This window comes from Ascaphus truei, chromosome 3, assembly GCF_040206685.1.
Source record: "Ascaphus truei isolate aAscTru1 chromosome 3, aAscTru1.hap1, whole genome shotgun sequence".
Lineage (NCBI taxonomy): Eukaryota > Metazoa > Chordata > Amphibia > Anura > Ascaphidae > Ascaphus > Ascaphus truei.
This window is the reverse complement of record NC_134485.1, coordinates 407,458,503-407,530,591: the sequence shown is the minus strand read 5'-3', so window position 1 is coordinate 407,530,591 and position 72,089 is coordinate 407,458,503. Positions and strand designations below refer to the sequence as shown.

Sequence of the window (72,089 nt, the reverse complement as noted above, 5' to 3'; positions counted from 1 at the left end):
AAAATGAGGCTGTAATTAGTGTGTGTGCTGAACCCCACCCCCTCTGTTGAAGTGTATGCTGTGATGAGATATTAATTGCAGCTGCTTTAACACAATGGTAGATGAGCTAAATAGTCGTGTGCAGTTTTGAAGTTATGAAAACAATGACATAAAATATGATACGTGTGCCTCATTATGCTGTCTGTATATGACTTAAAGCAAAAATGGACCTTTTCATAAACAACTATAGATGTGTTAGTGCAAGTGATGTTTGTAGGCCGTTGCATGCAATATATTTGATGCATGCTTAAAATAGGCAGTAATGTCATGTTTGTCGGAGTAAAATAAATAAATACACAATAATATTCTACATATTTCTGTTCTGTACCTGTAGCTAGTAATAATTTCTGATTAACATGTGTTACACATGTGTACTACCCTGTTGTTCCCCATCTTCGCCCACCATCAATTGCTTCCACTGCAGCAATGCATTTTGGGAATTCACATGTAAATGAGCACGCAATGGCACGTGCTATATTAGTTACTGCTTTTAGTAGGACTACAACATATATGTCTATTTTGAGATATATATGTATACAGAATCAGACATATACATATATAGATGCAGGTATGCGTATATTGTGAAGACAGTATAAAAAGAAGTGTAACTATGCAAAATAACTGTAAGCAACGACACGCCTAGTACAGTAATATTTCTCACCTGGTGGAAATTGTGAGGGGTAAATTCCTATATCACGGTCACCAGGTAAGCCTTCCACGACGACGGGAAGTAATTTTGCCCGAAGCAGCTCCTCCAATGGACTTAATATGAGACGTTGTGGTGTGGGCCCACCTCCAGTGCCAGTAGCATGCACGCGTTGGTGTTGTATTTTCTTTTTCAATTTGGACCTAATATCATCAAATCTCTTGTGACAATTCCGCTTGTCCCTCACATGATTCCCACACGCATTGACACCAATGACTATTGTGTCCCACATTTCTTTTCTGCTTGCTGAACTTGTCCGCCCTTGAAAAACATATAAAATATATGAGGTAAATGAATAATAATATAAGCACCAGTTTCCTACACTGCTAGCTGTTCCAAGAGATAGCAAACATGCTGTTTTATGTGTAATATGTGAAGCACATGAGCATTCACTACTAAACCTATACATGTAAGCAAGGTTGCATTCATATTGTATGCAGTTATGGCAAATTGACCGCCTGTGTTTAGTTGTCCTTGTAAGGCATGCTAAAAAGCTGTGTTTCCAGACTAATTAACATAGAAAGATATTGTGAAGCCATATTTGCATATGAACAAAACTCAGATGACCTAGGATCACATGTATTTGAATAATAAATGTAAATGTACACTTACCTGGTAAATGTCCATATATACTGTCATAGTGCTCCAGAATGCCAGTGACAAGAGCTGTATTTTCCTGGTCATTGAAGCGAGGATTACGTGGCTTCTCCACACGTTTCTTCCGAGCAGGTTTAGGGTCAGAGCTTGGCTGGTGCTGACTGGACTCTCCTTCTTCCAATGGAAGAGCCTCCAAAAGCTGCCCACCAGCAAGCACGCCACCACCATCCACCCCATCAGCAACTGCGCCACCAGCAGCACTCCCAGCACCAGCACTCCCACTCCTAGCACCAGCACTCCCACTCCTAGCACCAGCACTCACACTCCTAGCACCAGCACTCACACTCCTAGCACCAGCACTCCCAGCACCAGCACTCCCACTCCCAGCAACAGCACTCCCACTCCCAGCAACAGCACTCCCACTCCCAGCAACAGCACTCCCACTCCCAGCAACAGCACTCCCACTCCCAGCAACAGCACTCCCACTCCCAGCAACAGCACTCCCACTCCCAGCAACACCACTCGCAGCACCAGCACTCCCACTCCCTGCAACACCACTCTCACTCTCAGCAACATCACTCCCCTGAACAGTACGTTCACTCCGACGCGTACTCCCACGAGTAGCACTCCCACTCCCACCAGCATCACTCTTCCCACGCTTTGCGGGCATACTTCCAGCACTCACAAAAAACAGACAATAAATGTACAGCCAATCACACGAAACACTTCCACATATAAAACAAGACAAAGATGTAAACAAAACAACAATGGACAAAGCTCACCCAATACACAACAAGTCTCTCAGTCAATATGCAAATGTTCAATCGTCCAGCTCTGTGCGTCTCTCTCTCTCTCACTCCCAACAACACAGAGAATGATTAGCAGTACACGTTGCCTTTAAATATGGCGCGCAATCCAAAACATGCTTGTATCGCCTGATTCAGCAAGATTTGTGATTGGGCAACCTATCAGCACCGCGCCACGCACGCCGATACACCTGTGTGTGATCGGCTAATCATCGTGAGAGTGGGCGGATTTGTTTTCGGGTTGATTTTGAATGTATTCGGCACTTACTGCATACGGAGAGGAAAAAACGCCAATAACATGACTAATCGGTAAGCTTGCCGATTTCACATAATCGTCGCTTACTGCATGAGGCCCATTGTCTTCTGCCCCACCGGGTGATTTACTTAAATCTCTCAAATTTCTTTTAGAGAAGATAGCTAAAACCTGGTGGAGAATCTCTTTACTACGCTATCTAGAATTACATTTAATTCCAAGAGGTTTGAGGATTCAGGTCTTCCCGTCTTTTGAATTAGCTGATTCTGCTTTGAAACTCAGATGGGAAGAAACTTTGAATCAGTGCTCAGCTGAGCTGATGCAGATTTTGATTGCTAATGATAGTACCACTCTACAATCACTGACAAATCAAATTGACATTATTAATTCCACCTTGGAGCCTTCTGCTAATGTGAGTGTGAATCTAATTGAAAAAGATCTGGATTCATTTACATCGGAACTTATCTCTTTTAAAAAGAAGAAATTCTTTAGATACTCACAGGACTTTAAACTTAATAAAGTCTATATATGGTCGCATAATCGCCAGAAAAGACGCAAAAAGAAGTTCACAAGAATTCCAACAAATATCACGGATCCTACATCAGGATTTCTAACATCAGGTGTTGAATCTTCAGATAGTGATATGAGGCCCCGACACTAGTGATCATGAAAATGTGTCTTTTTTAGGGGTAGACAACAAGACAAAAGTAGATCCACAGCACAGAGAGGCAAGAAGAATTTTCTGTTTATTTCTTTTCAATCAAATTCTATAAATTTACATTATATGTTGTATAAAAAATTTTTTACAACTCTTTATATTCATAATATTCTTCCATTATGGAAGTCTTTATTTTAGGTTTTGCTATATCACATTATACTTACACATTACACATATAAATTTTTAGTGCATTATTTAGATAATTAATACGATGTTTATGGTCTTTATTATATGTAGCCCTCTTTCCTACTGCTCTAGAGTAACTACTGGTACTGTACACACCTGCTGGCTCAGCGAGATCTGGGCCTCCGCTAGCTGGGAGCCTGGGGCAATAATAATACTTTTGGCAGCGCCTCCACTTACCTAGGATCCCCAGTGAGTGAGATTCCCCTAGGTAAGAACAATTGTAACACACTTCAGTTTGGTAACCGTTTACTGATACGCAGAAGTAAAACCTTATCTTATAACCATAAGTAATAACGCTCATAATATGTATATCATGGAACTGGTTTCATGTAATAACATCTACCCGTGGCTCGGCCACTCTCCTATAGAGAAATGTCACTCTCCCGCCACTGCGTGCACCCCACACCGTGTCACTATAATATGTATATATATATATACGCAGTTCTTTGGCCACTCCACCCGGTGTCCCCAAAGAGTCCTCCCCAAGTGTTGGTGCACTTATAAAATACCTTTCGGTCACTGCGGTGACCAGTAACAAACTTCAAAAAGGATCCGCCGATCCAGCGCAGTCTCTCACACGAATAGATGATGTCCAGCAGCTTGGGCCCAAACGACTGTCATCACCGCAGCTCCGCAACACTGTGTCCCTATTGTCTATGCAGTAAGGTTAGGTGTCGCTACCAATACAGGGCGTCCCTGCAGCACCACAAGCTAGGGAATACAATGGGGCCTGAGGGGAAATCTGGCCTACGCAGGTGGGTCACTGACCCCCTGCACACACACTACCTCTCCCCTTGCTCCTCTGGTGCCCTCTGACTAGCGTGGTCTCTCCCCCACGCTTCCCTTTCCTGCCTCCCATAATTCCTGCATTTCCATTCACTCCCTGGTGTCAGGTGACTTTGCTGAGGCTCCTGGGGGTTGTAGTTAACATGCTGAGCCTCCTTTGGATTGGCCAGCCGTTCGCGCGCTTTGCACTGCGCATGCGCGAATTCCCTCCGCTCTGACAGCCGCTCCTGACTATTTCGCAACAACATGGCGGCGCCCTATACTACCGGCCCGCTGCGGAACCTTCCGACACTCCCTCCAAGAGACACACTGCAGCGAGGGTAGAGACAAACTGAGGCATCCTTACATATATACCATACATTGATATAATTTAACACATTTGATACATTTAATAATTGTACCTTCACAATTCTTTATTGTTTATCACTTTATAATATATTATTAAAATTATTCCTTGTGTGAAATGTATTATTTTTTATACATTATATATATATTTTAAATTTTTATATATATAGGTTTTTCTATTCACATCTCATATATTCACCTCATGGGCCCCTGTATATTTCAGGAACTTTTACCAGCTAATTGATGAACTAAAATCAGTTTAATAACTTAACATTTACTGGTGTTTGCTTAGGTTTTTTACATGTGCAGTGAGCTTTCTGTAAAATCATATGCTGCCCTCCTTCCGTTCCGTGTGTGTATGTATGCTAATTCACTCTCTCATTTCTCCCGATTGGTTGCAAGACTGAGGGAGAACAAATCACAGTCCTTTATGATGTGTTAATATATATATATATATATATATATATATATATATATATATATATATATATACACACAGGCATACCCCGCATTAACGTACGCAATGGGACCGAATCATGTATATAAAGTGAAAATATACTTAAAGTGAAGCACTACCTTTTTTCCAATTATCGATGCATGTACTGTACTGCAATCGTCATATATGTGCATAACTGATGCAAATAACGCATTTGTAACTAACTCTATAGTCTCCCTGCTTGCGCACAGCTTCGGTACAGGTGGGAAGCTGGTATTGCTGTTCAGGACGTGCTGACAGGCGCATGCATGAGTTGCCATTTGCCTATTGGACGATATGTCCGTACTCGCGAGTGTACTTAAAGTGAGTGTCCTTAATCCGGGGTATGCCTGTATATATAAAACAACCTCACACTGATGAGACACACAAGGTCGAAACAGTCTGTCTGTGAGTGAATTAATTGGCTTTGCATCTCATCCCAGGCTATGTTTAAAAACTGTGTTTAAAACAGAAAGCATTGGCTTAAGGGTTCCATGTAATAATGTGTTTGAGACAAAAGGTGTCACTGTGGGCTCATTTGCATGTCATTTCCCAGAATCCCTTGCTGCAGTATAAGCACTGTAAACTATGTGATAATGGTGAAAAGCAGCGTTGCAGACCTGTCTAAGACATGTGAATGTGCTCACAAGTAATATATATATAATTTATTGATTAAATGTACCCCCTCCTAAATGTACTGTTTTACACTATGGGACGTGCGCTCTCTGTTCTTCTCTCTATATATATATATTAGGCCCCTTTAGCATGTAGGCTATGGCAGCTGCTGGCAGTGTTGGGGTTAAACCCCTTGCACATGGCCCTGCATGGGAGCAGGCTCATGCACTAGTTAGAATGTTGCTATTCCAGGCACATGTCTGTCTGGAAAGTGCTAGTAAGGCATGTGACCAGTGGGGTGACTGGTTGGCAACATTCAGTTTTGCCTAGAGACTGGGACTCGGTATATAAAGGTGGGGACCCAGCCTAGGGAGGGAGTTCTGGTCTGTGCTAGTTCAGCGAGTCCTAGGTGCTAGGCAAAGGCACAGAGGTTCCCTTGCTGCAGGGAGCAGGGCTATAGTCCAGATTTAAGTTGGGATCTGGGGCTGAGCTTTCTCCATTCCTATCCAGGGTTAAGTTGAGTTCTGGTAATAACTGCAGGCCGAGGGGAACCTAGTCAAGCCCCCAGGACTCGGCCAGACCCTTGCCCCCTAGGCCCCAAGTATTTTCCCCTATATGGTAGTGGATGTATTGTAGGGCTGGCCCATTGTAAGGGATTTGCCCCCTTAGTATACGGACGACTTAGAGGAGCAGACAGAACTGCAGCGGATGATTTCCCAGGCCTTCCGGAATCGACCCAGCGGTACTACCGGACGTACGGTGAGAAGCGGATTGTATTAGAGGCCTCGCATCAAGGTACCATGCTTGCAGCCTGTCTACAAATCCCCTGGGGTACTCTAGAAGCGAGGAATGTACCAGCACGTAACCAACACTTCACGGGAGGGTAGCGCTGCCCTCCCATATATTTGGGTGGGACTGTTCTGTGGACATCGGGTTCTAGGTGCCATGGGCACCCTTATTATTTTTGGGAATACTGTTACTGTATTGTTATAATCTATATTGTGTATGTTGTGTTATTAGGAGACTATGGGACCATAGTAAATCGGTTGTACATACTTCTTGTGACTGTGGTTATTGGAGGTATATCAAATAGGTATACCGGTTCCTGTGAGGAGCTATCCCGCCAATGCAGGGATCCTCATGGGTGGAGGTGCTGCACCAGCTACCCCAGGCTCCCCAAGTGCAGAGACGTAGGCCCACTGTGATCCCAACAGGTAGAACCATAACACCCATAAAACGAATATCTCCCTGACGAGGAGGTGCGACTGAGATTCGGACCTGGGGTGCCCAAGACAAAAGTATACTAATAAAATTTAAATTTTTGCAAATGAAATGTCACTGTCACGGGAAACAAGCACTTTTAATACATTTATTCCCAGGGATCTGATGATTGAGTAAAGCAAGGAGATAAAATAAATTGTAATTTATTTCTCGAATGGACATACACACAATGTTACACAATTACACTGAAAATACACTTACTGGGACAGGGCCAAACGAAATAAATTGTTCCCAAAACGAAATCTTGAAAAATAAAGTCTCTAGGAGCAATTTCCCAGGAGCGGGAGTTGCTCGCAATATGGCTTGAAATGGTCCGTGGTCAGCAACACTATCTGCAACTGCTGTGTACTCCTTCGGAGCTGCTTCTTTAGTTCGGTCACCGCTGTAATGGCACTTGGAATCCTTGTAGCTTACGAAATCTTGGATGTTTCGTACAAGCTTGATGAAATCTTACATGAATCTGATTCCCGATGGGCTGCATGCATTCTTATAGAGTTTAAATCCCTATCTCTAACTAGTGCAGCCAATCCCTACGTGGTAATAAGTTTTCCCATCTATCCTGGAGTTGCCAATACTTTGGAAACCTGGCCGATTAGGTTTCTCATTCTGCTAAGAGCATGCGCTAACTTAGCACCTTTGCTCCTTAGCATATGAGACCCAGCCCCTCTCCCTGGCGACACGAAATCTGGGCTGGCCCCCATTTGCTAAACTGCCCGGACTTTACACTAGGATGGGGGTACTTGAGGATTCCCCTCCCAACTAACACCTTGGGGACACTGAGCCCTTTCAACCGGGCTTTTACAGACATCAGGGCACCAAGCCAGCGGGATGTCTTAGAAGTCAGGAGCTGCACATTCTTATCTGCTTTAGTGAGTCACTAGATGCATACTAAGTGGGGACTACAATAAATGAGTAATTCCTGGTCCCCGGTGGTCTGAATGAAAGCCCAAATGTGCCTAAAATGTTTGATACACTATTTGAGGGGGACTTTCATTCATCAATTTTTATACAAACTTATAAAAATTACGTTATGGGTGTTTTTCATGTTTCTCCCTGATAAAAAACAATGCAAACCGGCGCCTAAAATGTCCAAATACAGTCTGTATATGTCCAATTGGAAAGAAGTGCAAAGATGCTTCAACTCTTGTACTTCCAGGGATATGGGTGATTCCACAGCCAGATGTCACGTGATATGTGGAAATCAAGAAAAAAAAAATCATAGTGCAAACTGCTACTCAGACAAACATGCAACACAAACACTACACGAACAACAGATACACAACAATTGACAAAACAAAAGCAAGGCTGAAATATAAAGAGCTAATTTAATACAACAATATAAAAATAAAATAACAAATGAGAACAATTAACAAGCAACTGGTCCGGTCAGTTTAAAACCAGAATCCTACTCACAAGATGTTGAGAGTATATGCGCAATGAATTGCAGTCAATGGGAGGTAACAGCTTGTCCTCCAGTGGAGTCGGGCTGATGCTGAAAGCACTCTGACGCTGTCACACACTCCTGGAACGGATGTCCGTTGCTGGGGGCGGGCCTTGGAGGAAAGAACCTCTTCCTGATAATACATTGCAATGTTCGCTCCCACATTGCTTGCGTCTGTTATGTTTCTCCCTGAACTAAGCGCACAGCAAGTTGCAGCGCGCTAGGAGCTTTCTAACCAAAGTTAGTACACTGCCGCTTCTATTCCGCAAGCACTGAGTGTTAAAAACATTTTTCCTCTCGCCACCTTATACCTGGTGGTAAAGACACTGAACCTCTATACTGTGTTCTGGGGGTTTGGACATATACCGGGGGACCCTGGAATGTGATTTCCCCCTGCCCGGTCTTACTGCTCTGGTCTGTGCTGAAGCAGGGAGATCTGGCAATGAGCCGCAAACTGCTTCCTAGGCCGGATTTTGTCTGGTGGTCTGTCTTCATGTCCCCAGGAATCTGGTAGGATTCCCGAGTACATGTTTCGTGGTAACCAGCAAGTCTGGCCCCCTTCTACCCAAACACACCCTGACAACACTTTACCATAAAATCATCCCTGAAATGTATGCCCTGTGAATCTCCGCTGGTTAGCACTCCTGGAACAGTAAAACACACACATACTGTATATGTTACATATGTTACAGTGGATTTGTTATATAACGTTAATAGGTAACGTTGAGTGTACATGACGTATATTTAGGAGGGGGTAAATAGATTTCTGTTTTGTTTTTTTAAATCCTCCCTTCTCTCACTGCTTCAGGCGAGCAGAGCAGTCTAGGACATTTGGCTGTAGCCGTTTCGCCATGACCAAATGACCGCCGGTGCTTTGCCACGACTCACCCTGCTGCAGGGACCTTTTGCCGCTAAGGTAAGTGCTTAATGTAAGTCCTTAACCTAAAACTCTCTACACAAACCCTTAAAACCCCTTAAGTTAACCCTCTACCCTAACCACTAAAATCCCTAAATCTAAACCCATACCCTTACCGCTAAAACATACCTTCTCCTAAATGCGTCCTGTGGTGGAGGTTCCAGTGGCGGATCGGCTGCGTTGGATGATCCATCTGTGGGCGAACGGTCAAGGCCACCTACAGGGTGGAAAAGTGAGATAAGTGTACCAGGCCCAGAGGTTGCGGCGGCCCCGGACAGCCGACGCTGGAAGTTGGGCCCAGCCAGAGGATCGAACCCAACTTCTTTATCTGGCTGCCGGTCCTCTGGTTGCCGCCGGGGCCTGGCTCTCCCCAGCTGTGGGCCTCCCTCACTGTCGCATGAAGAGCCGCTCTCTGACATTGTTGCATGCCAGAAGCTAGGCCCAGTTTCCGGTGCGCACCAGCATCAGTGAGGCCTGGCTGGCATGCACCGACGACAGGGGTCTAGTCTAGTGAGGGACAGTGAGGGAGGCCCACAGCTGGGGAGAGCCGGGACCCAGTGGCCTGAGACCATCCCAAAGTAAGTGTATATTGTATGTATTTTGGGGGATGGAGGTTGTATGTATTTAGGGTGCTATGTTTTGTATGTATTTGGGGGCTGTGTTATGTACTGTATGTATGTATGTATGTGTAGCCCTGGTAAGTTTATGGGCTATATTTCTACTCTCCTCCTGGCAGTAATCCCTGTGTAAGGACAGGTCTGCCAGGAGTAATCATGGATTTTCCCTGCTTCAGACATTTGCCCTGAGTCAGTGAAGGTAGGTCACCTGACCCTGTGTCCAATCAAGAGACATAGGGGCAGTGCCTGCTGGAAGCTACAAAGAGCAGTGTCACTTCCTATTTAGTGGTAGAGAGCCTGACAGAGTTGAGTAGTGAGTTAGGAGCCTGAGGAGTAGAGCTGTTAGATCTAGGTGGACCAAGCACCTCACCCCCTGCATAGGGGGTGAGGGAAGAGCTGACCCACTCTCGGTGGCCCTAGGCCCAGAGTGGCGGCAGGGGATATCCTGAAGGAGGACAGCTGGCTGGCTGTATATACCCTGTGTCTATTCTGCTGCTACTGAAGTGAAGGAGGATAATAAAGAGCTGCTGCTATTTAAAGAGACAGTGTGTGAGACTGGAATCTCTCATCCCTGGGAGGGGTTTTCTGATGTAGGGATTCCACCCCACATCCCTGGGGCCTGCAACAGATGGAGGCGCTGCACCATTAGAGGAGAACGAAGGCATCCAACCCAGAAAAACAGCGCAAACCGCATAGTGAAGTATATCAAATTATATTGTTCCATATAAAAAGGTAAGCATTAGGCGTACATTAAGTAAAAAGAACAAGCGCATTGAGTGCTAAAAGCACAGCGAGTTACCACTCAGCAACGGACATCAGGCAACACTGGATACCGCAGCAACAGGGATTCATGAGGTCATCATCACGTCCTCGGTACAGGATACTGCAAGAATCGAATCGATCCGGTGGAGCTGTCTCTTTTGGAGGAAGATCCCTCCCAGTAGTGTCGGCAAGCGTGCTCTCGTCGAACTTCCAGGTCGCGTCCAACTGACGTCACAGCGACGTGCATCAGGGTCCTCGTGGTACACGTTGGACGTGGAATGAGTCCGATAGATATCAGAGTCCCGGTGCACCAATCCAATGAGGATAGAAAGGCGCAGCACCAACAATTCAATAAGCCACCATGCAGTACAGCACAAATAACAAGGGCTAAAATCGGACAGTAAAAACAACTAATCCTACGCGTTTCGTAGCTCACGCTACTTCATCAGGGAATCCTGCTGAGTGGTAATTCGTTGTGCTTTTAGCACTCAATGCGCTTGTTCTTTTTACTTAATGTACGCCTAATACTTACCTTTTAATACGGAACAATATAATTTGATATACTTCACTATGCGGTTTGCGCTGTTTTTTTGTGTTTTCTGTCTGTAGTGCTGTCGGAGTGCTGAGCCACCCTGACCCTCTAACAGCTGTAGCCGCCACTGTATTTACAGAGATTGTATGTTTATACACCCTAAGAATTAAGGGTCGTATTCATTTATTCACTTATCACACAATATCACTTTAAGTGGGTTTCAGTTAAATGGTCTAATAGCTGCGCACCATATTTCTTTTTCTTTATCCAACCCAGAAACCTGTCCTGTTGTCCCCCATGTCACCGCGGGAGACTCAGGCCCTCCTGTTTCCAGCAGGTATGCAACACACTCAGACACGTAGCCAGACCAAGAGACATCCTAGGGTACCTGATATGAGATTGGGGGGGGGTCGATGGGCTACATTTGTATGTATGTATGTGGGGTGATGGGGTATGTTTTGTATGTATTTGGGGTGATGTTTTGTATGTATTTGGTGGGGGGGGGGTAATTGTGTAAGGGGAATTGTGTGTGTGTGACGAGGGGGGAAGGAAATTATTGCGAGGAGGGGGATTGAGGGAGCGTGATTGAGTCAGAGTGGGATAATTGATGAAGGGGCGGGAGAGTGAGAGGAGCAAGGGCATGTAAGATAGGGAGTGAGGAAGAGAGAGGGAGAAATTGTGGGGGGAAGAATGAGTGATAGAGAGGGGATAAGAGTGAGATGGGGAGAAATACATGGGTAGAACGGGGAATAGAGAAGGGGCTCTTGGTGTGAAATGGGGGGGGGGGCTCGCAAGACCAATACAGAGGGTAGGGGGGGGGGGCACAGTCGAAACTCTACTCCTGGGCCCCTGGAAATCTGTCGGTGGCCTTGCCTGCGGTCATTTATTTGCTACAAGACGGCCAAATGTCCCATTCTGGAGCAAAGAGGAGCGTCCTTGCTATTGCTAGGCAATGCTCTAAACAGTGATGCATGACCCTCCACCAGCGATCAGTGTGCTACAAGAGGTAGGGTACTACACATTTCTTGCAATTATATATCTTGTGACTTTAAGTGGTGGAAGCCCCTACATTATGCATAAATGGTATTTTACCAGGCAGCTTTGGGCACCTGTGTGAGATATTTCAATGTGCTCATAGGTTCTCTCTATCAATACTGTACTGTGTACAGTGGTTGGTATTTGACACTTCTTTATTCCTTACAACTTGTTTGTGTACATGGTATGTAACCATGACCAGCTTCACAATGCAAGGCCAGTAACTTCCCTCACACTGATGAGACCCAAAAGGTTCAAACAGTTGTCTGTTCAAGCGTATAAGAAGTTGACGCACAGAGTGCTCATTTGCATGTGATTACCCAGAGTCCCTGACTGCAGTGAAAGCACTTTATGCTGTGCGAATATGGCGTAAGGCAGGTTTGGGGACCAAAGTGTTCTTTATCATTACAATTTTAAGTACAGTAATATTCTGACTGGCCACTGGAGGCCACTATAAGACAAGTTTATACTGAATACAAGTAAGCAGCAAGTAAACATTAAGCACAAAGAGTACAATGGATAAACTTTAACTTCTTAGTGACGCTCAGTGGAGGAGCAGAGAAATGCGTGGGGCATACTGTATAAAGAGCAACTTGTCACACATCCACTTTGAGCACTGATCTGAGTGATATAGATGCTCCCATGATGTAGGAGAGAATTAGTAGAAATACATTTTGAAGATTGAGGACTGCTCACAAATCCTCAGTATATGGAAAGTGTCTTTCCATCATAAAAATAATGTATTCTTATATTGTGCAGCCTTTGAGTACAATATGCACCTTAGCCTTTATAGGCAACATTTATTAATAATGTTACACCCCTCCACTTCCTTTAGAGCATTTACAAAAGTTGTATGTCACTTGCATAAACGTTCTTCTTCTTTCTCCTCCCTGCTGAAGCTGGGAAAGCTTTAAATCACCCTCCACATCCTGTATTAACTCTCACCTGCACTTCCTAAAAGTGCCGATGAGCAGAAATAACCCGGATCTCTAAAAGTGATGCAAGTTATTTCTATGTAAAATAAAAATAAATAAATCTAAGCATAGGGGTCCCCCTTCTCCTACCGTACTCCTGAAACTCCGTCCAAACCCCGTGGCTTAAAAAAAAACACACACGTAGGATATTGCTTGAACTGCAGCTTTAAGGTAACAACTACCCTTGTGACCAATTTGACTCTTGGCAAAGTTTTTTTGAGTGCCACAGGATCCTGTCCTTTATTAAAGTCTACCTTCGGAAGATCTACAGTATACCTTCATGGAGGGATTTTTATGCCTGGCCAATGATGGCATGTACCTTTTGCATTCCGTCTTTGCTCAGTCTTACTAATTTGTGGCCTGTATTGGCCAAAACTAATACACACACACACACACACACACATATATATATATATATATATATATATATATATATATATATACCGAAAAAAGAAGAGCGCACAACCCCATAGCGAAATATGAAATTTATTGGGAAAGGGAAATGAGAACAAGGGGATCAAGCGCACTTACAGAATACAGTATAAGTTAAAAACAAGCAATAGTGAATCATATCACCGCCAACGATGCAGAGATTAACCCTGAGCTGTGTCCAAGCAGCTTCCACTCCAGACCATCTGTCTTAGAATAAGAGATGTCCCAATGTAGATGAGGCACTCACTGATAACAGCCCACAAAATAACATGCGGCGCGACCCAGCCACGATCACGTCGCGGAGTATTGACTCAATGTCTGGTACAACGCATTTTATTACTGACAGCGACTTCTTCAGAGTCCTCTGGGAAGCTTTAGGAAGCTGGAAACACGTGGTACCAGACCCTGTGTCATGTGTATAGCCCATGGGATGAATAATTCATTTGAAAGCTCCTTGTATGGTCCCAGAATGTATTGGTATATAGTAATCATATCCCCTTTTAGATGCCTCTTTTCTAATGTAAACAAATCTAATTGAGCTAAAATCTCCTAATACATTTTTTTTTAAATCATCTCCTGTGCTCAAGGAGAGAGTGTTTGTTTGTTTGTTGACCTTTCCGGACTCAAATATATAGTAGATTTTAGGAACAAAGTTGATAATCTATAGAAAAACACATACCCAGGCCCTATGAGAGCAAATATTGACATATACCTCCTATGACCACCCTGAGGTCTCTGGTCTTACATAGCCATCCAAGATCCCTCTTTGTTTGCAATTGCTGGCTGTGGCTCTCTGGTGTGACTGTGATTTCAATCTCAGGATCCGTCCTTCCAGTTTGAAATAGAATATGTTCAGAAAGACTGGAAAATGTAGAGCATCTAGAATTGGAAGATGGCACGGGAACACCGTGTTGAAAAAATATAACAATATTTTATACTATCACTAGACCCTTAGATGAAGAAGACTATTTGTACAGATCCTAAATTCATATTCACCAGATCACAGACATTAGGCAATATCATCTCATCTATTATGTTTAGAAAGATTGAGAGCACAAGGGTTTTTCCCCTAAATTAGTAGGCTCACAAATGTGACCAATGCAAAATATGTCCCTACTTAAAAAAGACACATACCTTTTAGAATACTTACAACATCAGAGTCTAGAAGATCAACATGTTTATTACATGTAATACTGTTATTTACCTCTCACAATATGACTGCAAAACACAATATGTAGGACTAACAATTTTTGTTATTTGAGACTCTATTTGAGCATACTGTATGAGTCTCATCAGTAAAAGGAGGAGAACAGAAGCATCCGGTATCAAAACATTTTTCAGAGTTTCCATTGAATTTACTGGATATACCCACCTAGACATGATCCAATGAAGGATTAGAAAGAAATCTGAATAAAATTTCGAGTACTGGCCAATTTCCCACATCTGGTGTTTTCTTACCAAACGGTGAAATCTGAATAAGACATTCACACCCAATTAGTAGTTGATACTCACCTGTTCCCAAAGTTCTGTCTATTGATGTTCAGAGTACTAGGCCCATGTTTGACCATTAACCTAAGATACAGGATAGTGGTGCATTGGAAGAGAAATAAAAGAAAATGGCAAACAAAAACGTTTTATGACAAATACAAAAACTACAAGACAATGATTTCATATTATTACATCTTTATTGCCATCTCATGTCTTTCAATAACCACCAGTAATATAAAACATTTTTTTCTATGGTTTATGTAGTTGTTTTATGTAGTTGTCACAAGTTTTAACAGTTAGACATTCATTCCAGTAATTCTTTATCCCTTTCACTAACACACATTCCCAGGTATTCAAACTGCTACACCCTCCACATCATGAATATATATTTATGTCAAAAAAAAGAGTGCTGCTGAGCGTGGCAAATGTATACAACAAAAGACAAGGATGCCCAATGCTACATCCAATTGACAAAACATATATGGTAATAACCAAAAATGCAGGTCCTACACTACACTGTGAACCCTTCTCTTTACCTCTGTTTTTGGTTATACCTTGATGTTTGGTATGCAGACTTATGACGCTTTGGCCAAAGGGTTTAACTAAATAGCAAAGTAACTATTATTATTAATGAAGTATTTAAACGTTATACTTATTACCATATATGTTTTGTCAATTGGATGTAGCATTGGGCACACATGCTTGTGCAGATAGTACTTGTATACCAGACCAATTCAATGGGGCTTAAGTCAAGGGATCTGTAAGTATATAAATAAATACAGTATGGTTATTGCTAAGAATGAAAAAAGAATAGCACAGTACTACAGTATTTGATACAGTTAATAGTATAATGGATGTCGTCAATGCACTGTGTTTTGGGTCGCTGTCTTGAAAGAACCGATGACCCAATGTGAAGTATTCTGACATGTTATGGTGCTGCAGGCTGAGCAATAATGACTTCCTGGAAGTAGGCTTTATCCATGTGTAACCCATGTTCCCCCCCGGTCGCAGATTGGACCTCTAGGGTGTAGTGAGGGCTGGCTACGTGTACTATGGTGGTGCATACCTGCTTGGAACAGGGGGGCCTGAGTCTCCTGCATTGGTATTGGGGATAACAGGGACAGGCTTCTGGGGTATATGCCTTCATCTCTAGTGGTGGTGGTGCAGCACCTCCATCTCTGGCGAAACCTAGTGGATAGGTTGGAATCTTCCCAGAGAAAGCCCTGGTCCCAGGGCGAGAGACTCCAATCTCACACAGTCTTTATGTAAAACAGCAATGTCTTTATTGTCCTTATACAGCACTCAGCAACAGTTCATGCACCTCAGCAGATCATATGCACGGTTCAGGGTATGGGCCTCCTCTCCTTTTTCCTCCAGGCTGTATCGCTGCAGGATGGTCTGTATGGGGTCTCAATACCCCTGATCCCCACCCAAGAGCATACCCTCTGGGTGAGGTTAGATTTCCCCCCTCACCCCCTCAGCAGGGTGAGGGGCATTGGTCCACAGCACTATGTGCTATCAGCTCTACTCAATATAGCTGAGTGTCCTCTCTCCTGTCTCCTTCTCCCAACTCCAACTCTGACCATCTCTCCTGCTCCCAGGACAGTCAGCACTCTCTGCTCCCAGGACAGAACTGAACTTGTCACTTACAGGAACAGCCCACTAAATAGAGACAGCCCCACCCCTCATGATGTCAGCAGGACCTCCCCTCTGTATCAGGCCTGCATACAGAGTCAGGGGCCTGCCTCTATCACTCAAGGCAGGGCTTGAAGCGGGGGAAAAACCCATGATAACTACTGGCGGCCTGCCCTTAACAGGACTTACACCAGTAGGAGAAAGATATATAGCCCCCATTTCTTATCGGGGCTACACGTGATACCTTGGAGATACAATACAAATCTCACACAGTTCTAGTTGATGGGCAAAAAAGGAACAGAGTCAAGTTAATATACAGTTACTGTTCACAACTCTGAAACCAAAGTGTGCTCTTTTTTCCACTCTCAGATCATGCATGTGTCTTGGTCAACGCTTTAATCTCAACATCCATTATCATGGGATAAATAGTTACATAGCAGACGAGGTAAAAAAAATTATATATATATATATGTATATATATATATATATATATATATATATATATATATATATATATATATATATACACACACACACACACACACATATACACACACATCAAGTTCAACCAATATTGAAATATAAATGACATACAGTACTTATCCTATATTTGTATTTATAGTATATTGATCCAGAGGATGGGGGGGGGAACCACTGAAACAAATGTCTCAAGAAGGGGAAAAAAATAATTCCTTCCCGGCTCCAATAATGGCGATCAGATTTCTCCCAGGATCAACATCTTTCCCTTGTTTACTTAATATATTCCTTTCTTTTCAAAAAAAGTTGTCCATCATTTTTTTTTAAAGATATCCATTGTATCTGCTATCACAGTCTCCATGGGTAATGAATTCTACATTTTAACTGCCCTTACCGTAAAGAGCCCTTTCCTTTGTTGCTGGTGAAATTTCCTTTCCTCCAACCTTAAGGGATAACCCCATGTAATTTCTACTGAACTTGAGATAACGACTTAGAATTGTATTGGTATAACTACCACTGTTAGTATAATTATATAGCAGTGGGGTATCTTGATTGACAATAGTTATTCCTAGCTTACACTGTCAGTTTGAATTAGGCATACAGTTACCTTCTCCGTTTTTAATTTATTTTAATCACTTTGGTTCACGTTAGTTTTTGCTGCAATAAATATATTTTAATCATTTATTAATAAATAGTAACTTTTAATATAGGCATAGGTGTTCTTCTGTGCGGCTATTAGGGAGCTTTCTTTCTTTTCTGTGTTCATCATTAACCCCATCCCTGCCAGCATCACCACCGCACCCTTTATTGCAGTTTTTGTTCCGTTATCACACATGTCACAATTTATTGGTTCCCCACTTCAATATTGGTGTAGTGCAAGGTACACAACTTGACCTTTTTAGGCCATTCTACCTTCCTCTGTCCATCACGGATTGACCTAAGTTTGCCCCATTTCATTTGTAAGACACCGGTTTATTCTTGTGTCCTAAATGCATAATCTTACATTGATCTGTATTAAACCTAATCCGCCATTTACCTTCCCAAATTTCCAGTCTATCCAAGTCCTTCTGGAGAGAAATTACATCCTGCTCTGATTTTACTACAGTACTTTACACAATTGAGTGCCATCAGCAAAGATTGAGACTTTCCCCTCTATGCCAACCTCATGGTCACTTCAAATATTTATTTATTTTTAAAACAGAGATCCAAGTACCGATCCTGTAGGTACTCCAATCACAACTTTAGCCCAAGTTCAATTCACAACAACCCTCTGTTGTCTATCCTTCAACCTGTTTTCAATCCAGGTGCAAAGATTTTTACGGAGTCCAATTTTCGATATTTTGTACACTAACCTCGTGTGGCACTATATCAAAAGTCTTCGTAAAATCTAAGTAGACTACAACTGCATTACCCTGATCTAAATTCCTAGTTACCTCCTCAAAGAAACAAATAAGGTTAGTTTGGCATGATCTATCCTTCACAAATCCATGCTGACTACTACAAATAGTTTTGTTACCATTAGATATTCGTGAAAATTATCCCATACTAAATCTTCAAGTAGCTTCTCCACTATTAATGTCAGGCTTACAGGTCTGTAATTCCCCAGTTGTGACCTAGCCCCCTTTCATTAAATATAGGCACCAAGTCTGCTTTACGCCAATCTTGTGGTACTGAGCCTATGGAAATGGTGTCCTCGAATACTACTGTAAATCTAATGGTTTGGCTATTACTGAATTTAGCTACTTAAGAAGGCTTGGGTGCATGCCATCGAGATACCCCCCCCATTTACACTTTTTGCAAATTCGATTGCTCTTTTGCAACTTGTGTTACAGTACATTCTTTATAATTGTGATACGATGCTTCCGTCTCTGACTTTAAGAATCTAAACGCCTGCCTCTTCCTTTCCATTTCCTCCCCTACTGGTTTACTGTCGCGGCCGAGTTTATTCTTACCTTTGCCCGGTCTCGGCCGCGACAGTAACCGGGCACGCGCCGAAGCATCGGAGGAGCGGTGCTCCGATCGGGGCTTCCCCCTCCACTCTCCGGATCTGCCGGAACCCCCCACCGCCGTCCCCCACATCGTGGGACACCAGGGCTCCCTCAGGGAGCCCTGGGCACGCGTGCATGGGGCGCAGGCACCCGATGAAGCGTGACCGCGCATCGGTGACGTGCGGAACGCCGAGGGGATTTGGCTAGCAAGCCGGGAAATCTCCCGGCTTGCGGAACTAGCCAACTAAGAATAAAACGTGTCGCCACTGTATTTAGCCACATTGGTTTAGACTTGTTTCTTTTATATGCACTGATAAATGTAATTATATCATGTTAAATTCAAGACATACCTTTAATTTAACAGATGGGTTTGTCACTTTTTGTAGCTTTACATTTTGTATACCAGATAACAGATTAAGTGGAACTATAAAATGATGGAATTACCAAAGTATGCTTGCCTTTATTCTTTTTTACATTGTTCAATCAATTGCTCCCTGAAAAATGAACATACTGCCTCAGTACTAAATACTACTTACATTTTTTTTATTACTCTCAATGTTCCTTCAATGGCCAAATATGCATATACAGAGTTGCTCAATGTTCATTTTTGCTTTGCTATAAATGTCAAAAGTTCTCCGCCTTATTTCTAGTACAGATACATTATACGACCTTTTAAAAAACAATATCCAGTGGGCTTTTCTCCACAGTTTTACAGAGGCCTTTTTCCAACAAGCACAGAACCATTACATTTTAATAGCATTTCAATTACTGTACCTGCATCCCCAAATATTAAATACTATTAAAAAAAAAAAGAAGAAGTTGTAAGAAACAATGATTACAAATTGTTGCTTTTGTGTGAGGCACTTCACAACACATATGCTTTTAATATTCCACTTTGCATTCATTGTATCCGTTTGGTCATTCATAAATATACAGTAACAATGTTTTTGCATCATTTTGGATCAATCTAAAGTATACATGAAGTGCTGGACTTATCCAGAGTCTATTTCTCTTATTATTATCATCATCGTCATAATCATCACCATCATCAGGGAGCAGTGAAGTACCTCAACTGCTCTGGAAGAACATTCACTGGAAGAAAGTAGGGATACAGATATCACCAGAACCTTTTAGCTACCTTAACATGTATGTAACTGGGAGTATGGAAGTTATTGTCAGGGAGGGAACAAATGCTAGAACGGAAGCATTTGCAGGTATGTGAAGAACATTACACCATTCAAAAGGACACACAGACAGAGCTATGTTCCCCATTACACACGGAAAAAATGGACAATAAAGAATCAACTAGTCGTATCCCTCATCAATTTCTAGGTTTATACTGTGCAAGAATGACTTGCAAAGGGGAGTGTAGTACCTGCAACCACAATAAAACTAGTGAGAATAAACTCCTTTTGATAATACTTTAACAGGTTTGAGAATTAAAATATTGTTTGATAAAAAGGCATAATTGTGCTCAGTTAGAATTACCATGATTAATGATATATCTTAAATACAAATTAAAACCAACTTTTTTTAATATGCAAAAAAATTATTTCAAATACTGTATAAAATTGTAGGCTAAACTGCAGGCTGTTATTCTTTAAAAAAAAACAACAACAAAAAACAAACACAGCACACACCACAACAAAACGACATAACTAATAAATACACTGCAGTTAGTCACGTCATGGCAAAGATGCATTTACAAGATACCATATAGATAAAAGGAGTAGCATATATTTTATATTCATGCAGTCTCTACATAAAACTACCATTTACCAAAGGGTAATTATGCATTGTGTCTTCAGTCCTGCATATTACAACAAATAAGCACTGCAGACACTGTGTGGTTATAAATCAATCTAATATCATAGTTAAAGGGAGATTCTCACTCTGTGCTAGACCATCTGTGTTGGTCCTTTGAAGCATTCAAAATGCATTGTAGGCCAAATTCCCTAGCAGTCTGTGGCTTTTATATCACTGCTTTATTATTGAATCCCGGCCCAATGTTTTTCCTACAACACCCATGATTTTATATATATATATATATATATATATATATATATATATATATATATATATATATATATATATATATATATATATATATATATATATATATATATATATATAGCTCTGTACGTTTATTAAAGAATAGAGCTCTTCAATCGTTAGCCTTCAGTTAATTGTTAATGGAGAAGTGTTCTGCAAATACAGAAGAGTTTGTGATGCCCTAATCTAAGTTTACTGAATGAATGCAATGACTTAAAAAGAAATCATCAGAGTTTATTTCAACTCATCAGATGTACATTGGGCAACAATAATTCTAAATGCTACATTAAATAAAATCAGTAAATCTAAAAAAAAAAAAAAAAAAGGATCTTTAGATAAGCGAGACATTATTTATGGTGTGTAGGATTTAGACAATCAGTTCTCGATTCAGAAAGACAGTCAAGAAAATAAGAGCCAGTTGGCAAGTGCTGTAAATCCCAACACAGCAGTATTTATTTTATTTCACAAAACATTCAACCAGTATTCACTGAAGGTTAAATCCGGAAAGAAAGGAGAAAATATACTCATGCAAAAACATCTTAGAGCAGGGGTGGCAAACACTAGTCCTCAAGGGCCAGCAACAAGTCAGATTTTAAGGATATCCATGCTTCAGCACAGGTGGCTCAGTCAATGGCTGAGCCACCTATGTAGAAGCAGGGATATCCTTAAAACCTGACCTGTTGGTGGCCCTTGAGGACTAGGAGTTGGCCGCCCCTGTCAGAGCATCTCAATATGCAAGTAAAAATCCTGGGATATTCAACTTTGTTTGCCTCTGCAGGGCTTAGCTTTGATCAAACATCATGTCCCATATAGCTAGACATACAATATACAGTGAAGTGTAAGAAGTTACAATGAAGTGGAAATATTGCTAACATTGGCTTAAGTTTGTTTCATACATTTTAAGTGTTTTGCAACTCTTCATAGCGTGTGCACGTTCAATATGCGATCGCCAAATGGCTAAACAAGAAATACTCTGCAATTTACAAGACATGCTGCTTCTGATATTGCTAGTAATGGGCTCATAACCAACGGAGGACAGAATAGATTCCAAAGTTGCACTGAGGCTGACTGAGTTATACATCAATTCATAGAGGGGGGGGCGAGACATTCATGGCCATTTTAAGAGTTCAATACTTTTCCAACAATATTTTCTCAAATGGTGTATGGACACAATAGGTATACACGTGTCCTGTAGATTGAGGAAACAACACTATTAAAATTATTAAATCTGTTTGGTTCCTGATTCATATATTATTTTACACAAATATATAAATGTATATGGACTTATGCAGGTAAAAAGTTGAGATGATAGGTGAACACACTATTGTGAGGACTACCAAGATCAGAAAGAAATACGGGGATTATGTATAAATTAAACTAAAGCTCTTAAAAGCACTTTTGTAGAAATAAAAGTCCAGATTCCATAATTCATGATGAAAATTGAAGGAAAAAAAACCCCATCAAGCTATGGATCTAATATTATATTAATTACATTGGTTTTAAGGGTTCTTTTTTAATAAGTCTAGAATTATATTAATTTTAGTTTGTCCTTTGTATGTTTGCATCTTGATTGTCCTTACAGCTATAGTTCTTTTAATATGTTCTGGTGCTATTCAAATAGCATCCATATATTGGGGTGCATCCCCTCTACTTTTTCTGCTTTTGTGCATTACTGAGGGATTTGGAAGTTATCAAATATGGCAATCAGACAAAAAATGTAGGAGTTATGGGGCGCACATTTAATACGCGATATGCAAATTCTATGCCTGGTGTCCCCCTTTTCACCCAACTGTGACATTCTTTCCAATCTGTGTCAAAGGTAAGTGACTTGAAACATTAGAAACATGGGCTCCTGATCAATATTCCAGAGGAAGCGGCATCCCTGTGCTGTAGGAGAGTTTAGTCCCATTCATTTGAATAGAGCTAAACTTTTTCCAGCACTAATAAGTGGCCTCACAGCATGTTGAATAGAGGCCATGGAGACACGTCTCGGAAACTTGATCCCTAGCCTCCACTGGGTGTGAAGTCAGAACGTGTCCTGTACAAACTGAACAAGTTTGCAAGTAATACTCAGTGTAGACTCCGATTACTTGGTGCAAAGGCCACATTATCTTGAAAGATCATGTCACTTGACATTTATCATAATGACCTTCCATGGAGGTCCCCAAAAATATAGCAATAGCTGCAAAACAATATACCATCTCACAGCAGGAAACTTACAGATATGCTGCCAGCTCTGAAATTCAAATGCATGACTAATTGCAAATGGCAATACATTATTTGGTTTTGTGCAATTTTCCCTATTGTAGAAAGCACTAAAAAAAAAAAAAAGCTGTAGATAAAAAAATATTACATATTTCTTATTACAATGTTTGTTTAACTTTATTAAACATCATTACAGATATGCCACATTGATAACTGACCACAACTTTTAGAGAGCTCATTTCTGCTGCTTTACAAACAGCAATCCGTTGACAATACAAATCTAATACTAGTTAATTTAAGGCACGACGTTTCTTACAGTACATAATGTAATTATTTTCTGTTAGTTTTTTTTGCCTTAGTGGTTCATCTATGGACCAGTACATTTGTGCACACACACTTTGCAGTGCACGAATACTCAGGGCTCTTCTCCTGTTACAACAAGTAAAATAGTAGATTTAGATTGTCCTTTTGACCTTTTCACCTATTGTTTTAGTATGTGATACTGTGGTATTATTTCATTTTGTATATGGTTATTGTATTCTTATTGTACCGCATTGTGGGATATGTTGGCACCTTATAATGTAATTGTAGTGACAATATTAACATAATACCTGAAAGGTGAGGACAAAATTAATGTAACACAGCAAGTGGTGTAGCAAGTGTCCAATGGTGAGATCTTGACCACAGAAGAGCTTTGTTGTAGGAGGGTCAGAAGTTCAGAGAACAGGGGAAGGCTATAAAGAGGACTGAGAGGGACCAGAGGTGCCTAAATAATAGGATCATCATAACAGCCAACGATCTAATGCATTATACATGTCTAAAGGATTGATTTTGCTCAGAAGTATGTCAAGGTGTTTCATAAGTTCCCCTTAATAGCAACACTAAAAGCTGCTAAAATATTAAAATGTTTTCTAATTTACTCACCCTGTGCAAACACTAGTACTTTCCATTTGCCATTGGAGTCTGTATTTCTATTCCTGACGGCTATACATGATATAAAATAGTTTCTATAAAAAAGGAAACATACTGTATTTAAACCTAAAATATACATATATGTAGGTTTTCTAAAAAATAAAAAGGGAATTAGAATGAATCTCTGCAGCCTCCATCACAGAACAGAAATGCACAGTTGTTATTTAGGTCCACGCAAATATCATCACAATTTGCTTATAGTGCTCTTTGTAATCAATACAAAATCAACATTTCAAAACATACCACATTTGTTTTAGTTGTGCCTGAAACAAATACATCAGCAGCCTGATAAACAATGTTAGTATTGGGAATTATTATTGTTTTACACTTTTAGCAATAAAACACAAATGAGGGCAATTTGAGGCAAACTGTAAGGTTGCTGCCAATACAGCTCTGCCTGCAAACTGACAAGTTGCTGGTACCATTTTGCAGTAGAGAGCCTTATTGCACATCTTTTGTACAGCGCTCTTTAAATGGTCTAACAAAGTCATTGTTCCTATGCAGATCTACAGAACAGGATAACCAATTCTGTTGTATCCTGAGTTATAGTCATAAAACATTTGTGGAAGGGAACACTCAGGGAAGCAGGGAGTAAATGATGTTAGATTAGAGCAGCTGCCTTCAACTGGAGAAGTAATTACAGAGTCCGTGTTATTTGTATAGATAGAGGCTGGCACTGGAACACTTCTCAAAGTTTCATTCAAGTTTAGGCTGCTGGTTCCCACGGGACCCTTTTTAATTTGATTACATGGGTTCCAAGGATCAGGATAAAAGAGCCCATTTAATAAGTGATGTGGCTCATAGAGTGTATGTTCTGCTGAAAGGTCCTGATGTATCCGCACTGATGCCCCTTGAATAATCTCCTGCTCAGAGATCATGTTATTGTAGTCTGGACCCAAGAGTTCAAAAAATTCAATGGTTTCTGGGTTACCTTTCTCCAGGTCCTTGAGGGTCATTCCAGAGGTGGAGATGATCCCTGAGGAAGAGTTGGCAGGCTCAGTGAAAAAGGATGGGGGAAGGTTGCGATTCCTCAAGGGCACCTTCTTACCCTTTTCTCCACGGATCTCCTTTGCATGGTCAAAAAGAGCCTCCAGGCTCTTGCTTTGCAAATTGGACTGTGCGTTGTCCCTCTTTGGGGGAGGTTTACACTGAAAGCTTGGAGGAGTGGTGCTCCTTGGAGATGTGGATTTAGGAGACCCTTGGCTTATGTTTCCATTGCTGATCATACCTGTGCACCTCTTGATCTGCTTCTGCAGGTACTTTCTGTGGTTCACCTTCCTTTTAGATTTCACAGGCTTATCCAAAGCAAGCTTAATGTTGCTAGAGGCAGTGTCGATGAAGCTAAGAAGGTCCCTGGTGGCTTCCTTAAAATCCCCACTCTCAACAGCACCCAGAAAATCAGCTTCTTCGTGGTAATTTTTCTCGTAGTCCACCACAGATCCAGGAAAACATAAAGGGATGAAGTGGGGGTTCATGATCGCAGCTTGCACAGCCATTACTCTTGCTTCTTTTGTCTCCCTTGAGTCTTTAACATGCCAGCTAATTGCACCTAATTAGCACCGGTTGTCGGTTCAGGTAACTTGATCTCATAGTCCAGGGCACTTCTCAAACCCTTAGTTTAATGAGCTGCACGGGACATGATGGCAGCAGTGGTTTCCAGCTCACCCTTTTCAGCACCACACCACTTCAACTGTTGTCATTATAACATGCTTTTCAAGCAAGATTTTGTTTTCCAGTCCAAAAAAAAAAAAAAAAGCAGAGAAAAATGATTGATCACATGAAGAGTCCAATCATTTCTATAAATGAGTATGTAAAGCATAATCCAGCTATTGAACTCGCAGCACTGCAGTCTCTGCTGTCTTTGCTGATGTTAACTTGTTCTCACAAGATACACACAGGCTGAAAGAAGTGGGAGGGAATGGTAAGTGGGAGGTCTTGGAGCCCTAATGGTATCAGCTTTCACTAACTCCAAAGGGGTGGGATGATACAAGCATGGTTTGGAATAAAGACTGTAAACCCTTGCCCATGGGAAGAAAAAAAAAATTGCATCCCTTATTCCAGCACTCTTAAAGCTGCAGTTCAGGCAATATCCTGCATGTGTGTTTTTTTTTAATAAATCAGCTCTGTAGTAAGAAAAAATACTTTTAGCATTTTCTGTTTTAAAAAACAACTTTGAAAGACCAATTTTCTTGTATTCTATTTTAACAAGCATGCTAGTTCCTATAGCAACGATTTACATTCCCCATATTTAAAGATGTCGCCAAACTTTGCCGATCAATAGACGGAGAACAAATTGACCGGCAGCTATGCAGTTCTTTAGGTGAGTAGAGATTGCCCACATGAAACTATTGAAGTAAAAAAAAAAAAAAAAAAAAAGACTGAACTGCAGCTTTAAATAGAAACATAGACGTGCTTTCACTCCGTAATACCTGCTTATTCCCTTTTTAATGCCAGAAATACATTAAATTGTTCTGGCATACATTGTGTGCCCCTCAATCACTCAAGGGGGGGGGGGGTGTAAAGTGTTATTTTAAAGTTAGTGATTGTTCCCTTGCAATAAAAAAAAATCCAAAAGGATTACATTCTTCTATTACTTATATTTGCCACAGTGAAATCCAAACCTGAATCCACGTTAACCTATTTCCCCTGCTTAGAGAGTGATGACATAAATAAATAAAAAAAAGGAAAATGAGAGGGAGTATTTTTACTTTTAAAACTCTCTATTATACTAAAAATAAGTTTCAATATAAAAAAAACTTTTAACAAGAAAATAAGTTACATATGAAATGTCAACTCTTTCTTCTCCAAGACTACAAACAGCATTTCTCACACACCATTTCTTAACAAACATTTGGAAATTACTATACATTACATAAAAACGATAATCAATCTGAATTCTGAACACAACCAAAATTCAGAAAATACAAAGTTTTTTTTTATTTAAAAAGACAATAGAATACAGGGATTTAGAGTATCAAGAAAGCTGACAATAAGAAAGGGAATCCGGGCTCCAGAAAATGTACAATCTCATCTTTGGAGATTTACAGACAGGAGGGAAAGGGTAAGGCTAAGGCTGGGGCCATAGAGGGGTGAGCCAGCGGCCGCGATCGGAGGCGGGGGGAGACTGAGGGAGGCGGGGCAGTGACGTCGCTGGGCCAATCGCCCGCGACGCACTGACGTCAACGTCACGGCGCCGTGATGTTGACGCTGCTCCGCGCTGATTGGATGTTTTCAGCCGACAGCACGCTGAAAAACAGCTTGGCTGTCGGCTGAAAAATCCAGCACCTCCGCACGCCTGCGGACGCTCACGTGAGCCCCCTCTCAAGGCATCCTCATTGAGGATGCAGGGGCTCAGCGCGGAGTGTCTGCACGGCTCAGCGCGGCCTGTCCTTCTATGGACTCGGCCTAAGGCCCTGCTGCCTCAAACCACGCGCCCGCACTGCAGACAGCGGTGCATGGAGAGGCACTTGACCGCTATCTGCGGTCTGTAGAGAGTGGGAGCGGCGGCCGAGGGGCGTGGTTTGAGCAGAGGGCTGCAGCGGGGGTCTCCCAGGCTTCAGGAGGGGCCCCCCACATGCCCTCTGCTGCTCTCCCTGCTGCTCTCCGTGCTACTCCCTCCCCCCCTCCACATGCGCTCTGCTGCTCTCCGTGCAGCTCCCGTCCGATACCCCCCCTCCCCTCCAGTGGATGGCTGACGCGTCACAGCGCATTGTGAGCCGTACAGCGAGGGGGTACTGGGACCGGCTCGTGTGGATACCCCTGCTGGTGACAAACGCGCACGCAGCCCCGCGCGCCGCCGGACGCAGCGAGACCAAAGCCTTAGGCTGGGTCCATGGTGAGCTCGCGACCGTGCGCATGATGTAACCCGCGTTTTAGCTGCAGCGATTTGTGGCCTGGGTGGACACGACAGGGAGGCGTGTCAGGGGGCGTGGCCGTGACGTCACGGAGCTGGTTCACCCTCATTGGATGAACCGCTCACGTGACCTGGCTGTCACGCCGCAGAATCAAATATATCTGATTCTTTGCGCGCCGCGCTCCCGATCGTGCGGTCAATGGCCTCGATCATTGCCTAAAGGCATTTTGATTGCACCGCGCGTGCAGAGAGAGACTCCTCTCTCGCCGACCATGGACACAGCCTAAGGCCAATAGAATGAAATTGAAGGATTGGCTCAGTGAGTAAAGGCCCTGATTCTTCCAACAATGATACACAGCTTGCCGTAAGGGAGCCAGGTTAAAATCCCACTGTCTGCTCTGTGTAACCTTGGACAAGTCATGCTATCTCCCTGTGCCACAGGCAGAAAAATATAGATTGTAAGCTTTACAGGAAAGGGACTCATGCCAGCAAAAATAATAATATATATGTACAGCACTATATACACGGTCAGTGCTACTCAAGAGAAAAAGTACTTTAATCTATATGTATTATTTTCCTGTGTTTTGTACATGTTGCATAATAACAGAGAAGCAAAAGGGATCATTAAATTGCAGTTACATTTTTTAGGTGAATATTGCATTAAACCTATGTGACCTATTAGTTTGCATGAGTGAACCCACCGAAATGTATGGAGACAACACATACAGTATGTAAAAGAGTCACTGATTGCAAGGAGAGTGAGTTGAGACATAGTGAACTGCTTACTGATTTTTACTGTACATTTATATTCAGAAACGAAATGCTCTCTATTTTTTTTTTTAAATAGACACCCATCAAAATGTCATTCCCCTATTTTCCTGTCTTCATACAAATTCTTGTCACTGCGCATTGAGCAGCCACAAAAACAAAGCTGAATAGCTCAGGGAATAGTTGCAGAGTAACTCAGGGGTTACATAATATGTGCACAATAAATGAGGTTATATGTACAGAATCACTGATGGGATAGCTACAGAATGATTTTTAAAAAATACACAAAGACTCTGCACACTACAAAACTCACCAAAAAATGCTAAGTGCAAGAGAGGGTGCAACATTTGTGGCTGCAGCTTGATACACAACAAAAATCCATAACAAAATATCAAAGCACCCCATAGTTACATTGCTACATAGTACAGGGTAGATAAATTTGAAAAAAGACATATGTCCACCAAGTTCAACCTACTGTATGCTACATTTACATGACAGATATCCATCCTATATTGGTATTTACAGTATATTTATATATAATCTGTCTATCACAGCAAAGCAACGTTAGAGATCCAACATTATTTTACTATCACAACCAATCTAGCTCTAAGGACTCTTTGAACCCTCCCTGCACAAACTTGATTTAATAATTTAGTCATCCCAACTCTCCTCTACCACTAACCAACCCTCACAGTCTGACCTGCACCATGTTAACTGTTCCGCTGCTGACTTGATGTATTCTTACACCTCTAATCTCCTTCTGTCACTCTGCCCTCTTCGTGCTGCAGTTCTTATCAGGACATCCCTTGATTACGTCCTTTAATCCCTTGGCATTTAAAAAAACCTCATGGGCTGCTGTGGTGGGCAAGCATACAATAAACTAACTCATATACCTTCCTAACTCACTTACCTTCCTGCTCCCCCAAACTACCAGAGAGGAGACAAATCGAAGTGGTGTCCAATATACGGTCTAGGGTACAATGAAACAAAATTTTCTGTATATCTTTATTTATATAGCGTCGACAGTGTACGCAGCGCTTCACAAAGACAATACACTACAGGGAATTATAATAATACAATAAGCACAGCAAAGTCAGTTAATAGGACAGGAAATCCCTGCCCGGAGAGTTTAAGTTCTGTGGTATGTTTGGAGACTTACAGAGACAGCAGGTAAGGGAATAAGTGCTGTTAATAGCAGTGTTTGACCTGAATGGTTGGTAGGAGTGACTGTGGGTTTGGGGCAGTAGCCATGAGTCCAGGCTATTGAGATGCTTCATTTGCGATGTGGGTTTTAAGTGTAGCCATGGCTGGTCCAGACTGCCTCTCTGCCTCCAGTCACGTAAGTCCTTTGTAGCTGCAGGCTGTGGCAGGCTATCCCAGGGCTTTGACCCCCCTCATGCTGATTCTCTGAGTGACAGGAGAGGTGGTGCCACAAAGGTCTGTGTACAGTCAATAGTGGTACAGACCTTGTGCCCTCCCCTTCTGGTGCATCAGAGAGGAAGTACTAAATTATAGCAGTTCAGCTCCCACCCTCCTGGGGTGAGGAAGCAAGACGCTCAGCTCCTCCCAGCTGGGAGTGAGACATGCAGTCAGTCCCTCATGGGCTGACTGAGCAAGAGAGATTATAGGCCTCAAGTCTACCAGAGAGTCAAGGCACCATCCTCATGCATACGCTGTACTGCTACAATAAATCATCCCTTTTTATATACCCTTGCCTGAGCTCTAAGTCTATTGAGTAGGGGAATGGATGGAATCTGCCCTAGTGGGGGACTGACTCTGGAAATCCTGGAGCCCACTGGAGCTGGAGGCGCTGACACCCTTTGTGAACATTGAAGATCTACAAAAGCCTCTTCTGTTCCCCACACCATCGCGGACCACTAAGCTCTCCTGGACTATCACAGGTATGACCCCACCACAAACAACAGTAATCAGTAGCATTATCTTCCATAGAGGGGGGGAATGTATTGTTTTGAATTTCTTTATTTATATAGCACAGAAGGGACGCTGAGCACACCAAACGAAATGCAATAATTTATAAAAAAGTTCATATAATTGACTGATTATAGTCACAAACCATCGGATTGTTTGTGACTGTAATCAGTCAATTATATGAACTAGTTATAAATTATTGCATTTCTTTTGGTGTGCTCATCTACCCTTCTGTTCTACATGCAGTTACCCTGACTAGGTTTTTTCTGCTTGCAGCACCCACTACTATTCCTGTTTGTTGCTCTTGTTCCCATAGAGTTGGGGCATCCCAAGTTGCATTTATCTTGACTCTTGTGTGTTTATTTATATAGCGCCATTAATGTACATAGCGCTACACAATAGTAATACACGTGACAATCATATAAATAACAAATAATACAAATAACAGATCATGGGAATAAGTGCTTCAGACATAAAAGTAACATTTCGGAAGAGGAGTCCCTGCTCCGAAGAGCTTACAATATAAACTGTGTAACATAAGGTTGGTCAGTATTAAATAAGATGGTTTAACACCATTACCAGGGAAAGTGGTGAGGCAAGAGTGAGAGCAGCTGTGTATATTCCTGGGTCCATGATTAGGAGAAATATCCCCAGTAGCAAGATGGAGGAACAGTGAGCAGGGCAATCTTAACAACATTAGGATCCCCCGGGCAAAGCAGTGCACGGGGCCCTGCCTACACTGTCGCTCCCTGCCTCCCACCTGCTCACTAGCAGCAGCAGGCACCGGAAGTGCTGCACTGCTAGGCTGCGAGCGGTTGTGATGCGAGCCAGGGTGTCGGGAGGGCGGAGTGCGACCGGAGCCAGGGAGCCGGGGTGCCGAGCGGGGAGAGAGCGAGCGGAGACGGGGTGCCGGGCGGGGGGAGAGCGAGCGGAGCCGGGGAGCTGGGCAGGGGGAGAGCGAGTGGAGCCGTGGTGCTGGGCGGGGGGAGAGCGAGTTGGGTTGCCAGGTGGCTTGTCCAAAAATACTGGACACAATGGTGAAAGGTGCGACGTACTCGAGAATCGTTGGTGGGGAAGAATGTTATTTATAAATGACCTGACTTACTTATCTTACTGCTCCTCCCACAAATTCCAAGATTGTTGACACCTATGGGCGACGTCATCTAGGCCCACATCGATCCTTTGTGAAGACTGTTGCAGGACCGGGTACTGGAGTGCCCGGCAGGTAAACTACAAGTGCACCAACGGTATCACCAGTTATTCAGGACACAGTGGCTGCGCAGTCACACACACATATAGATTCACTGTCTCCCTTGAGGGTGGGGGGAAATATTGGACGAGGGAACTGGACACGGGGTGGGATCACCCGGTGAAAGAGGGTAGTGAGCGTCCTGCGAGACGCAGTGTATAGTGTCTGCATCAAAGAGGGACACCGGTTGATGATAAAGGAAGAGTGAGGTTATGCCATATTATTCATGCTAGTAAAGTCATTGGTTGGTTATATTGCTGTGTGTGTGTGTGTGTTGATGTACACAAGGTCCTGCGAAGAACCACTACCCCTCTGGCGGAAGCTGTCGCAGGTGGAGGCGCTGCACCAAGTATCAAGTATTGCGCATACCCCAGGCTCTCCGTGGCAGAGGCTCAGGCCCTGTGAGCCTACAGGTTATTCAGCATATGGTAGTGGTCTGTGTTCGCTAGGAACCAGGGCTACATGAGTTTAGAGAGTTAATTTCTTATTAAAGTGTGTATTTTACCTAATACCTCTCTCTGGCCTTGAGATTGTGTGGGGGAGTATAGCCCAAGATAGGAGGATTCCAGCACTCACTATCACTGCAGATCGAAGGAGAGAAAAGAAAGAAAGATTGGACTACAAAAGGGGAAGAGGAGGAAAAGATATCTTTGATGTGTGCTGCACTTACACAAGCCCATGTAAGTGGTTAGATATTGATTTTTATATATTCTACATCTCCCATTCCCCCTCTGCAGCATATAGGAAGTGCATTGACTGGGGGAATTAACCCTTGTGCCTTTCTGTATAATTATTTCATTATATATTACAATGTAATAATAATAGAAATAAAAGTGCACAGTAAATGTAATGCACTTGAATCATCTCGAAACCAACCCCCCCGGTTTTCCCCCGGTCCGTGGAAAAATTGTCGTCCACAAAACCGGTCCCTGGTGCTGAAAAGGTTGGGGACCGCTGCTATAATTATCCCTGAAGAAGTTGAGTAATTCAACTAAATGCATAGGTGTTTTTTTTAACTGTTATTTGGCATTTGCTTTGATCCCCGTTATTCTGCTGAAGCTTATCCGGTTAGCTTGCGTTACAATATTTGAGTCAGCGCGAGTTGGTCGTCTAGTACGGCGCAACTTAGTGATGTCAGAGTATTGCCTGGTAGCGCCGTAGCTCACATACTGAGCCAGCAGTGTGAGGTTTAATTGTTCTGTCGGTTTGCCAGTTCACCGCATGGAATGCTGCATCTTCCGATATCCACACCCGTGAGTCCGCTACAGTGCAGACGTGTTTCAGGACGGAGTACTTACATCAGAGCTCTGTTCATCTTGATACAAGAACCTCTGCAGTGACCGGAGTGGGAATCCATGAGGGTAGCTAATATACATCAAGTGGATCTGTTTAAACATCTGAGCGGTAACATGTACCCTAAACATGCCCTGCCTAACTAATTGATTTTTTCTGAACGTGCATATTATACTACTCTACATTGTTTTATTATAATTATTCATTTTTACACTATGAGAGGTTTTGCGCTGTCTTCTTAGCAGACCACCTCATCTTAAAAGGTTGAATTATATAAGTTTTTTTATTTATTTTGGGTGCACTATTCATGGTTAATTTTCTGTGTGTTTTATGAATTAACCTTTACTATGGTATTTATACACTTGTTATTTATACCACTTAATAATTATACAATTTGTTGCGCAGTTATATCTTCTTTTTCAACCAAATGAAAACCCGTCTATCATCCCATGATATTTATTACCTATTTCAGTCAGGATTCAGAAGACATAGAACTGACACAGATTTGGTTCATGTGCTACAGTACATAGTGGTGAGAGACAGAGATGACTTTTTGATCATAGTACTCCTTGACCTCTCTGTGTAATGAGTGTTCACCACAAACAAGGCGGAACAGCGAGGCTGAGGTGGGGATGTTGGTAGCCACCAACCTACAACCGAGCAGCCACGTCCAGAGTGCAGAGTGGTGGTCGTGTAGCTGGGTCAGGGTAGGAGAAGTCAGATTGGTCGAGGTACTTGCCGTGGTCTAGGAGTGGAGAGATCGGATTGTCGTTGTACGGTGCCGGGGTCCAGGGGTTTAGAATGTAGAATAGTCATGTCCATAGCCGTGGTTCAGGGGTCAGAGATGTCAGAAGTCCGGGTGCAAGCGGAGATCAGAATACAGGGCGTAAGACAAGGCAACGGCAGAACAGCAAGAAGCTAGAGGTAAGCAAAAGTCACAAGAACAGAGTTTATGCTCAGCCAGTTTGGATGAGGGCTGGCTCAGTATTTAAAGGGCAAGCAGCCAATGGAAAGGCAGCACACAGGTGCAAGGTAACGAATGCAGGACGGCCCGCAGCTACAGGGTAAGGAGCAATCAGACATAGGCTATCCACTGATAGGCAGGGGGGGGAGTGCATAGCAGCTGAGGAATAATTGAGAGAATTAGCCCCTTGTTTGCTTGTGTCAGCGCGTAGCTAGCGTGTACCGTAGGTTGCCATTGTCGTCACGGAGGCAGAGCCTGGAGACGGTTCCTGTGGTGTTTTCCTCCTGGCAGCGCAGTGCCTGCACGCAGGTTGCAGCTGGCGCGCGTCGTTCGTGACATCACAAGATGCATCACGGGGGCGGGGCCTAAGCCCGATCCTGAAACTCTGCAGCATTTGAAACAGTGGATAATGGGATTTTAATGGAGTGCATGAAGGATTTATATGGACTGGGTGGCACAGTTTTCAGCTGGTTCAGATCTTTTCTTACTAGCAGATCACAAAAAGTATCTTCAGGAGTGAACTTCTCTGAATTTTTTTATCATGTGGCATGCCACAGGGTTCTCCTATGCTGTTTACAGTGAACATGTGGCCACTAGGTGACATAATCAGGTGGAATGACCTGGGTTATCACTGCTATGCAGAGGACCCTCAACTCTACTAGTCTTTTGCACCAGGTACTAAGGAACCATAAACCATGTTTATCTGAGCTCCTAGAGTAGATGAATACAAGTTGGTTGAGGTTGAATCCTAATGATAAGTGGACTGTACATTGGCAAATGTATTTAAATATTGACTTGTTAACATTGAAAGCCCTAAGGACTAAGGACTAGGATAGATTTTTCAGCTATCTGAAAAAGCTTCTAGTTTCCTACACTCCAATTCGCTCACTTCGATCTGCCGATGAAGGACTCCTAACAGTTCCCAGAATCTCCTTAAGTTCCTTTGGGGCCCGAGCTTTTAGCCACGCTGCTCTCACTCTCTGGAACAGTCTGCATCATGCAGTATAATTCAAGAAGCCTCATCTCTGGAAATCTATAAAAACTGACTCAATACCTACCTGTTTACCCAGACATTTAATTAATGAACCACAATCTGTCTAGCATTTAATAACTACAGTAAAGTCCCATCCTGTACTGTATCTTTCCTTGTGTGTGGTTTCTTTGAAATGTTTTTTTTTTCTTTTTGTATCTGTGAAGTGCTTTTAGTCCAATTGGGAGAAAAGTGCTATATGAATAAAGTTGTTGTTGTTGTTGTAGTTTATTATTATTATTATTATTATGAACCAGACAAATTAGGGGAACCCCCCACCCCAGTGAAACATTATTTAATGATGTCTCATAAGGGGGAAAATAAATTCCTTCCTGACTCCAGTAATGGCAATCAGATTTCTCCCTGTGTCAACATCTTTCATACTGTATGTTTACTTATTTGGTATATCCCTGTATACTTTCTCTTTCTAAAAAGCCTTTTCTTAAAGCTATCTATTGTATCTGCCATCACATGCCATTGGTACTGAATTCCACATTTTAACTGCCCTTACAGTAAAGAACCCTTTCTTTTGTTGCTGGTGAAATCTCCTTTCCTCCAATCTTAAAGGATGACACTGTGTCATTGGTACTGCCCTTGGGGATGAATAGTTCTTTTGAATATTCCTTGTATAACGGTGTTTCCCCCACCCAATCTCATGTTGGCCCTATCATGAGGAAACTGACCCTGGTTATAGGTCTTTTAGTGTGGTGCACCTGCTGGCTTACAGGACTCCTGGGTCTCTCGCAGTGGTATGGGGGATATTATCAGGACGGGCCTTCGAGGTATGGCTGAGTCATACTGTACTGTACAGCGCCTCCATCTCTTCCAGACCCCCAGTGTTGTAGGGAGCAGTCTCTGAAAGAGAACCTCTTGGTGCAGCTTCTCCTTGAATGACTCCAAGCTCATGCAAGAAGAGTTATTTATCAATGGCATACTTTATTTGTTCCAAGAATAGCAGACTGCCCATCATGCAGCCGGACTCTCAGCCGCTCATCACAGGTTGCCACCACAAGGAAGTCCCTGGACAACACTCCTATTCAGGGCCCTAGAAGCTGTCCTTGCTCTTCCCTTACTCCCTGATGGAGTAAGAGGAATAGTCTCCGACACCACTCCCAGAGGGAGGGCCACAAAACCTGCCAGAGCCCTGGCAGTTTGCTGGGACAGACTTGTCTCTCTCAAGGGAGAGAGGCACTGCAAAATTCAGGAAGTGCTATGCAATAAATAGTTCCAATAGGCACCACCCCTGTGTCACTGTAATTGGACACAAAGCCCGATGACACTATCTTCACTGAACTACTGCACAGCACGTGTGTGGGTTGGGAAACCCCATGATTACTCCTGGCAAACCTGCCCTTACAAGGGACTATTGTACAGGAGGAGAAAGAACTATAACTCCAAAACTACACAGGGCTACACTTGTATTGCCCAAGAATATATTTAAATATAATTCTTGTATTGCCTCACCAAATAAATATGTTTTTTTAAAACACATTCCGCATGCTTTTTGTCCTGGTGAATGTCTGTGCATAGACTAAAACGCTGGCTTTATATCTGAAAAAACACGTGTGTTTTGGTGGGAATTGCTATTTATGTAAAATATAAAGACTTTGATTGACAAAGCTGTAAGCAGAAACCATCTGACAAAGCTGTAAGCAGAAACCACACTTTCCTATGGTTTGAAATATAGAGTGCAGTAAAATAAATTGAACACTTTTTACAGCAATACACCATTAAATCATATAGCAATAATACTTATTGTTCTAGTACACTATAAATAGGTTATGGTGGGTAAAAAAAAATTACAAAAAGTCTCCACCACACAACAATTAAAAATATCCCTTGTCAGCACACTCACATGTCTCAGACAGGTCTGAATGTGCTCACAAGTGATATTTGTATTTGCTGTACATTGTTACATTATAAAATGGTCCTCATTTAAAAAAGGCCTGGTTTGTGAACTTTGCTGAAAATGTTAAACACCTTTAGCACTCTGTACCTTTTTAGTAACATCACTACAAAAATTACACATTCTCATATAAAAGATGAGGTATTTCTAGTGAAAACTGGAAAGAAAAAGAATAGTAGAATTCATCACATTTCTGATGTTCTCATATTTTGAATTTTATAAATCAGGCATACTTTGAATGTCCGGATCTGTGTGATAATACAATGGGGTAAGACCTCCCTTTGGCACTGAAGTGATTAATCATATGTGTTAGGGATTCTGAAAGGCTGCTGTGACCATTCGAACACACTGAAGTATCAGAAAAGGTCCCTCTTAGCAGACAGAGGGTTAATGAGGCAGCATAACACTGAATGCAAAGTGAGCAAATATCCGGTGAATCGGAGAGAAACCCTAGAAGAGTTAGATCCTATTATTTGAGGCTGAATTAATTCAAGTAAACAGCTTAAGGAGCTCAGACACGGTTTGCTGGAACACTTTATTGCATCCTAAAAAAATGCACAATTTTAAAACAATGGCCCTGCATGTAATGTAAACTTTGCATTCACTTGTATTGAAGGTGCATTTGCATACTATAGATAGGATTAGAGACCATCAAGGCTGCATAATTGCATTTAACATGCATGGTTGCTTAAGCAATGCTGCTTGGGATACAATGAATACTATCTTCGCAACACATGAACACTACCAGAAAGAAAACGGTTTTGTAACCATTACAAATAATGTTTTAGATTTTAGTAGTCCCATGTAAGAAACCAAAATAAAAGCCAATAATTAATCCGTGAAAATGGCTTCCTTAGAAAAAGCCAATCACCCATAAAGTATAAATTGTACTTATTTTATCCTATTAAAAATGAATCTAATTTCTATGTCTTCCATTCTGTTGAAATTATGCTTATCCTTATGTTTGTCTGTTTGACTATTGATGGCATTATAATCACTTTCCAAACAAATGCTAAGATGAATATTACAATTAAATTAAAACTACTATATGGCTGTAGATTTAGGACTGATTTATCAAGAGTTTAGATGAATGTTGTAAATAATTAAAAGCATTTGTTCACCATAAACATATTAAAAGCGTAACAATTATTTTGAAATCCGTGTCTCATTTTGTGTAAACTTCATTAAACAGATAACAAATGCCACTGCAACAAATTCACTTTGGTCCAAGGAGTAGCTTCCCCTTTAAACTTCCTATGTAATGTGGACTTCAATATTATATTCTGTTGGGTTTATTTATCAAGACAAAGGTTGTGAAATGTGTAGGCTAAAATATTGCACAGGAAGTACTAGCTGAAAGAATCCTCATTTCAACACAATTACAGTTTTGCCTCTGATTGCACCACATTTGTCTTGAAACGTTGACCCCTGTATGTTTTACATGATTTTAGCAATTTATCAAAGTATCCGCACAGCATTCCTTTTTGTTATAGTGTCTGAGGAATGTGAATGTCTTCACAGCAGTTATATGTATTTGGTCCCTTGTGGAGACGTGCAGACGTTTCGCTTACATTCGTGAAACCGCTGGGAATTGCCATGTGCTTATCATGAAAGTTTCCAAAAGTTGCAAGATTTGCAAAAAAAGAAAGTACTAAAAGTCAACCTGCGAGGTCACGTAGCCCTTTATATACTGTATGTAACGGGTATTCCACCCCACCCAATCTCATATGTAGTGTGGGTGAGTAGAACATGTATTGTTACCGGTGTGGTGCGTATACCTGCAGGCTCACAGGCAGTCTGAGCCTCCGCTAATGAGAGCCTGGGGTGAATCCTCTTGAACGGATCTTCGTTCAGCGCCTCCACCTATGTAGGATTCTATGGACGTGTAGAATGACCCTACATAGGAACCCAATAAGAAACTACACACACAGTGATTATATATAACTAAGGGCTTTACTACGAACATAGAGAATATCATAATCCATTACATAACATCATAACCTGTGTCCCTCTCACGAGGAGACACTACCCGTGGTGACGTCTCGCAGGACGATTCCCCGACACCAGGTGATCCCACCCAGTGTCCCAAGAACCCCACCCAATGTCCCGTACTCCTACAGAGATAGTCACTGGGTGACTGCGCAGTCACTAAAACCTCTAGGCCTGTTGGTGCACATATAATATTGATACCTTCCGAGCACTCCGATGCTCGGGCCTGCAACACTCTTCTCAAAGGGTCAGACGTCCGTCTGATCCTTTCCAGGTACTCTGCCGGTGGACCCCAACGAGGGTCCCACCGCTCCACGGGAACTGCAACCGATCACGGCAACACCAACCGCATGGGAACAGCAACCGCCGTTATCAGCTTTCTGCCTAACTACTTCTAGAGTGACAGCAACCCTAACCTAGGGCCTGTCCCTGAGGAACCGCAACCTGGGATGGCTTGGGGAAAACTCCTAGGGCCTGTGGAACATTAACCTGCCCCCCTTCCCCTAGCTACCCAGTCTCAACTGTAACTGCTAATCCTAACAGCCTAACGCACCTGCAGCCAACACTCAGCTCACACTGTCAGCCTGCAGACATTCACACACGCTGCACACACTTCACACACACTGCACGCACTGCGCCCAGCACATGCAGCGACACACACACAGACAGCTGCAATCACACACAGCCACCTGGATCCCGTAGCAATCCACTACTAGCACACTGTGCCTATTTGCCAGTGCCCACAGCCCTCTCCGCTGTGGCACTGCCAAACCTGCACCTTACACACACTAAGGGCGACCTTCCTATCTAGGGCCGTCCCTTATCAGTTACCCACTAACCTGGTGGGGAGTTGGGGCCTACCTGGAGGGTGAGGGTACCTATCTGGATGCAGGAGCTGCACTCACTCCCTGCATCCTTCCTTCCCCTTCAGCTCCGTTGCTCCAACTGACGTGACCAAAGCCCGGGAAATGTATCTATTCTCCCTCCAGGGCAGTCCTACAGCCCTATTGGCTACTATCAAGCACCTGGTGCCTGCCTCGCTATGCCTCATGGGAATTGTAGTCCCGAGGCCCCTACAATAACATTGGGGCCGCGTGCGCTCCTCCCCTCTGCCTACACTAACTCCTAATGGCCGCCGCAAGCTCTCCCTATGCTTCCCTACTCTCGCGCGACCTCCTAAGAGCTGCCTTAGCTCCCTACCCCTATCGGCGCATGCGTGACCTATCTGGGGCTCTCCTGCCCTCACGCAACTGTCCCCTGGCTCTAGGGTTCTCCCTGCGCATGCGCGACTCTGCCCTGTCTCTCGCAGCCTCCCTGCGCATGCGCGAGCTAACTGGGCCGCCGGGGACTCACTGCGCATGCGCGAGTTGAAGCGCAATGGCGGCGCCCTATCCGCCCAGCTCCGGGAGCGCCGGGGGCCCTGAGATGCGCGTGCGGCCTTGGCAACCGGCCGCACGCGTCCCCGGCAACCCCCGAGCCGGGACCTGACCGCCCTCTCCCCTGCCACTGCCGAACGGAGCCGCCATTGGACGCGGCGGCCCCCGCTATCGGCAGTCAGGTGAGGGGGGTGCGGTAGCGCTGGGGAGACCTGGCTACACTCTCCCCCTGGTGGAAAATCCAACGTCCTCGCTTGGAGAACGCCATACCCTGACATAAGGTTACACAATAAAATACGGCATGTCATATTTGTTACAATTATCAGGTCGACTTTACACCTCAGATTACATAGTACATCACACTCAATAATACCCGAGACTGGCTGAGACCATTTGTGGGGTGCCCCTACCAGATCAGATGGGGGTACCTCACTTTTGCATCCGTGAGCCTCCCCCAGAAAAATTTCTTGGAGAGCACACTCTAAGGCGACAGTTTCTGGCTCTTCGCTACTTCCTCCCCCTAGTGGAAGGAGTAGCCCAGTGTCTCTGAAGCAGACCTTTACCCGGTCATCCGCGGCAGGGATGCGGTAGACCAGGAGGCCAGGACCTTTCCCGCGGTCCACCACCTGGCGAATGGCACGCTCCTTTTTGGGCGTAAAGGAGGCCAGTCTCCCTGGATCGTCCTTTACACAGTCCTTGTCCCTATGGACTTGTGAGGCTTCCACTGAGAAGCGAGCACTGGGAAATGTCTCGGTTTCACCTGGCAGGGGGGAAAAAGTAGACACCTTACCCCTGCGGTGAATCACGGGGGCCAACAGGTCCTCGGGGACGCTGTCAGTTCCCACCTTGGTGGTATCGGGACCTGCCCCTGGCACTTCTGGGGCAGTCCACTTACGCGCTGAAAACTCGGGAGCGTTGGATCCCAGTCCTGGGACCACTCGTGTCGGAGCACACGAGCTCACACTCCGCTCAGGAACCGTAGCTTTGGCCTTCTTCACGGCCACCTCCATCGGAGTCTGTGGGGAACAAGGGGGTTCCTTACCACTCGGCTGGCTGACGATGGGCTTCCCTTCTTCCGGAAGGATCGGCGGTAGACACCGGTCCACTCTCTCCTCGGGACAGCTACCTTCTAGTGAGGACACCTCCGCCAGGACGCGATGCAGAGGGGAACCCTTCACCCGGGCGACCAGACTTAAGGAGCCATCGTGCTCCGCGGTCACCTGGAGGCTCACCCCCGACACCCCTGGGGCAGTCGACTCACCCTTGTCGGCGTTAGGTACTGGTCCCCATTCTAGGACCGAGGGTACCTCTGTAGTAGGTCGGACTGACCATTGTAGGGCACACGGGCCCACAGCAGGGTCCGCAACATCGGAAGACACCTCTTCCAGGGTACACGGACCCACAGCAGACTCTATATCCTCTGCATTACCGCTGGGGTGGTTCGCCGGTAGGCGCATCGCCACCGATGGGACTTCCACCTTTTCCCCGGAAGATCTCATGACAGTATCCTCCGCAAGGTAGTCACCAGATTCTCCTGAAATGCAGCCAGTGGTTGTGGGTACAAAGCTGGCGTGCTCCGGTACCTCCACTGCAGCCGCACTCTTCTCTGCCAAGGGTTCACTTAGCTCCTTAGCTGGCTCTGTAGGCTGGGGTACAATAGGCATCAAGAAAATTGCACCGCAGCAATCACATTTAGGTTCCCACGCCAGTGCTCCCCTAGAACAGTCACAGGTGGGGCTAAAGCACTGTGTACACGGCTCCCCATCTACCTCGGTGATCCTGAAGTCTAGTGGCACTTGGGACATAACGGCTCCCTCGTCATAGGCTTCTTGCAAGCAGGGGCACAGTAGCATAAGGAGATCTATTCCTGGCGCTCGCCAGGGCACATACACATTAGGGTGTATCCCCTGACAGTCTATCTCATCCTCATGCATCATCTCATCCTCATGCATCATCTCATCCTCAGAGATCAGAGTGTCTATCACAGCGTCCACGTAAGGTTGAAGATAACCGTGCTTGCTCCCCCTGGTGGAATCTAAAGGAAGGGCACTTTTTACAAGGAATTGGTTTTCGCTCTGCACTGAGTCACTCACAGCACAGGGGAGGGGCTCTGACTTTCGCGCCAAACCCGGACAGAATGTTGCGACATCTTTCTGTGCAGGCTTGCAGTCAGCAGCACGTGCGCTCTCCTGATTTGGCGGGAGACGCCATTTTGCTGGGTCGGCATAGACTAGGGGGTACCCTTCTGAGGGGCCCCCGGGCATGAACAGTGCGGACGGTGCCTCTGCCAGGCATATATCCTCAGTGTGAGTTACAACAAAAAGTATGGTTTTCCATGTGGACGTGGGATCTTGTTCCTCCTCTAAGACACATGCCCACGGCCACCCAGGAATTTTACACATACCCTCCCGGACCTTCATTGCGGGTATACTAGCGGGTATGCCTCCTACCGCCACTACCTGGCCAGGCTCCATATACTGCCTCAACGCCCAGGCAAGGACCTCGTCTCCGGACTTCACAAACATAGCGACAAAAATAGGAACGGGACAATTTAGAAAAAATGGACAGGGCACCCCAGGTGCCTCTCAGCAGCGCCTCCAAATGTAACGGGTATTCCACCCCACCCAATCTCATATGTAGTGTGGGTGAGTAGAACATGTATTGTTACCGGTGTGGTGCGTATACCTGCAGGCTCACAGGCAGTCTGAGCCTCCGCTAATGAGAGCCTGGGGTGAATCCTCTTGAACGGATCTTCGTTCAGCGCCTCCACCTATGTAGGATTCTATGGACGTGTAGAATGACCCTACATAGGAACCCAATAAGAAACTACACACACAGTGATTATATATAACTAAGGGCTTTACTACGAACATAGAGAATATCATAATCCATTACATAACATCATAACCTGTGTCCCTCTCACGAGGAGACACTACCCGTGGTGACGTCTCGCAGGACGATTCCCCGACACCAGGTGATCCCACCCAGTGTCCCAAGAACCCCACCCAATGTCCCGTACTCCTACAGAGATAGTCACTGGGTGACTGCGCAGTCACTAAAACCTCTAGGCCTGTTGGTGCACATATAATATTGATACCTTCCGAGCACTCCAATGCTCGGGCCTGCAACACTCTTCTCAAAGGGTCAGACGTCCGTCTGATCCTTTCCAGGTACTCTGCCGGTGGACCCCAACGAGGGTCCCACCGCTCCACGGGAACTGCAACCGATCACGGCAACACCAACCGCATGGGAACAGCAACCGCCGTTATCAGCTTTCTGCCTAACTACTTCTAGAGTGACAGCAACCCTAACCTAGGGCCTGTCCCTGAGGAACCGCAACCTGGGATGGCTTGGGGAAAACTCCTAGGGCCTGTGGAACATTAACCTGCCCCCCTTCCCCTAGCTACCCAGTCTCAACTGTAACTGCTAATCCTAACAGCCTAACGCACCTGCAGCCAACACTCAGCTCACACTGTCAGCCTGCAGACATTCACACACGCTGCACACACTTCACACACACTGCACGCACTGCGCCCAGCACATGCAGCGACACACACACAGACAGCTGCAATCACACACAGCCACCTGGATCCCGTAGCAATCCACTACTAGCACACTGTGCCTATTTGCCAGTGCCCACAGCCCTCTCCGCTGTGGCACTGCCAAACCTGCACCTTACACACACTAAGGGCGACCTTCCTATCTAGGGCCATCCCTTATCAGTTACCCACTAACCTGGTGGGGAGTTGGGGCCTACCTGGAGGGTGAGGGTACCTATCTGGATGCAGGAGCTGCACTCACTCCCTGCATCCTTCCTTCCCCTTCAGCTCCGTTGCTCCAACTGACGTGACCAAAGCCCGGGAAATGTATCTATTCTCCCTCCAGGGCAGTCCTACAGCCCTATTGGCTACTATCAAGCACCTGGTGCCTGCCTCGCTATGCCTCATGGGAATTGTAGTCCCGAGGCCCCTACAATAACATTGGGGCCGCGTGCGCTCCTCCCCTCTGCCTACACTAACTCCTAATGGCCGCCGCAAGCTCTCCCTATGCTTCCCTACTCTCGCGCGACCTCCTAAGAGCTGCCTTAGCTCCCTACCCCTATCGGCGCATGCGCGACCTATCTGGGGCTCTCCTGCCCTCACGCAACTGTCCCCTGGCTCTAGGGTTCTCCCTGCGCATGCGCGACTCTGCCCTGTCTCTCGCAGCCTCCCTGCGCATGCGCGAGCTAACTGGGCCGCCGGGGACTCACTGCGCATGCGCGAGTTGAAGCGCAATGGCGGCGCCCTATCCGCCCAGCTCCGGGAGCGCCGGGGGCCCTGAGATGCGCGTGCGGCCTTGGCAACCGGCCGCACGCGTCCCCGGCAACCCCCGAGCCGGGACCTGACCGCCCTCTCCCCTGCCACTGCCGAACGGAGCCGCCATTGGACGCGGCGGCCCCCGCTATCGGCAGTCAGGTGAGGGGGGTGCGGTAGCGCTGGGGAGACCTGGCTACACTCTCCCCCTGGTGGAAAATCCAACGTCCTCGCTTGGAGAACGCCATACCCTGACATAAGGTTACACAATAAAATACGGCATGTCATATTTGTTACAATTATCAGGTCGACTTTACACCTCAGATTACATAGTACATCACACTCAATAATACCCGAGACTGGCTGAGACCATTTGTGGGGTGCCCCTACCAGATCAGATGGGGGTACCTCACTTTTGCATCCGTGAGCCTCCCCCAGAAAAATTTCTTGGAGAGCACACTCTAAGGCGACAGTTTCTGGCTCTTCGCTACTTCCTCCCCCTAGTGGAAGGAGTAGCCCAGTGTCTCTGAAGCAGACCTTTACCCGGTCATCCGCGGCAGGGATGCGGTAGACCAGGAGGCCAGGACCTTTCCCGCGGTCCACCACCTGGCGAATGGCACGCTCCTTTTTGGGCGTAAAGGAGGCCAGTCTCCCTGGATCGTCCTTTACACAGTCCTTGTCCCTATGGACTTGTGAGGCTTCCACTGAGAAGCGAGCACTGGGAAATGTCTCGGTTTCACCTGGCAGGGGGGAAAAAGTAGACACCTTACCCCTGCGGTGAATCACGGGGGCCAACAGGTCCTCGGGGACGCTGTCAGTTCCCACCTTGGTGGTATCGGGACCTGCCCCTGGCACTTCTGGGGCAGTCCACTTACGCGCTGAAAACTCGGGAGCGTTGGATCCCAGTCCTGGGACCACTCGTGTCGGAGCACACGAGCTCACACTCCGCTCAGGAACCGTAGCTTTGGCCTTCTTCACGGCCACCTCCATCGGAGTCTGTGGGGAACAAGGGGGTTCCTTACCACTCGGCTGGCTGACGATGGGCTTCCCTTCTTCCGGAAGGATCGGCGGTAGACACCGGTCCACTCTCTCCTCGGGACAGCTACCTTCTAGTGAGGACACCTCCGCCAGGACGCGATGCAGAGGGGAACCCTTCACCCGGGCGACCAGACTTAAGGAGCCATCGTGCTCCGCGGTCACCTGGAGGCTCACCCCCGACACCCCTGGGGCAGTCGACTCACCCTTGTCGGCGTTAGGTACTGGTCCCCATTCTAGGACCGAGGGTACCTCTGTAGTAGGTCGGACTGACCATTGTAGGGCACACGGGCCCACAGCAGGGTCCGCAACATCGGAAGACACCTCTTCCAGGGTACACGGACCCACAGCAGACTCTATATCCTCTGCATTACCGCTGGGGTGGTTCGCCGGTAGGCGCATCGCCACCGATGGGACTTCCACCTTTTCCCCGGAAGATCTCATGACAGTATCCTCCGCAAGGTAGTCACCAGATTCTCCTGAAATGCAGCCAGTGGTTGTGGGTACAAAGCTGGCGTGCTCCGGTACCTCCACTGCAGCCGCACTCTTCTCTGCCAAGGGTTCACTTAGCTCCTTAGCTGGCTCTGTAGGCTGGGGTACAATAGGCATCAAGAAAATTGCACCGCAGCAATCACATTTAGGTTCCCACGCCAGTGCTCCCCTAGAACAGTCACAGGTGGGGCTAAAGCACTGTGTACACGGCTCCCCATCTACCTCGGTGATCCTGAAGTCTAGTGGCACTTGGGACATAACGGCTCCCTCGTCATAGGCTTCTTGCAAGCAGGGGCACAGTAGCATAAGGAGATCTATTCCTGGCGCTCGCCAGGGCACATACACATTAGGGTGTATCCCCTGACAGTCTATCTCATCCTCATGCATCATCTCATCCTCATGCATCATCTCATCCTCAGAGATCAGAGTGTCTATCACAGCGTCCACGTAAGGTTGAAGATAACCGTGCTTGCTCCCCCTGGTGGAATCTAAAGGAAGGGCACTTTTTACAAGGAATTGGTTTTCGCTCTGCACTGAGTCACTCACAGCACAGGGGAGGGGCTCTGACTTTCGCGCCAAACCCGGACAGAATGTTGCGACATCTTTCTGTGCAGGCTTGCAGTCAGCAGCACGTGCGCTCTCCTGATTTGGCGGGAGACGCCATTTTGCTGGGTCGGCATAGACTAGGGGGTACCCTTCTGAGGGGCCCCCGGGCATGAACAGTGCGGACGGTGCCTCTGCCAGGCATATATCCTCAGTGTGAGTTACAACAAAAAGTATGGTTTTCCATGTGGACGTGGGATCTTGTTCCTCCTCTAAGACACATGCCCACGGCCACCCAGGAATTTTACACATACCCTCCCGGACCTTCATTGCGGGTATACTAGCGGGTATGCCTCCTACCGCCACTACCTGGCCAGGCTCCATATACTGCCTCAACGCCCAGGCAAGGACCTCGTCTCCGGACTTCACAAACATAGCGACAAAAATAGGAACGGGACAATTTAGAAAAAATGGACAGGGCACCCCAGGTGCCTCTCAGCAGCGCCTCCAAATGTAACGGGTATTCCACCCCACCCAATCTCATATGTAGTGTGGGTGAGTAGAACATGTATTGTTACCGGTGTGGTGCGTATACCTGCAGGCTCACAGGCAGTCTGAGCCTCCGCTAATGAGAGCCTGGGGTGAATCCTCTTGAACGGATCTTCGTTCAGCGCCTCCACCTATGTAGGATTCTATGGACGTGTAGAATGACCCTACATAGGAACCCAATAAGAAACTACACACACAGTGATTATATATAACTAAGGGCTTTACTACGAACATAGAGAATATCATAATCCATTACATAACATCATAACCTGTGTCCCTCTCACGAGGAGACACTACCCGTGGTGACGTCTCGCAGGACGATTCCCCGACACCAGGTGATCCCACCCAGTGTCCCAAGAACCCCACCCAATGTCCCGTACTCCTACAGAGATAGTCACTGGGTGACTGCGCAGTCACTAAAACCTCTAGGCCTGTTGGTGCACATATAATATTGATACCTTCCGAGCACTCCAATGCTCGGGCCTGCAACACTCTTCTCAAAGGGTCAGACGTCCGTCTGATCCTTTCCAGGTACTCTGCCGGTGGACCCCAACGAGGGTCCCACCGCTCCACGGGAACTGCAACCGATCACGGCAACACCAACCGCATGGGAACAGCAACCGCCGTTATCAGCTTTCTGCCTAACTACTTCTAGAGTGACAGCAACCCTAACCTAGGGCCTGTCCCTGAGGAACCGCAACCTGGGATGGCTTGGGGAAAACTCCTAGGGCCTGTGGAACATTAACCTGCCCCCCTTCCCCTAGCTACCCAGTCTCAACTGTAACTGCTAATCCTAACAGCCTAACGCACCTGCAGCCAACACTCAGCTCACACTGTCAGCCTGCAGACATTCACACACGCTGCACACACTTCACACACACTGCACGCACTGCGCCCAGCACATGCAGCGACACACACACAGACAGCTGCAATCACACACAGCCACCTGGATCCCGTAGCAATCCACTACTAGCACACTGTGCCTATTTGCCAGTGCCCACAGCCCTCTCCGCTGTGGCACTGCCAAACCTGCACCTTACACACACTAAGGGCGACCTTCCTATCTAGGGCCATCCCTTATCAGTTACCCACTAACCTGGTGGGGAGTTGGGGCCTACCTGGAGGGTGAGGGTACCTATCTGGATGCAGGAGCTGCACTCACTCCCTGCATCCTTCCTTCCCCTTCAGCTCCGTTGCTCCAACTGACGTGACCAAAGCCCGGGAAATGTATCTATTCTCCCTCCAGGGCAGTCCTACAGCCCTATTGGCTACTATCAAGCACCTGGTGCCTGCCTCGCTATGCCTCATGGGAATTGTAGTCCCGAGGCCCCTACAATAACATTGGGGCCGCGTGCGCTCCTCCCCTCTGCCTACACTAACTCCTAATGGCCGCCGCAAGCTCTCCCTATGCTTCCCTACTCTCGCGCGACCTCCTAAGAGCTGCCTTAGCTCCCTACCCCTATCGGCGCATGCGCGACCTATCTGGGGCTCTCCTGCCCTCACGCAACTGTCCCCTGGCTCTAGGGTTCTCCCTGCGCATGCGCGACTCTGCCCTGTCTCTCGCAGCCTCCCTGCGCATGCGCGAGCTAACTGGGCCGCCGGGGACTCACTGCGCATGCGCGAGTTGAAGCGCAATGGCGGCGCCCTATCCGCCCAGCTCCGGGAGCGCCGGGGGCCCTGAGATGCGCGTGCGGCCTTGGCAACCGGCCGCACGCGTCCCCGGCAACCCCCGAGCCGGGACCTGACCGCCCTCTCCCCTGCCACTGCCGAACGGAGCCGCCATTGGACGCGGCGGCCCCCGCTATCGGCAGTCAGGTGAGGGGGGTGCGGTAGCGCTGGGGAGACCTGGCTACACTCTCCCCCTGGTGGAAAATCCAACGTCCTCGCTTGGAGAACGCCATACCCTGACATAAGGTTACACAATAAAATACGGCATGTCATATTTGTTACAATTATCAGGTCGACTTTACACCTCAGATTACATAGTACATCACACTCAATAATACCCGAGACTGGCTGAGACCATTTGTGGGGTGCCCCTACCAGATCAGATGGGGGTACCTCACTTTTGCATCCGTGAGCCTCCCCCAGAAAAATTTCTTGGAGAGCACACTCTAAGGCGACAGTTTCTGGCTCTTCGCTACTTCCTCCCCCTAGTGGAAGGAGTAGCCCAGTGTCTCTGAAGCAGACCTTTACCCGGTCATCCGCGGCAGGGATGCGGTAGACCAGGAGGCCAGGACCTTTCCCGCGGTCCACCACCTGGCGAATGGCACGCTCCTTTTTGGGCGTAAAGGAGGCCAGTCTCCCTGGATCGTCCTTTACACAGTCCTTGTCCCTATGGACTTGTGAGGCTTCCACTGAGAAGCGAGCACTGGGAAATGTCTCGGTTTCACCTGGCAGGGGGGAAAAAGTAGACACCTTACCCCTGCGGTGAATCACGGGGGCCAACAGGTCCTCGGGGACGCTGTCAGTTCCCACCTTGGTGGTATCGGGACCTGCCCCTGGCACTTCTGGGGCAGTCCACTTACGCGCTGAAAACTCGGGAGCGTTGGATCCCAGTCCTGGGACCACTCGTGTCGGAGCACACGAGCTCACACTCCGCTCAGGAACCGTAGCTTTGGCCTTCTTCACGGCCACCTCCATCGGAGTCTGTGGGGAACAAGGGGGTTCCTTACCACTCGGCTGGCTGACGATGGGCTTCCCTTCTTCCGGAAGGATCGGCGGTAGACACCGGTCCACTCTCTCCTCGGGACAGCTACCTTCTAGTGAGGACACCTCCGCCAGGACGCGATGCAGAGGGGAACCCTTCACCCGGGCGACCAGACTTAAGGAGCCATCGTGCTCCGCGGTCACCTGGAGGCTCACCCCCGACACCCCTGGGGCAGTCGACTCACCCTTGTCGGCGTTAGGTACTGGTCCCCATTCTAGGACCGAGGGTACCTCTGTAGTAGGTCGGACTGACCATTGTAGGGCACACGGGCCCACAGCAGGGTCCGCAACATCGGAAGACACCTCTTCCAGGGTACACGGACCCACAGCAGACTCTATATCCTCTGCATTACCGCTGGGGTGGTTCGCCGGTAGGCGCATCGCCACCGATGGGACTTCCACCTTTTCCCCGGAAGATCTCATGACAGTATCCTCCGCAAGGTAGTCACCAGATTCTCCTGAAATGCAGCCAGTGGTTGTGGGTACAAAGCTGGCGTGCTCCGGTACCTCCACTGCAGCCGCACTCTTCTCTGCCAAGGGTTCACTTAGCTCCTTAGCTGGCTCTGTAGGCTGGGGTACAATAGGCATCAAGAAAATTGCACCGCAGCAATCACATTTAGGTTCCCACGCCAGTGCTCCCCTAGAACAGTCACAGGTGGGGCTAAAGCACTGTGTACACGGCTCCCCATCTACCTCGGTGATCCTGAAGTCTAGTGGCACTTGGGACATAACGGCTCCCTCGTCATAGGCTTCTTGCAAGCAGGGGCACAGTAGCATAAGGAGATCTATTCCTGGCGCTCGCCAGGGCACATACACATTAGGGTGTATCCCCTGACAGTCTATCTCATCCTCATGCATCATCTCATCCTCATGCATCATCTCATCCTCAGAGATCAGAGTGTCTATCACAGCGTCCACGTAAGGTTGAAGATAACCGTGCTTGCTCCCCCTGGTGGAATCTAAAGGAAGGGCACTTTTTACAAGGAATTGGTTTTCGCTCTGCACTGAGTCACTCACAGCACAGGGGAGGGGCTCTGACTTTCGCGCCAAACCCGGACAGAATGTTGCGACATCTTTCTGTGCAGGCTTGCAGTCAGCAGCACGTGCGCTCTCCTGATTTGGCGGGAGACGCCATTTTGCTGGGTCGGCATAGACTAGGGGGTACCCTTCTGAGGGGCCCCCGGGCATGAACAGTGCGGACGGTGCCTCTGCCAGGCATATATCCTCAGTGTGAGTTACAACAAAAAGTATGGTTTTCCATGTGGACGTGGGATCTTGTTCCTCCTCTAAGACACATGCCCACGGCCACCCAGGAATTTTACACATACCCTCCCGGACCTTCATTGCGGGTATACTAGCGGGTATGCCTCCTACCGCCACTACCTGGCCAGGCTCCATATACTGCCTCAACGCCCAGGCAAGGACCTCGTCTCCGGACTTCACAAACATAGCGACAAAAATAGGAACGGGACAATTTAGAAAAAATGGACAGGGCACCCCAGGTGCCTCTCAGCAGCGCCTCCAAATGTAACGGGTATTCCACCCCACCCAATCTCATATGTAGTGTGGGTGAGTAGAACATGTATTGTTACCGGTGTGGTGCGTATACCTGCAGGCTCACAGGCAGTCTGAGCCTCCGCTAATGAGAGCCTGGGGTGAATCCTCTTGAACGGATCTTCGTTCAGCGCCTCCACCTATGTAGGATTCTATGGACGTGTAGAATGACCCTACATAGGAACCCAATAAGAAACTACACACACAGTGATTATATATAACTAAGGGCTTTACTACGAACATAGAGAATATCATAATCCATTACATAACATCATAACCTGTGTCCCTCTCACGAGGAGACACTACCCGTGGTGACGTCTCGCAGGACGATTCCCCGACACCAGGTGATCCCACCCAGTGTCCCAAGAACCCCACCCAATGTCCCGTACTCCTACAGAGATAGTCACTGGGTGACTGCGCAGTCACTAAAACCTCTAGGCCTGTTGGTGCACATATAATATTGATACCTTCCGAGCACTCCAATGCTCGGGCCTGCAACACTCTTCTCAAAGGGTCAGACGTCCGTCTGATCCTTTCCAGGTACTCTGCCGGTGGACCCCAACGAGGGTCCCACCGCTCCACGGGAACTGCAACCGATCACGGCAACACCAACCGCATGGGAACAGCAACCGCCGTTATCAGCTTTCTGCCTAACTACTTCTAGAGTGACAGCAACCCTAACCTAGGGCCTGTCCCTGAGGAACCGCAACCTGGGATGGCTTGGGGAAAACTCCTAGGGCCTGTGGAACATTAACCTGCCCCCCTTCCCCTAGCTACCCAGTCTCAACTGTAACTGCTAATCCTAACAGCCTAACGCACCTGCAGCCAACACTCAGCTCACACTGTCAGCCTGCAGACATTCACACACGCTGCACACACTTCACACACACTGCACGCACTGCGCCCAGCACATGCAGCGACACACACACAGACAGCTGCAATCACACACAGCCACCTGGATCCCGTAGCAATCCACTACTAGCACACTGTGCCTATTTGCCAGTGCCCACAGCCCTCTCCGCTGTGGCACTGCCAAACCTGCACCTTACACACACTAAGGGCGACCTTCCTATCTAGGGCCATCCCTTATCAGTTACCCACTAACCTGGTGGGGAGTTGGGGCCTACCTGGAGGGTGAGGGTACCTATCTGGATGCAGGAGCTGCACTCACTCCCTGCATCCTTCCTTCCCCTTCAGCTCCGTTGCTCCAACTGACGTGACCAAAGCCCGGGAAATGTATCTATTCTCCCTCCAGGGCAGTCCTACAGCCCTATTGGCTACTATCAAGCACCTGGTGCCTGCCTCGCTATGCCTCATGGGAATTGTAGTCCCGAGGCCCCTACAATAACATTGGGGCCGCGTGCGCTCCTCCCCTCTGCCTACACTAACTCCTAATGGCCGCCGCAAGCTCTCCCTATGCTTCCCTACTCTCGCGCGACCTCCTAAGAGCTGCCTTAGCTCCCTACCCCTATCGGCGCATGCGCGACCTATCTGGGGCTCTCCTGCCCTCACGCAACTGTCCCCTGGCTCTAGGGTTCTCCCTGCGCATGCGCGACTCTGCCCTGTCTCTCGCAGCCTCCCTGCGCATGCGCGAGCTAACTGGGCCGCCGGGGACTCACTGCGCATGCGCGAGTTGAAGCGCAATGGCGGCGCCCTATCCGCCCAGCTCCGGGAGCGCCGGGGGCCCTGAGATGCGCGTGCGGCCTTGGCAACCGGCCGCACGCGTCCCCGGCAACCCCCGAGCCGGGACCTGACCGCCCTCTCCCCTGCCACTGCCGAACGGAGCCGCCATTGGACGCGGCGGCCCCCGCTATCGGCAGTCAGGTGAGGGGGGTGCGGTAGCGCTGGGGAGACCTGGCTACACTCTCCCCCTGGTGGAAAATCCAACGTCCTCGCTTGGAGAACGCCATACCCTGACATAAGGTTACACAATAAAATACGGCATGTCATATTTGTTACAATTATCAGGTCGACTTTACACCTCAGATTACATAGTACATCACACTCAATAATACCCGAGACTGGCTGAGACCATTTGTGGGGTGCCCCTACCAGATCAGATGGGGGTACCTCACTTTTGCGTCCGTGAGCCTCCCCCAGAAAAATTTCTTGGAGAGCACACTCTAAGGCGACAGTTCCTGGCTCTTCGCTACTTCCTCCCCCTAGTGGAAGGAGTAGCCCAGTGTCTCTGAAGCAGACCTTTACCCGGTCATCCGCGGCAGGGATGCGGTAGACCAGGAGGCCAGGACCTTTCCCGCGGTCCACCACCTGGCGAATGGCACGCTCCTTTTTGGGCGTAAAGGAGGCCAGTCTCCCTGGATCGTCCTTTACACAGTCCTTGTCCCTACGGACTTGTGAGGCTTCCACTGAGAAGCGAGCACTGGGAAATGTCTCGGTTTCACCTGGCAGGGGGGAAAAAGTAGACACCTTACCCCTGCGGTGAATCACGGGGGCCAACAGGTCCTCGGGGACGCTGTCAGTTCCCACCTTGGTGGTATCGGGACCTGCCCCTGGCACTTCTGGGGCAGTCCACTTACGCGCTGAAAACTCGGGAGCGTTGGATCCCAGTCCTGGGACCACTCGTGTCGGAGCACACGAGCTCACACTCCGCTCAGGAACCGTAGCTTTGGCCTTCTTCACGGCCACCTCCATCGGAGTCTGTGGGGAACAAGGGGGTTCCTTACCACTCGGCTGGCTGACGATGGGCTTCCCTTCTTCCGGAAGGATCGGCGGTAGACACCGGTCCACTCTCTCCTCGGGACAGCTACCTTCTAGTGAGGACACCTCCGCCAGGACGCGATGCAGAGGGGAACCCTTCACCCGGGCGACCAGACTTAAGGAGCCATCGTGCTCCGCGGTCACCTGGAGGCTCACCCCCGACACCCCTGGGGCAGTCGACTCACCCTTGTCGGCGTTAGGTACTGGTCCCCATTCTAGGACCGAGGGTACCTCTGTAGTAGGTCGGACTGACCATTGTAGGGCACACGGGCCCACAGCAGGGTCCGCAACATCGGAAGACACCTCTTCCAGGGTACACGGACCCACAGCAGACTCTATATCCTCTGCATTACCGCTGGGGTGGTTCGCCGGTAGGCGCATCGCCACCGATGGGACTTCCACCTTTTCCCCGGAAGATCTCATGACAGTATCCTCCGCAAGGTAGTCACCAGATTCTCCTGAAATGCAGCCAGTGGTTGTGGGTACAAAGCTGGCGTGCTCCGGTACCTCCACTGCAGCCGCACTCTTCTCTGCCAAGGGTTCACTTAGCTCCTTAGCTGGCTCTGTAGGCTGGGGTACAATAGGCATCAAGAAAATTGCACCGCAGCAATCACATTTAGGTTCCCACGCCAGTGCTCCCCTAGAACAGTCACAGGTGGGGCTAAAGCACTGTGTACACGGCTCCCCATCTACCTCGGTGATCCTGAAGTCTAGTGGCACTTGGGACATAACGGCTCCCTCGTCATAGGCTTCTTGCAAGCAGGGGCACAGTAGCATAAGGAGATCTATTCCTGGCGCTCGCCAGGGCACATACACATTAGGGTGTATCCCCTGACAGTCTATCTCATCCTCATGCATCATCTCATCCTCATGCATCATCTCATCCTCAGAGATCAGAGTGTCTATCACAGCGTCCACGTAAGGTTGAAGATAACCGTGCTTGCTCCCCCTGGTGGAATCTAAAGGAAGGGCACTTTTTACAAGGAATTGGTTTTCGCTCTGCACTGAGTCACTCACAGCACAGGGGAGGGGCTCTGACTTTCGCGCCAAACCCGGACAGAATGTTGCGACATCTTTCTGTGCAGGCTTGCAGTCAGCAGCACGTGCGCTCTCCTGATTTGGCGGGAGACGCCATTTTGCTGGGTCGGCATAGACTAGGGGGTACCCTTCTGAGGGGCCCCCGGGCATGAACAGTGCGGACGGTGCCTCTGCCAGGCATATATCCTCAGTGTGAGTTACAACAAAAAGTATGGTTTTCCATGTGGACGTGGGATCTTGTTCCTCCTCTAAGACACATGCCCACGGCCACCCAGGAATTTTACACATACCCTCCCGGACCTTCATTGCGGGTATACTAGCGGGTATGCCTCCTACCGCCACTACCTGGCCAGGCTCCATATACTGCCTCAACGCCCAGGCAAGGACCTCGTCTCCGGACTTCACAAACATAGCGACAAAAATAGGAACGGGACAATTTAGAAAAAATGGACAGGGCACCCCAGGTGCCTCTCAGCAGCGCCTCCAAATGTAACGGGTATTCCACCCCACCCAATCTCATATGTAGTGTGGGTGAGTAGAACATGTATTGTTACCGGTGTGGTGCGTATACCTGCAGGCTCACAGGCAGTCTGAGCCTCCGCTAATGAGAGCCTGGGGTGAATCCTCTTGAACGGATCTTCGTTCAGCGCCTCCACCTATGTAGGATTCTATGGACGTGTAGAATGACCCTACATAGGAACCCAATAAGAAACTACACACACAGTGATTATATATAACTAAGGGCTTTACTACGAACATAGAGAATATCATAATCCATTACATAACATCATAACCTGTGTCCCTCTCACGAGGAGACACTACCCGTGGTGACGTCTCGCAGGACGATTCCCCGACACCAGGTGATCCCACCCATTGTCCCAAGAACCCCACCCAATGTCCCGTACTCCTACAGAGATAGTCACTGGGTGACTGCGCAGTCACTAAAACCTCTAGGCCTGTTGGTGCACATATAATATTGATACCTTCCGAGCACTCCGATGCTCGGGCCTGCAACACTCTTCTCAAAGGGTCAGACGTCCGTCTGATCCTTTCCAGGTACTCTGCCGGTGGACCCCAACGAGGGTCCCACCGCTCCACGGGAACTGCAACCGATCACGGCAACACCAACCGCATGGGAACAGCAACCGCCGTTATCAGCTTTCTGCCTAACTACTTCTAGAGTGACAGCAACCCTAACCTAGGGCCTGTCCCTGAGGAACCGCAACCTGGGATGGCTTGGGGAAAACTCCTAGGGCCTGTGGAACATTAACCTGCCCCCCTTCCCCTAGCTACCCAGTCTCAACTGTAACTGCTAATCCTAACAGCCTAACGCACCTGCAGCCAACACTCAGCTCACACTGTCAGCCTGCAGACATTCACACACGCTGCACACACTTCACACACACTGCACGCACTGCGCCCAGCACATGCAGCGACACACACACAGACAGCTGCAATCACACACAGCCACCTGGATCCCGTAGCAATCCACTACTAGCACACTGTGCCTATTTGCCAGTGCCCACAGCCCTCTCCGCTGTGGCACTGCCAAACCTGCACCTTACACACACTAAGGGCGACCTTCCTATCTAGGGCCGTCCCTTATCAGTTACCCACTAACCTGGTGGGGAGTTGGGGCCTACCTGGAGGGTGAGGGTACCTATCTGGATGCAGGAGCTGCACTCACTCCCTGCATCCTTCCTTCCCCTTCAGCTCCGTTGCTCCAACTGACGTGACCAAAGCCCGGGAAATGTATCTATTCTCCCTCCAGGGCAGTCCTACAGCCCTATTGGCTACTATCAAGCACCTGGTGCCTGCCTCGCTATGCCTCATGGGAATTGTAGTCCCGAGGCCCCTACAATAACATTGGGGCCACGTGCGCTCCTCCCCTCTGCCTACACTAACTCCTAATGGCCGCCGCAAGCTCTCCCTATGCTTCCCTACTCTCGCGCGACCTCCTAAGAGCTGCCTTAGCTCCCTACCCCTATCGGCGCATGCGCGACCTATCTGGGGCTCTCCTGCCCTCACGCAACTGTCCCCTGGCTCTAGGGTTCTCCCTGCGCATGCGCGACTCTGCCCTGTCTCTCGCAGCCTCCCTGCGCATGCGCGAGCTAACTGGGCCGCCGGGGACTCACTGCGCATGCGCGAGTTGAAGCGCAATGGCGGCGCCCTATCCGCCCAGCTCCGGGAGCGCCGGGGGCCCTGAGATGCGCGTGCGGCCTTGGCAACCGGCCGCACGCGTCCCCGGCAACCCCCGAGCCGGGACCTGACCGCCCTCTCCCCTGCCACTGCCGAACGGAGCCGCCATTGGACGCGGCGGCCCCTGCTATCGGCAGTCAGGTGAGGGGGGTGCGGTAGCGCTGGGGAGACCTGGCTACATGTAATTTACTGCAACATTTTTGCAGTAAAAAATGAGAGCTTGTGCCCGCAACGTTAAGTCTCTATAATGATGATGTGTCCGTTTTGTAGATTTGGGACTACTGTATTTTTTGCAATTGTTGCCAATATTTATTATGTGTGTGTTTTCATATTGTATGCTTTCTTCAATATATATACGGTTTTATATTAAATATTTAGTTGGTATCCTCTTCGTCTATTTCCTATTGTAGAAATTGTGGGGGTTTTCTCTTAAAATCTTTTCTATATACTACATTTACCTACCCTATATCCCTTAAAAAAATACGCTGTTCAGATCTTGGCCAGTATAATGTAGCAGCTGTTTAATTTATTAGTGTAGCCATGTATCCTCTTGGCTTCTGATCTACCCTGACTGGTGAAAATATAAGTGCAATATAGCGCTCGTGCAAACAATATAAAACAATATATAAAAAAAACCTGTCATACAAAGTCCAAAAGGTAGTCCTGGAGCTGCCCAAAAAGGTTGTTCTGGTATCTCCCAACCAGATACAGAAATGTGGAAGGAGAACCTCCTATGGCGCTGAGGCAAGGGTGGGGATATAGTTGTGGATAAAGTTCTTCTCTTAGGCTAATACCTCAATAAAGGAAGACAAGATGTACAGAGAACACTGCAATAGTCTGTACATCTCACTGCTACGGTGTCCCTGCGATGCGTTGGAGGTTTTTTGGCATCGCAGGGACACCGTAGCAGTGAGATCCAGGTGGTGACGTCAGCAGAGGAGCCAATCGACCAGACTCTGGCAGCAAGCAGACTCCGAGCATAGAAGGCGATCCTCCCCCAGTGACTGGCTTATTTAACCCCACAGCGAGCGGTATTCCTGGCGAAAAGACCCTAAAACAAATGTGCATGTCCTAGTCACCTCTGGTGAGTAGGATTTCAATTTTTATTAAGGCGGAGAAAGTTTCATCTTCCAAGTGCACAAGCACATGAAAGTTTTTTGTTTTTTTTTATATTGCATTATATAATGTTTGGCTTAATTGTTTTACAATTAATTGTTTATATTAAATTGCTCTCTTAACAAATTTGTCCCCGGGTAATGCACTATTGCAGTGTTCTCTGTACATCTTGTCTTCCTTTCTTGAGGTATTAGCCTAAGAGAAGAACTTTATCCACAACTATATCCTCACCCTTGCCTCAGCGCCATAGGAGGTTCTCCTTCCACATACTGATCTAGGAAAAGGAATCAGGGGAGCGTCAGTGCCTAAGGAAAAAATGTGATACTCGCATAGTGCAATATGTTAACAATACACATACACAGGCAGAGCTCTCATAAGAGCACAGTGAGGCTAGATATTAATGATCACTAAGTATCAGAATTATTAGCTGTGTATGGGCATCTCTAATGACCCATACACACAGGAACATAAATAGGAGGTAGGAATCCAAAAGAGAGACACCAATCCAATACTTAAAAAATGTAGATATTTATCCAGCATTGATAAAAATTGGAGGCTTACAGGATTCCGGAAAGGTAACAGCAAGTTTGTACACATGAAGGTTCACTCGAGTCGCGTTCTCGGGATCTCTGCACGATGCTGCTTCCTCATCCGGTCTCCGACCTGCGCTGCTTCAGGGGGCCGATACGTCACTTCCGGGTTCTTCAACTCGTATTGCGGACGCCACCGGAACTCCACAGCAGGCTCTCTCCCTCTGGATCTCACACGAGGGGTTACGCTCTACTAGTTTCGCCGTACGTAGTGACGGCTTCGTCAGGAGTGATGTTACCCCATAAAGAGATGCTATTTGTACCCTTTACTTAATGCTGACCTTTCCTCCTATTGGACAGCAAGTAAATTGGTGATTGACTACATATGTCCTCCCAATCTTCACAACACTGTTATACAATTAACCTTTAAAATACACAACAGTGTTTATACACTTCAAAGTAAAATACATCTTTATTAATAAAAAACCCATTCTAAAAATTCACGAAGTGGCCTAATATACAACTGTGCTATTTTTGGAATTGTATATAAAATATATAAAAGACATAAAATCTAATAAAATCGCTCAAAATCTAACTTCTAATATATGTTGAAACGGCGATTGTTGTATCTCAAAATAAAATAGGGAAAAAAACAATTAGTTCACAATAAGTGCATTTTCAACCTCATTTTGCAGTCTAAAGCAATTTATTGTCTAAAACGATTTATTTTTACAGTTTTTTAAAGGAAAGCACTTAGCTCAAAATCCACATTAAGACCTAGTGGTACAAGTGTTTGCAAAGTGAAGATCCAGAAGCTTTCTCTTTTTTTAAGAGCAGCTTGTCTGTCTCCACCTCTCCAATGTGTCAACACTTGTTCTATAACTGTAAAAGTGAGCCCAGATGTGTCCCCATTATGTTTTTGTAAAAAATGGTTGGACAGGTGATGTGTAGTAACACCTCTCCTCACATTACCGATATGCTCAAGTATACGTATATTTATAGTTCTTGTTGTTTGGCCCACATATTGTAATCCGCATGGACAGGTGATAAGATATACCACATAATTAGATTTGCATGATAAAAGTTGTTTTATGTTGTATCTTTGCCCTGTGATATTTGACACAAAACTAAATTTATCCTCTGGTCTATATTTACATGCAGTGCATGTGGTACAACCATAAAAACCTTTGGATTTTGTTAGCCATCTGTTCCCCTCACTGGTTATTTTAGGTAGGGCACTGGGGGCTAATTTATCTTTCAATGATTTGGCTTTTCTGAAGATCACATTTGGGTTTTCAGGGACAATCTCTCCAAGCACAGGGTCATTTTTTACAATGTGCCAGTGCTTTTTAATTATTTTGGTAATCTTATCTGATTGTCTATTGTAATCTGTCATAAATGAGTACTCAAAAGTTTTATTTGATTTAACCTTCTTGTTCTTACTCAATAAATCATTTCTATCCAAAACATTGACTTTTTTAATGGCATCCTGTATGATCACATCATTGTAATCTTTTTCTAAAAACCTTTCTTGAAGAAAGACAGATTGTTTTTGAAAGGTACTTAAGTTACTACAATTCCTTTTAATGCGTCTTATCTGTCCATATGGGACATTTTGCAGCCATTTCGGATGATGACAACTTGTGGTGGATATATAATTGTTTATATCTACACCTTTGAAGAAGGTCTCTGTTTTTATTGTCCCTTCCTCAATGAAAATAGTCAGGTCCAAGAAATTAACTTTTTCCTGACTATATTCACAATTAAATTTTAAATTGAGCAAGTTGTCATTAATATAGATAATAAACTGTTTAAGGCTTTCTTCATTACCTTTCCAGATAAACATAATATCATCTATATATCTACGCCATAGGCACAAATTCGCACCCAGCTCTGCAATAGACCAAATATGGTCTTCTTCCCATGCTCCCATAAGAAGATTTGCATAGCTGGGTGCAAATTTCGTGCCCATGGCGGTGCCACATTTTTGCAGGTAATATACCCCCTCAAACAGAAAATAATTATGTTCTAGGATGAACTTTATGCCATCTAAAATAAAGTTGGCCTGTTCATTTGGCATATCTGGATCTTTTGATAAGGCCCTATCCACAGCTTCATGTCCATCTCTATGATTTATACACGTATAGAGGGAGGTAATATCACAAGTTACTAGATAACATCCATTTTCCCATACTTGACTTTCTAAGATGCGCAAGATATCCGTTGTGTCTTTAAGATAGGAAGGAAGTTTAGTGACATATTTTTGTAAATATATGTCTATATAAGCAGATAGATGTGACGTTAAAGAGTCAATCCCCGCTATTATGGGCCTACCAGGTGGATTTGTAATACTCTTATGGAGTTTTGGTAGGTAATAAAATATGGGTCTAACAGGATTTTCTCTGTAGAGAAAGCTATATTCATCACTGTTAATGACTTCTTCTATCTTACCTCTATCTAACAGGATTTTAAGTTCTTTTAAAAAATCTACTGTTGGATCTTTTTTTAAGGGTTGGTATGTATTCACGTCACCAAGAATTCTTTTAGATTCTGTGATGTAATCATTTCTGTCTATAATTGCTACACCGCCCCCCTTATCAGCTTGTTTTATAACAACGTTGGTATCTTCTTGTAGCACTTTTAAGGCCTTTCTTTCAGAGATGCTCAAATTGTTTTCAAACTTAGTATCAGATTTAACTAGTTTTTCAAAGTCTTTTAATATAAGTTGTGAAAATACGTCTAAATTGTTACCTTTCACATACTTTGGATAGAACGTTGAAGGTAATTTTAGGCCAGAGTGTATTAACATTGGTCTATCTTCTAATGTTACAGGTGACTTAATCACATCTGATGTAGTTACAAGATTATCGGCAGTCCTTTGTTCTACATCTTTTAGTCTAAAGAATCTTTTTATAGTCAGTTTTCTTAAAAACCTCTGTGCATCCACAAATAGGCCAAAATTATTTGGACCTACTGTTGGTGCAAACTTAAGACCTTTTGACATTAGTGACTTTTCCGATTCTGTCAGTGGTTTTGAACTTAGGTTAAAAATATTATTTCCTATTTCTTGCTTTTTTTGAGATACTTCTTTTTCCCTTCCTCTTCCCCGTTTTCGTCGGGTCTTGTTCTTTTCCTTTCTGACGAGGGATCCCTCTTCATTAGGGGAGCATAATGATTTGCTCCCTGAAATGAAGTGGACCCCCCCTCCCCTAAAAAATCCTTTTTATTACCATTTTTGGGGGCATGTTTTGTAAATAGTTTCTCTTTTTGAACTTCTCTTTGTTCTTTCCTAGAGTTTGTTACTATTTCTACTTCAGAATCGAAGTCTATACTTATAGTTCTTTTAGGTGTTTTACTTACATTAATCTGAACTTTATCAGGTCCTTTTGATGTTAATCTGAACTGATCTACCCTGCCTAACACATATGCCCTGGTACCAGTGCAGGCAGTGTTAGAGTTAGTCCGGGTTTTCCCCTGTAAGCAGCTCCCTTGAGTGACAGGGTGGTTGGGCTTAGGGTCTGTGTTCTGCCCAATCAGGGGCTCAGACCTATGACCTTCCCCCTGGGCACACAAGGGGCTGCACAGCCAAATGTGGTAGTCCAGAGCTGGGGCTCTACAGAGTGGTTCTTTGAGTTGGAAGCATAGAGGCAGGGCTCTTGCCGCCTTCCTTCCCCTCCCTAAGGGAAGGGAGACATCTACCTCTTATTCCACTATGGAATAAGAGAGGAGCTGAGTAAAGACCCTTGGGGCCTCAAGCCTCCTGGGTTGAGTCCAGGGACCATCTGTGTGTACCAATTGTATTCTGTGTTCTGAGCTGGAAGAATAAAGACCGTTCTTGTTTCATATACTCCTGCCTGATTTTTTATAGATTTATGGATTTCCTCCTTGAATGTTGGCGCCTGTTCCGGGAACCACTCTGAAATACTACATGAAACCACACCATGTATGTGCTGTAATGCCTTAACAAATACAATAACAGCAGCTATGTATATCTGTCTGTTTATCTATAAAGAAGTACTAGAGCCTACAAAAGATGACAACTATGTTTCTAGAGTTAATACAGAATGAGTCATTGACGGCATCACTGTTGCAACCAAAAATTATTATTTTTTCTGCAGCACCACTTAAAACACAGATATATTTATTCCGATTTAATATGTAATGAAAAAGAAATAGACTTCAGCACTCTCAGAAAGAGGAACTGCAACATTGACAGCCCCAGTTAATGTTTTTTTAACTGGAGCACTCACATATACAACCATATGCAAAGAGGGTGCTAGTGAGAACCGAAACATCGATCTTCGTGTCTGTAGGAGATGTGCGCAGAGGGTAACACGCCGGAGATGTTTTTAGGTGAAAATAAACGTATGCTTTATTAGCCAGCAGCTTTAAACAGAAAACAAATTAGAAGAGAAAACAAGAACCAGGCCTAACCCCATGCAGGGGACTGACTAACTTCAACAGTCCCTATCTGATGGCTGGAAGGCTAGGCCTTTTACCAAGCTTGTGACACAAGTCCAAAACAGAGGTGATACAAAAACACAGCGCACAACGCAAAATAGTGAAGTATGAACAATTCAAATTTATATTAAAAGATTTAAGGTTCTGCGTACATCAATATGAAGTAAAACAAGCAATCAATGAGGTAAGATGGGGTTACCGCACGCCAGAACTGGAAATCGCAGATAGAAGTGGCAACAGAAACACCAGTATTACATCAGCAGCAGAAAACGTCCTCTGGAGCACCATTCATAAGACCCCTCTGTGGTCCAACACCTGCTTTGCACCCTGCTACACGCACTTCTGGTCGCGTGACTCGGGCGCACCGGTCGCCAGCTGATGACGTACCGTGCACAGTGCCCTTCTCTCAAGGGCTGGATGATAGTCCAATAGTGCGGAATGGAACAAGAGCGTAACGGAACAGCAAGTGCATAACGGGACAAGAACAAATGGGTTAAATAGTGCAGATAATGCAGATATTGCAGATAAAACTGTTAACAGTTGTTTGACATAAACCCAACATGTTTCGTAGCGCGAACGCTACTTCTTCAGGGAATGTGAACAACATATTTGCACTCATGAAACAATTAGGGATTTAACTATTGCCTCTTTACACGTGGGTTCCTGTTTTAGTGGCGCCCTATTTATTCTTCTTCTCCTTTGCCAAAAGAGAGGTACCTGTAGTCAGGGGGCTCTCCAGATCAGTTCAGGGTATGTATATTTTTATATAGCACCATCCCAGTACATAGCGCTTCACAGCAGTAATACATGTGACATAATAATATAACACATAATGGGAATAAACACTTAAACATGACAGTAACAATAGGAAAGGGAATCCCTGCCCCGAAGAGCTTACAATCTACGTAGTAGTTAGGTAGACCTTATTCTTTAAATTGCCAATTTGTGACTGCTTCCCAGTTAAAGTGGTAACACACCCAAGAGATTAAGAGGGCAATCACACATACCATTAAGATACCTTAAATTATATAACAATATAATAATCGATGCAATAGAGAAATAGAACAAGAAGGCACCCTCTACATTATGGTGCTGTTTAATACCAGATTGGAACAATAAAAACACTGAATGTGCACTCACTTTTTATAAAGCCCAATGTAATAGCATGCAGGCATATAACTTGGAAGCACTCTTTGCTGTTCGGCATGATGCCATAGAGCTCATGATGACCTGGATGACCCACCTCCTTAACATCACAAAAAGACTCTGCAGTAGCAACCTAGGGCCGGGGATTCAGAGCATGACATTGTTATTTTCCCAACACATTTTGCGGGATACACTACTTGATGGGAAGGGGGGGGGCCGTCATGCAAAGAGCTCCTTTTATACCCATAGCTCATTTCTGCCAGCCAACGGGCCATGCTTGGTGTAGGTGGTGGTACTAGGCAATCAGTGATGCAGGGGTATCTCAGGGGTGACGTTTCACTCTACTGCAGGTTCTGAGGGGCAGCGACTATGGAGGGTAAAGAGGATTAAAAACAATATTGGGGATCAGGCATTTTTAATAAAATTAGAAACTAGTATTGCACAGTCTCTAGTTAACACACACTTTGTGTCCTTCAACACAGTCAACTTCAATAATATTGACTTCTCCCTCCATTATTCAATGTTACTCCCTGTGCCTCAAACCAGAGGGGGCCCTTCACTTTTTTTGATGGATAGGCTAATAAGTCTTTCGGCAGTGCCCATCAAGAGTCAGGCATACCTTTAAGGCATTCCCAGGTTGTCCATTTACTCCTCCACAGGGCGATCATTGGGACTGTAATGTTGCATTCATCGCATGAGTTTGTTTCCCCTTCTCCCTCAAGCCAAATACTAACCGTGATAGCCTCCATCTTGTAATTGCTGCAGCATTTACAAACAGGAACATTCATTATTAATAGAATAACTGAGGAACGGTGGTAGAACTCCCAGCTCAGACCCTGCCTTTCTTTTCCATATATATCCTACCAGAAGGGGCTAACCTCTTGTAGCCCACAGGAGGAGCTATACTGATGTAGCCGTGTCCCCCCTGCATCTCGCCCCCCTAACCTTGCTGGCGATCGCGGGTGCCGCCGAGCCCAATGGCGATCCCGTCGGGCGGCCGCAAGAGTGGGGGCGGTAGGATCCTGCTTCGTGGGTTTGTCGGGGACGCGTGCGGCCCGTTGCTAGGGCCGCGATCGCGTTGCGAGGACTCCCGGTGCTCCTGAAGCAGGGCGCCGTCATTTCGCATGAGTTCGCGCATGCGCAGTGAACCTCTTTGTGCGGTGGCCACCAGGGAAGCTCGCGCATGCGCAGTGATAGCGCGAGAGGCAGCCAACCAGCAGAAAGCTCTAGAGAGGGACTACATCTCCCATGAGCCTCAGGAGCGCCCCACGTGACCCCAGGGAGCCAATAGGGCTGGAGCATCTCCCTGCCGAGGAGAATAGATACATTTCGCGGGCTTTGAGCAGGTTAGGCAGTTGGTGACCGGAGCAGCTAGGGGAAGGAGGTAGGGTGCAGGAGTCAGTGACTCCCTGCACTAGGCCAGCAGCCCCCTAGGTCCCAGAGTTCTCTGTGATGTGCAGCACTATAGTGCAATAAAGCTGTTTTTATTCATCCACGTTTTCGGCTGAGTTCCTGTTGCAGTGACCACCTACAAACCACCCATTTCTCTACTTCATCCATTTGTGTGGAGCACGTGGCAATTATCCAGAGCTGGGAGCTGGTCTTCATTTTCCCTTTCCTGATGAGTGCGTCTGGATCTGCCCTTTGTACTCGTTTCAGGGATATCCAAGAGGGGTAGCTTATGGTTGCCTCTTTTCCTGTCTCAGACTATTTCCTGTGCACTAGCCCCCCACCCGGTTTCAGTTGGTTATCCCGTTATATGCCTCCTTGCCGTTTCCCTTCACACAGGATCCTTATGCCTGCTTAAGTTGCCGTTCTCTTTCTACATATGCGTCAGAGACTGTTTCTATTTCTATACCCGGTTCAACCTGTGGGCTTTTGGAGCACTGGACACCGTGGGGTTCATTCTCCCATACACCACAAATTGCGAGACGCAGTAGTTAGTGTTTCCTCTAGAGAGGGATACCTGTTGATATATATGAATAAGTACATTTGCTGCAGTAAAGTTATTGGTTGTTTCACATGCTGTGTGTATATTGTCCTGCGACGAACCACTCCCCCCTCCGGTGGGAGCCATCGCAGGTGGAGGCGCTGCACCGAGTACGAGGTTACTCCTATTATTTATACGTGCCCCAGGCTCCCCGTGACGGAGGTTTAGGCCTCCTGTGAGCCTAACAGGTAAAGCACCACACCTGGTAACATTAAGTTCCCCGCACACACATACCATATGCTATTGCGTGGGGGAATACCCGTTACACTACCCTTTACAGCTCTCCTTTACACCAGAGGGAGAATAATTAGGGTATCATTTAAACACATTATTAGCATCACAACCCTTAACTCTTAGTTTATTTATAAAATGTTTTACCTGGAATTATAGGCTAAAGCAGTCAAATTCCAGGCATTATTGAAATTCCTGCCCTCTGATTGGTTACAATTCCAGGCATTATCCAATCAGTAAGGCCTCGTTCAGGGTGCCAGAGGCAGGAGTTGGAGGGAGGGCGGCAGTTTGCTGGGCGATGTGTGTTCATCCCCAGCAGACTGTTTCAGGAGTTGAGGAGGGGGCGGAGCTACACACTGCAGCTTAGGGATCCAAGCTGCAGTCATGAAATCATTCTCAAGAATGATTTCATTGGCTGCCTAGGTCCCAGTGACGCTGCTGCAGCTTCAAAAAACGATTTTTGAAGTGAAACTTCCTTAGTGGCACCTCATTCGTGATGGGGCAAAAATGGATTGTGAGACAGAAATGAAACGGATGTGACGTCAGTGCTGGCAGTTGAGGCCGGGCTGTGTTCTGGCTCAGCCCGACCCCAACACTGATATCACACCCGCTCCACAAATCAGATGCGGCGGCGGCGGCGATAGCCGCCGGCGCCGCTCCTAACGGCCGCTGCTCCCCCCACATGGCTGATGACATATGCGGCGGCGGCGATAGCCGCCGGCACCGCTCCTAACGGCCGCCATTCCCCCCGCACATCCGCTGCCAAGCCGCGCATGCTCAGTAATCATGGGGACTGGAGGAAAGCCACGCATGCGCAGAAGCGGTTGGCAGCGGCGCCGTTCCCCGCCCGCTGCCACGGCTGTTGACATGTGTTGCCGTTCCCAGTCTGCTGCCCGGGACAGCAGAGACCGCCCGACCGGGACAGCAGAGACCGCCCGACCGGGACAGCCCCCCCCCACCCTTTCCTAACCCGAATGGGACCTCCCTCCCAGCCCACACATGGGCCCGCCTAACTTCCACTACCGCTGCCATGCCGCGCATGCGCAGAAGCGGCTGGCAGCGGCGCCATTCAGCCCTCCAGTGACGCGGGCGTTTGCGGGCCCCCCAGGAAGCGGTGGTACAAAAACCCGGGCGCAACCCGCGCGGACCCCCCCCCCGGATCCCCCACACACTGACGGACCCCCCCGGACCCCCCACACACTGACGGACCCCCCACACACTGACTGAACCCCCCCCACACACTGACTGACCCCCCCCGGACCCCCCCACACACTGACAGACCCCCCCAGACCCCCACACACACTGACTGACCCCCCCAGACCCCCACACACACTGACTGACCCCCCCAGACCCCCACACACACTGACTGACCCCCCCAGACCCCCACACATACTGACTGACCACCCCAGACCCCCACACACACTGACTTACCCCTCAGAGACCCACACACACTGACTGACCCCCCCAGACCCTCAAACACACTGACTGACCACCCCAGACCCCCACACACACTGACTGACCCCCCAGAGACCCACACACACTGACTGAACCCCCCAGACTCCCACACACACTGACTGACCCCCCCAGACCCCCGCACACACTGACTGACCCCCCCAGACCCCCACACACACTGACTGACCCCCCCAGACCCCCACACACACTGACTGACCACCCCAGACCCCCACACACACTGACTGACCCCCCAGAGACCCACACACACTGACTGAACCCCCCAGACCCCCACACACACTGACTGAACCCCCCAGACCCCCACACACACTGACTGAACCCCCCAGACCCCCACACACACTGACTGAACCCCCCAGACCCCCACACACACTGACAGACCCCCACACACACTGCCTGACCCCCCCAGACCCCCACACACACTGCCTGACCCCCAGACCCCCACACACACTGCCTGACCCCCCCCAGACCCCCACACACACTGACCCCCCCAGAGCCCCACACACACTGACTGACCCCCCCAGACCCCCACACACTGACCCCCCCAGACCCCTACACACACTCAGTCACACGCACACTCAGTCACACACACTCAGTCACACTCACCCGCACACTCACAGGCACACGTACACTCAGTCACACGCACACTCAGTCACACTCACAGTCAGACGCACACTCAGTCACACTCACAGTCAGACGCACACGCACAGTCACACGCACACGCATAGTCACACGCACAGTCAAACGCACTCTCAGTCACACGCACACTCTCAGTCACACGCACACTCAGTCACACGCACACTCTCAGTCACACGCACACTCTCAGTCACACGCACACTCTCAGTCACACGCACACTCTCAGTCACACGCACACTGTCACACGCGGAATTCACACTTAGTGCAAATAGCTAATACAGGGGATGTGTGCCGAGCACACGCATTCTAAGTCAAATTTATTTGCGTTTTGTCATTGAGATTGTATTTTGATTTTTAATTAAAACATCACCAACACCAACACAAATACAATTTCTGTGACAAAAGTCAAAGAAGTTTCACTTACTATGCGCGTGCACAGCACACACAGCTTTTTTTTTTTGTTTATTGAAACTGTAGCCAGCGTCAACTCCTGGCTTCGGAGACAGGGCAGCTGCTACCCTGACAACCAGTATTCAATTTGAATACTTTGTGTCCCACGGCAGCACGCACGGCAGCACGCCCTCCCTCCGAAGCCTGCACCCTGAATGAGGCCTAATGCCCGGAAATTTAGCTGCTTGCAAAGTGTTGATTTCAATGTGATTATTTTCAGCCAATCAGCTTTCAGAAGAGCTGAGACAGGACAGGGGATTGGTCTAAAAGTAGGAACAGCTCTGAGACAGTGCAGGGGATTGGTTAAAAAGTATCAGCCACGGGTTGACTCCTCCCCCTTGCTCCGTGAACTGAGATGATTCAGTTGAATTGGTGGGGTGGGGGAGAGAGAGAGTCTGCAAAGCAAGTGAGTGTCTGTCTGCAGTTTGTTTCTGGCTGTAGTTTCTCTGTGTGTGTGTGTGTGTGTGTGTGTGTGTGTGTGTGTGTGTGTGTGTCAGTGGCAGCAGCAGCAGCGTTTCTGAGTGTAGCAGCAGCAGCAGCTGTGTGTGTGCTGTGCTGTTGTGTTGTATTTGTGTGTAGCAGCAGTTTGTGTGTGTAGCAGCAGTTTGTGTGTGTAGAGGATCTGTGTTGTGTGTAGATGTGCTGTGTTGTGTTGTGTTGTGTGTAGAGGTGCTGTGTTGTGTTGTGTGTAGAGGTGCTGTGTTGTGTGTGTAGAGGTGCTGTGTTGTGAGTGTAGATGTGCTTTGTTGTGTGTGTGTGTGTGTGTGTGTGTGTGTGTGTGTGTGTGTGTGTGTGTGTGTGTGTGTGTGTGTGTGTGTGTGTGTGTGTGTGTGTATATAGCTCCAGTGTGTTTGTGGTGTGTGTGTGTGTGTGTGTGTGTGTGTGTGTGTGTGTGTGTGTGTGTGTGTGTGTGTGTGTGTGTGTGTGTGTGTGTGTGTGTGTGTGTGTGTGTGTGTGTGTGTGTGTGTGTGTGTGTGTACACAGAGGGGGCGGCAGTGTGTGGATATAGATATCTGCAATGTAAGAATATATAGAGGTGGATTCATGTATTTACCATTTTATTTTAATAAAAAAATCTATATAACTATACAAAAGTGTCTATTATTTCTGAAAAAAGTCTACATTTAGCCTATAATAGTAATAATCCCTGAAGAACAGGGCATTAGTGGCCAATAATGCCCTGGCTGGAAGAGTTGAAGGTATATTTGTATACATTGGCATAATAAAAATACTTTGATTAAATAAAAACATGATAATAGAAAGTATATGGGTGTTTCTTTGTTTTACACATCCTTAGCTTTATGAAAAAGGAACAGCATATCAGACTTATTCCATATTGACACGAAAAAGGATGCAAAATGTAGAAATATATTAGCACACGGAAGGGATAACAAAGCTAAAGTATCTCCTCAGTCTAATATGGAAAGTATTAAAGGATGTATACACTCGCCCCCCTCCAGTCCCTCCTTGTCCTTTCGTCTCTTTCTGTTGACGTTCCCTGTCTCTGCTTCTTTCTTCCCCCAACATAGTTTATATATTACTCAGTTAGAGCCGATCCCTCAACATGGACCGAAATAGGCCGGATCTAAAGTCTATATTATCTGCAGCTTGAGTATAACCAGAGTGGTAGTGCTCCACTAAGACTGTTTTGACTTTCTACTTAATACTGCTGCGGCCGAGTTTATTTGAGCATTTGCCCGGTCTCGGCCGCAGCAGTAACCAGGCGCGCGCCGGGATGTGCCTGGCGCGCGCCGAAGCCGCGGAGGAGCGCCCTCCGATCGGGGCTTTCTCCCTCCGCTCACCGGGTCCGCCGGGTCCCCCGGAACCCCCTGCCGCCGTCCCCCACATCGCGGGACACCAGGGCTCCCTCGGGGAGCCCTGGACGCGCGTGCAGGGGGCGCAGGCACCCGATGACGCGTGACCGCGCGTCGCACGCCGATGACGCGCGGCACGCCGAGGGAGTGCGGCTAGCATGCCGGGGCATCCCCAGTCAAATAAAATGTGCCGCCTCTGTAATACTAATATTCGGTAGAGGATAATGTTTATATGGTCACATTGTTGGATATACTATGTCTATTACTTGTACTATGTTGAAAACTAATAAAAACTATCTGGAAAGAAAGGATGCTATCATCATCATCGTCATCAAATACAAAGATTGTAGGTATGTAAGAGAAGACAAAAATAAAATAAAAATGATACAGTAACTAAAAATGTATTTGCCGGTGATTAAGAAGCCAAAC

General features: G+C 46.7%; 1 protein-coding gene across 1 annotated transcript; it reads right to left on the bottom strand.

Moving 5' to 3' along the window:
- Positions 1 to 21,286: 21,286 nt before the first annotated feature.
- Positions 21,287 to 26,207, bottom strand: FAM181B (family with sequence similarity 181 member B). Its single transcript, XM_075592606.1, has one exon. The coding sequence runs from the start codon at positions 25,827 to 25,829 to the stop codon at positions 24,840 to 24,842; it is 990 nt and encodes a 329-aa protein (XP_075448721.1). The 5' UTR covers positions 25,830 to 26,207; the 3' UTR covers positions 21,287 to 24,839.
- Between the last annotated feature and the right edge of the window lie 45,882 nt (positions 26,208 to 72,089).

Excerpts from the sequence above, each read along its gene's own strand:
- FAM181B (XM_075592606.1), bottom strand. The coding sequence starts at position 25,829 with ATGGCTGTGCAAGCTGCGATCATGAACCCCCACTTCATCCCTTTATGT.